This window comes from Azolla caroliniana, unplaced genomic scaffold (genome assembly GCF_043228905.1).
Source record: "Azolla caroliniana isolate FFs.n. ecotype wild unplaced genomic scaffold, voAzoCaro1.0.p SCAF_16, whole genome shotgun sequence".
Lineage (NCBI taxonomy): Eukaryota > Viridiplantae > Streptophyta > Polypodiopsida > Salviniales > Salviniaceae > Azolla > Azolla caroliniana.
In genome coordinates, this window is record NW_028230451.1 from 14,302,566 (window position 1) to 14,374,654 (window position 72,089).

Sequence of the window (72,089 nt, forward strand, 5' to 3'; positions counted from 1 at the left end):
ACAAGTAGGGCCTTCTACTTACTCCGCGGATAGTCCGGCTTTGTCTTGTCCGGCAGGGAACGGGTTAGGTGCCGTAGGTTCCAGATAAGTTTTAAGGCGAAACCCATTCACTTTTTGTCGTAACACTTCCCCGGCCAGCATGCCCAGTGGAAACGTGCCTTGTTCTGCTCCTACTATCCAGTACGGGCCTGTCCAGCAGAATCGTAATTTTCCTGGCATATGCCCCATGCCTGTTTGGAAAACTAATACCGCTTTTCCAACCGTAAAATCTTTTTCATGCACATGCCTGTGTCGGTCAACGAATGCTTTGCGCCGCCGCTGTTCATGCTCTAATATGGCCTTATTGCGTTGTCGAGGTATTCCTCGCGGATGCGTGGAAAGAGGCGGGACCTCGGGGGTCTTGTACCGAAGAGCAAGAGAGAAAGGAGAAGGGAAGAGACCCACTGGGTGCGAGCGTAGATCCATAGGAACATGGCCCTTCGACTCAAAGACGCGAGTGGGACAACGACACAGAGAGACACGAATGTATGTATGTATTAACAAAGACAAACAACAAGAACACGAAGTCGGTTACGACCGAACAGGCCGGCGAACAGATGCCGATGCCTGTTCGTAAACGCACAGGAAGAAAGGAGTAGGTTGGAGGTGCCGCCGGAAGCACTCGGGCTTTCCTCAGAGCAGCGCGAGCCTCCCGAAACCTGCACAGGAAAAAGCTATGGAGTTTGGAAGAGAGCGAAGCCTTCGGCCCCGCAATCTGACAGCACTTCGTCCACTCTTACTTTGCGATCCCTCTCCCCTCCTCGTCTCCCTCCTTTTATAGGCAAGGAAGGAGCCGTTTCCCACTAACTTCCTACCTACCGAGGATCTTCTATGTACAACATAAGGTGTACGTATATGAAGAGCCGGTTCCTATGCTCTGGTGCACCGATTCCGCTTGTGGACGGTTTTCTTCACGACATCCACCCCCACCTAACCGCGCATCCACCGGCATGCGCCAAATTGAGCTGGGACGGAGAAAACCGGTCCAGTCGTCATTCCCCGCCCGTCGGTTCTTCCTCGGTTTCGGATCGTTCGTGGTCGAGGTTAACCGGATCCGGCTCGTCGTCCTGACGCTTCTTGAACGCTTTGATCCGCTTCCCAGCTACCGGTATCGCCATTCTCGTGCCGTCGAGTTCCGCCAGATGGTACGTCCCGTTGTCGTTGGCGTTTTGTACCACCTTCTTGCGAACTTCCGTGTTGCTCGGTGTTGGTTGTCGAGGCTGTTGTCGTAGACTAGCACCCAGTCGCCTTCCTCGATCTTCTTCGGTTGGAGCCGGTGCGTTCAGTCGAACCGGGCTTTGTTCCTCGTCCTTGCCACCCGAAGCTTTTCTGTAGCCTGCTCTACGTCCTCCGGTCTTCGCTCAAGCTGTCGTATGCGTGCCGCCAATAGTTCCTCCCTGCTCATCTCGTCCCTCCAGTTCACGGTGGCCCATCAGGAGATCGTACGTTCCATCGGCATGATCGGCTTCTGCCCAAACATGAGCTCTGCCCGCATGAATCCGGTTACCGAACTGTGCGTAGTTCGGTCCGCCCACAACGCGTAAGGCAATAGCCGCGGCCAGTTCCCGACTTGTCCTCCGCATGCCCGAACTAACGCCTTGACGATCGGTCCGTGTCCGCGCTCCACCTTCCCATTCGCCTCCGGATTGTACGCAGTAGTAAGCGAGAGCTTGATTCCTAGCCGGTCTAACAGCTCCTCGGCCTCTTCGGCGTCCAACTCCCTGCGATCAGCCACGATCTTCCCGACGCATCCGTACCGGCATATCACGTCCTAGAGCAGGAACCGACATACGGCTGCAGTCGTTTTGTTCTGAAGGGCCCGGCCTTCCACCTAGTTCGTCAGATCTTCCCGAGCCAGGACCAGGTACCGCATTTGTCCTACTCCCATCGGCATCGTCACCAGGTCTACCATCCATTTGAAGTGGATGGTCGGAGGGTACGTAGGGTGAAGCCCGTCCCGATGTCGGACTATGGAGTGCATCTGACAGCTCTCGCAAGTTGTCACGAACCGACGCACGTCCCAGTACAGTCCCGGCCACCAATACTTCCCTTTTATCTTCTCGAACGTGGCCCACGTTCCACGGTCTCCAGCCCAAGGGCTATCGTGGTAGGCCGTCAACAGCTCCTCCTGTTCTTCCTTCATCACCACCACCCGGAGCGGGACGCCGTTCCTCTTCTTTGGGTGCTTCCATAAGTATCCGTCCCGGAGAAAGAATCGGTAAGCTTTCTTCCGGATCCGGTTGGCCTCGTCCTTCGTCCATGACGCATCTGGCGTCATTGTCCTCAAAAATCCACCGATCTTGAGCCACTCACCGTCGTACCTGCTCTCGTCGAAGTCGTTAAGTGCCGGAGTGCTCGTCCCATCGGTCGTCACGTACGCCGCCTCGAAGAAGTCCACACCGACTTCTTCGTCCTCCGAAACCATGCCGCCCTCGTCATCAAACCTCGCCCTCGAAAGCATGTCGGCCATGGCGTTGTCCTTTCTGGAAATGTGCCGTATTTCCGGATCTAGGGACTTGATGTACGCTATCCACCGGAGCATCGCCAGGTCCGGTGTCGCGCATCCGGAAACCATGCCGAGAATCGGCAGGCAATCCGTCTCGATAATCACTTCTCTCCCGATCAGGTAGTCTTTGTCGGCCTTTACTACCGAAACGATACCCCAGAGTTCGCGTTTAACCTGGGCGTACCCTCGCTGTCGCTCACTGAGGACCTTTGCGCCGAATCGGATCGGGAACCGAATGCCGTCCTTGTCTCCTTGGTTGAAGACCCATCTCATCCCGGTTGGACTCGTATCCACCGTTATGTATACCGGGGTACCCTTCTCGTAGACAGCCTTCCGCAAGAGCTTCCTTCCGCAAGACAGCCGGTGCTGCCGCAAGAGCTTCCTTCAGCTTCCGGACCGACTCCATGTGCTCGTCTCGCCACTCGAATTTCCGCCCCTTCTTCAGCAACCCGTATAGCGGCTCCGCAACGTGGGCGTAGTGCGGGATCCATATGTGGTAGAATGCGCATGCCCCCAGGAACCTCCGAACTTCCGTAACCGTGCTACAGTCGGTCTTCATCGCGGAGATGGCTTCTACTTTTGCTGGAGACGGCTTCCGGCCATACGGTCCACACAGGTGTCCGACCACCAGGATTTCTGATTGCCTGAAGGCCGATTTCTCCCCGGAGAAGGTGAGCCTCGCATCCTCTAGCCTTTGTAGCACCTTCTCGCAGTCGTCGATGTGTGTTGCCACGAATCGCCGGCATCCGTCCGGCCCGACTGTCTCGTCCTTCTCTTCCACCGGGCACCCCTTTATCGGGATGTCGTCCAGAAATGGCATGGTGATGTCCGGGATGCAATCCCTCAGTACCTTGTTCATTGCATTCACCATGTGGGCCACCGAGTTGGCCCCTCCTTGTGGCAGGGTACACATTCGCACTAGGCCGAGGGGAGTTCGCATCGTCGTAATGTCTCTGCTCTCCACGGCTAGCTGGAACTGGTCGTACCCCGAGTATAGATCACCGACCGAGTAAATCGACCTTCCGGCGAAGGCCTCCGTGAACTCGTCTATGGTCGGTCCGATTCCTGCGTTCCGAATGGTCACTCTGTTGACCGGCTGCAGGTCTTGAATGAAGCGCATCGTTCCGTTTTTCTTTGGCACGGTAAACCATCGGTTCGAGTATGGGGCACTCGACGGTTCGAGAATGCCCATATCTACTTTCTGCCTCAATAGCTCCATCAACTTCGGGATGTGAGCTCTCGGTACCGGAATCGGCTTGAGATTCCACGACACATGCGGTACCGTGAATATCACCATCAGCTCCACGATCGTCGGGTCTACGCACCCGATCTCTTCCGGTGAGAATGCGAAGGCTTTCCCGTGCCTTCCGAGCATTCTCCGAAACCGGTCTTCCTCCGCCGGCAGTAGGAACCCGCCCCCACCGATCTTGAGCTCCCGGAGCGTCCCGTCGGTGAAGGTGTGTCCTATGCAGGCCGGATCTCGTAAACTGGGATCCGACGCAACCCCTCTGATTCGGGACTTGCTGCCCTCCGGTAAGGGTGTCGTGACTGGCCTTACCTTCCGGTCCACAGTCTTGTACTTCGTGCTAACTCGGGCCGTCTGATCCGACCGGAGCCCCTGGCTGAAGTTCGCAATGACTTCATACATCTCTTCGGAACATACCGGTATCGTCCGGTCTTCGTTAAGGTCTTCTCCGGCTACCATCCTCAGCATCCCCAAGGTGTCGTCGAAGGAGACCGCCTCCACGGCCCCGCTGATTTCCTCGTCCGGGTCGAGAACTCCGCACGCTTGAAGTCGCTCCTCTGCCCTTGCCCTTTCTCGGCCAACGATGTCGACCATCATACACCCTCCGTTGTTGGAGAAGCAGAATTTTCTACCTATCGTACAACTGTGGGGTCTTTCCCGAGTGTCCGGACTATCTCGGCCCCACGCCTTGGCAGCCCTCTCTAAAAATCCTCCCGGTTCTTGCTACCGAGGGATTCGCGGTTTCGCTCGTGGTTCGGTCGCACCGTCAAAAATTGGACCGAATGGCGCCCGTCTTGGCTTTTGACCCTCGCGTAGGCCGAACCGTTGTCCAACACCTTAGTCTCCATTCACGCCGCCGTGATGTATGGTTCCCCTAATATGACCGGGTGAGAGGACGTCTCCTGTACGAAGAAGTGTTGGTCAATCTCGACGTCGCCGATCTTGACTCGCATGTTCGGGCAGGCCCTGTGCAGTTCCTCGGTGGCGCGCGTCGCCGCCCGTATCTTCCACCCGTGCTTGGTGTTGATCGGCCACTTTCCCTTCTTATAGAAGTCCATGGACATCATGTTTATTTCCGAACCGTGGTCCACCAATGCCACCACCGGTTCCTGAATATCTCCAATCTTTACCGGGGTCTTCGTGGTCGCTCGGGCCCAGTGCGGCCTTGAATAGTGGCTCTCCGCCCACTCATCTTCCAGCGCCATGTCGTCGATGTGCGTCTCCACCGGTCTTTCCGGTTCCGTCTCCGTCGACAGCCTCTTCCGTTTCACCAGGTCCACAATGGAGTCATGGAACTCCTTCTTGGCGATCCTTAACACCTCTCGCAATGACAGCTCCACTTTGTTGTCGAGGATCCGTTCTTCTAGGACCTTTCGTAGGTCCGTAGTCCTTTCTATTTCCGTCCCCAGTCGGTATCCGCCTTTCCTGGGGTTATCTTGCGAGCTGGACCCACCGGCATCGTTCTGTTGTTGCCCGAATCGGGTCTCGTACCGTTGCGAGGGCCCGGCCGCTCTGGCTTTCCCCACTCGTTTGTCTTCTACCAGAGCCTCGTAGTTCCGGCAAGCGGCTTCTACAAAGCCCGTCTTCTCCTCGACCGGATCGCTCCACCCGGTTATTTCCCGGATCCGTCTCTCAGCGCGGTCCGTTTCATCTTTCCTTACCCGTGCGCCGGCAAGACCTTCCAGCATTGCCGACCAGAATCCGTCTTTGCCCTCCTTTCGGGCCTCACTGCCCCCGACCCGAATGCCGGCCGACGACGAGTAGTGGATGGCCTCCACGTGTCAGGCCGCTACCTCTTCCATCAGTCTCTTCATTCCTCCTCGCCCGTCGTTTCGGTTTAGGGCCCTTCTGGTGTCGCCGGCGTGCACCCGGCCTTCCCACAGGTACACCACCCGGTTCCTCAACGCTTCTGCGAAATCGCTGCAGTCCTTCCGGATGTGGCCGACCTCGTCGCACCACATGCACCTGTTCCCTGCTACCGGCCGTCGGTCACGAGCCGGTTCACCGCCTTCCCTTCGAGTCTGGGCGATCTAGAGATCCTTTATCGCCCGCGTCAACTCCTCTAGCGCTGCTCCTCCGGATGAGCCATTGACCATGCCGGTCGAAGCCGGACCGGTTTCGAGCCATTCCCGGGTTTCTTCCCTTCGCCCTTGCGGTGCCGGTTCAAGCCTCCTTGCTGTGACAGAGCCCGCACCAACCGCCCCGTTTGTCGAAACGGCCACAGACTCTCTTAACCGCAACCCAGTCGGTCGTCAGCCCGTCTTCGGTTTCCAGCAAGGAGCCGACTTGATCCCGGTCCCGCTCATCCACCGACTTGACGAACAGTAGGACTCAGCTCGTATCCAGAACGGTTTGGTCAAGCGCCGAAAGGCGCGCAAAGCGTTCTTCGAAATCCCGGAGGAGTGCCAACGCGTTTCTTCCCTTGCCGGGGGACTCCACCCACTCCATGAAGTCCCGTTTCGAAAGCCGGAGCGTGTCGTCCAGCCCGTATTTTTCTAGGAGTCGACCTTCGAACTCCTCCCAGGTACGGCTCTCCGCCCGCACCTCGAGCTCCTCCGCATGGATGCTCGGCATCGCCACTCGAGGGAACCCGGCAAGACCGCTCTCTTCCGGAATGTCCCGCATCAGCATTTCTGCCCCGTAGGACGCCAAATACTTCGTGGCATCCTTTCCGCTGAACCGGCCAATTGTACCGACGACCGCCTCAATGACTCTGTCGAGGGCGCCGGAGCCCTCGCGTGCGCTCAATATCCGATCCACGGCCGAAGCCATGGCCTCCGCAAGATCCGACCCTCTCATCTTCTGCTCTTCTGCCGCCTCTTTCACGTCGGGTTCACCAAGATGTCGAGGTATTCCTCGCGGATGCGTGGAAAGAGGCGGGACCTCGGGGGTCTTGTACCGAAGAGCAAGAGAGAAAGGAGAAGGGAAGAGACCCACTGGTGCGAGCGTAGATCCACAGGGACACGGCCCTTCGACTCAAAGACGCGAGTGGGACAGCGACACAGAGAGACACAAATGTATGTATGTATTAACAAAGACAAACAACAAGAACACGAAGTCGGTTATGACCGAACAGGCCGGCGAACAGATGCCGATGCCTGTTCGTAAACACAAAGGAAGAAAGGAGTAGGTTGGAGGTGCTGCCGGAAGCACTCGGGCTTTCCTCAGAGCAGCGCGAGCCTCCCGAAACCTGCACAGGAAGAAGCTATGGAGTTTGGAAGAGAGAGAAGCCTTCGGCCCCGCAATCTGATAGCACTTCGTCCTATCTTACTTCGCGATCCCTCTCCCCTCCTCGTCTCCCTCCTTTTATAGGCAAGGAAGGAGCCGTTTCCCACTAACTTCCTACCTACCGAGGATCTTCTATGTACAACATAAGGCATAAGTATATGAAGAGCCGGTTCCTATGCTCCGGTGCACCGATTCCGCTTGTGGACGGTTTTCTTCACGACAGCGTACCCTTGTTTCTCCTAGCTCTAGTAGTCTTTGTAGCCGTATTTGTGCGGATTTGCCCTCTGGTAGCCGGACTGGTATTGGAATCCATAGACTGGGTACCTGGAATTCAATTGGCATCATGACCTCTAGACCGAATGCCAGCTTGAACGGTGTTGATTGTATGCTGCTCTTATAGCTGGTACGGTATGCCCATAATGCGCTATGCAACTTGGTGTCCCAATCCGTCCTGTTCTCATTGACTATCCTTTTGGGGATAGTTTGGAGGGTTTTGTTCGTGGATTCCGCCAAGCCATTTGGCTGCAGGTAGTACGACGTACTTTTCTTGTGCACCACCGCGTAATGTTGGGTCAGTTCGCTGATGGCCGTATTCAGAAAGTGACTCCCTTGGTCATTAATGAGCTTGATAGGGCAGCCGAAATGACAGCAGATGTGTTCGTACAGGAATTTCGCTGTGACTGCCGCGGTATTCTCGCGTAGTGGTTTCGCTTCTACCCACTTAGTGCAGTAATCCGTGCAGTAATCCGTAGCCACCAGGATGTACTTATTGCTTGTTCGAGTGGCCGTTGGGGTAAAAGGTCCTACAAAATCTAACCCCCACTTTTTGAAAGGATCTAGTGGCAACATTGGTTGGTGTGGCATTCTTGCGACTTCTGTGGGCTGGCCCAGTCGTTGGCATAAATCGCACTGTTTGCAATATTCATACGCGTCCTTATGCATCATCGGCCACCAAAGTTCTGCTTGCCAAATTTTCCGGGTCGTAACATCGCCCGCGTAATGTCCTCCCGTCGTATCACAATGGGCTTTGCGTAGAACCGCGGCCTTCTCATCCTGTCGTATTCTGCGCCTCCAGATGCCGTCACTACCCTTGTGGTATAATATGTTTTCCACTAAACAGAAATTTTGACTCCGGATGGCTAGCCGTTTTTTTTCATGCGTCCGTAATTGGGGTGGCAGTAACCCCGTGGTCAGGAAGTAGGTCATTTCCATGAGCCACCGATCCAAGAAGGTCTTTTTTGTTCATTCTGCTAGCGTTGCTACCCGCAGAATGTCAGCATCTGGAAAGTCGTCGTCATCCCTCTGTGCCGTTTCTCCATTATCAAGTCTGCTCAAAAAATTTGCCACTACGTGTTGCGTACCCGAGCGGTGTTGAATTACAAAGTCGAATTCTTCAAGCAACATCATCCATCTCGCCAATTTCCCTGTCAACGCTTGTTTCTCCACCAGATATAGCGGTGCCGAATGATCCACGTGAAATGTGAATTTCCGCCCTAGCAGATAATGCCGGAACTTATTGATGTCGTAGATCATCCCCAACGCCTCACGTTCCATTGTGGAATAGTTACACTCAGCCGTTGATAATTTCTGACTAGCGTAGTACACCGGCCGGTACCAATTCGGCTCCGTGAGCTGCATTAGCGCACTACCTATTGCTATGTCCGAGGCATCTACGAACACGTGGAATGGCTTCACCCAAATTGGTGGTTGTACGACGGTTGCCTGCCTTAGCATTACCTTTAGCGCATCATATGCCTTTTCTTCCGTAGCTGTCCATTGGAAGGGAGTCCGATGAACGGCGACATGTAACGGCGTGGCGAAGTCCGCCAAATAGCATATCATCTGACTGTGCCATCGTATTTGTCCTAAAAAACGGCTGAGTGATTTCGCGTTTGTAGACATTTTCGCTTGGGTAACTGCGGAGATTTTATTTGGATCGACCGCTATCCCTTCCTTGCTGACTATATGGCCGAGGAGAGGTCCGCTGGTAACGCCGAAGGCATATTTGGCGAGATTCAGGCTTAAGCATGCGGTGCGGCAACGTTCCAGGCACAATTGCAGATGCATAAAATGGTCGGTTGTTCTCCCATATACCGCAAAATCGTCTATAAAAATTTGCATGAAGGCCGGAATATATACCCCAAAAATCTTCGTGATTGTCCGTTGAGATGTCGTCGGCGCCGTCTTTAGCCCGAACATCATGACGACTGCAACATAGACTCCCCAGTCCGTGACAAACGTCGTCTTCTCTTGGTCGTCGGGGTGCATCCGTACTTGGTTGTACCCATTGAAGCGATCTAAAAAACTGTACATGTCATGCCCCGCGACTGCGTCCAATACGCTATCGGAGAAAGGTAAAGGGAATGCGTCTGTAATGGTTACGGTGTTTAATTTTCGGTAGTCCAAACATACCTGTATTTTGCCATTTTTCTTTGGTACGACTACGATCGGGCTTAACCATGTAGCTTGTTTAACTGACTGTATGAATCCTGCCTTGAGGAGTTTGTCAATTTCTTCTTTTACGCGGGCCGCGTAGTTTGGGTTCATGCGTCGGTTGCTAAATTAATCTTATCTTGATAGAACTTCGGATCTAACCCCTTCATGTCCTCGTGGGCCCAGGAGAACACATCTTTATACTTCTTGAGTAATGCTATCATCGCGTTTCTCTAATCCGGCATTAATTCTTTTGTGATGGAGAGGAAACGGGGTTCTGACGTCGTACCCACGTTTACTTCTTCCAGGGCTGAGGTGGTGGCTCGCCGTGAAATTTCCATTTCCCTCTCGAACGTTGCCTGTGCTCTGCTTAGTTCTAATATTGACTCTGGGTTTGGTTCGTAAGCCTCGTCGTGGAATTTAGCGGGCTTGGCATATTCCGCCGCGGTTTCGATGACGTCGATTTCGAACACTGGAATAATCCGAGGGTGCTCGTCTAGGTATGCCTCTAATTCTGTATCATCTACCCCAGCCAACATATTTATATCCTCCGCGTACAATGGTGCTATGCCCTTGGGTTGTGTCGCCATTTCCTCTGTTGGTACGCGGACCTTGGTGCGTCCGCGTCGAAAGTTGATACACTTGTGTTGCCAGCTCTGCTTGATATTCGCTGAACGAACCCACGGTCTACCCAACATTATAGGATACGCCCCTGGGGTGTCAAGGGCAAGGACTACCGCCGAGATGTCGAAGCAATGTCCTTCCACGATAATGCCTACCTTGCGTATCAACCCCAATGGTCGTACTGAGCGGGCATCCGCCATGCGGAGCCAAAACGGACAAGCTTCCCATTCTGAAATTCCCAATTGTTCGCATGTCTTCGCGCTAATTACATTAACGCTTGAGCCGCCATCAATTACACATCCTGGGATTTCCTGACCATACAATATCAACTTAATAGTCGGGTTGTGGTGATCCACCACTGTCGGTCCGTCGCTAATGTCCTTAAAATTCACATCGACGCTTACCCCAGGTCTGCCCGTCACCCGCTCTTTCACGGCCTGGCGGAATCATGGGAATAGTTGCAGCAGGTTCTCCATGGTTAACGTTATCTCGCAGCCTGTCAGTGCTTGCCATATGGGGTCCGGGGATGGTCCATCATCCTCCAATAGCTCCACGATGTTTGCAGACTCCTTCCGCATGCGCTCCGTATTTGTCGCGTTTGCTTTTTCAACCCATGCTTGGGTTGTCCGCCGTATCTCATCTTGCACGACCCAATCAACATTTTTTGTTATAACGTGTCGTGACTTGCTGTACTTCCGCTGTGATCGTATTGACGGCCGGCCCCTTGCCCTTGCGTACTGGGCATTGTGTGGTGTGGCATAATGTCCAGGCTGTTGACAAACAAAACAATGGATGCTAGATTCTCCCTTCTTGGCCCCTGGTGGTGTGTGCCAATCCCCAGGTGTGACTTGATCCTCCCGGTCCTGATTCGTTTGTCGGAGCGTACACGGAGGTTGTTGTTGGTCCCGGCGCGGTTCCTAGTGCCGGTCATCGTCCGAACTTGCATCGTACCGCCGTTGGTCCCGATACTAACGATGCTTTCCGCAAGGCCCATTAAAGCCACCACATTTGTTCGTCAGATGGTAATTCTCATAGCATCGACCCCCTTTAGTATTTCTGTGGTTGCCACGGTAGTCTTCATCCTCCGGTTCGTCTTCCTCGGAATCGTTGTGATTCTGGCGATTCCAGTAGTGCCGGTCATCACGTGGGTTCCGATCCATATACTGTGGTCATGGATTGGATCGCTTGACGAAAATGTCACTCCTCGTCCTGAGGTAACGCTTGTCGTAATGAGGACATGGAAAACCTTTCCTCTTCTTCGTCCAGCTCGAGCTGTAGCGCTCTTTTTATGACCATATCGGCCGTTTCCCCTTTCATGCTATTGTTGTTGAGCATTGTCCGTATCGGTCGGCGTAATGCTACTAGAAATGTCTCCCTAGCCTCAGCCTCCATCGGGCCCCATTCTAATTTCCGCCTTAGTTTTTGGAAGCGTAAGTTAAAATCCGCGACCGGCTCGGTCGGCAACTGTTTAATTGTGTATAACTGCCCGAGGATTTTGCATTGCGGCACCCTCCAATGAAAAAACCGCAGAAAGGCTGACTGCAGCTGGTAGAAGGTCGTGATTAATGGCAGATCCATCTGCAAATGCCAAAACGCCGCTCTCCCATCCAAGGTTAATCCGAACTCCGTCATTTTGGACTGGTGCGCTACTGCCTCAGAAAGGCTCTTCGCCATGTGGTTTGCATTCCAGACATTAAGGAACAGTCGGATGTGGGTTGCGGCGTCGGTTTCGCCATTGAAGTGGGGATAAGCAAAGGCCATGCTGGGTGCTACGGTGGGCAGGAAAAGGCCACAATGTTTTTGTGGTGAGCGCGCTTCCCTTGTATTGCCGAGGTATTTGGAGAGCGAGAAATCGTCTTTGTGGCTCCGATAGGTAGTACTGAGGTTACTGAGGCGAGGCTTTTGCCGTGCGCGTTCCTCTACCTGGCGTGTGATGGACCTTGTGATTGGCCGGTCTTGTCGTGTTGGTTCTCTGGGCGTCTGCAACTAAACATCCATTCGTCGTTGTTCGTCTGTGAGAAGACACAGATCACCAAGCGTGCCAAAAGTGTTACCGATTGGGAACACAATCTATGGTCAGTCCTTCGACCTAGACCTCAAAGTGACTATGTGACATGGAATGGTAACGTCTGTGCGTAATACTTAGTGGGCTACCTCTCGTAACCTAGCAGCGTATAAGGGAGACGGCTACAACCGACCTCCTTAGGCAGTGGGCTAACGCACACACTGTGACTCACGCCTACGCTCTTACGACTGTGCTACGCCACCAAGGATTACAGACACAGTAGATTAACCACAAATATGTACATATATCAGAGAAGATAGAACTCTATAAAGATACGCCTTTTACATTCAAAATTACACGCTACCTCTATCAGAGGTTTCCTGCCCTTTATATACGCAGGATCTTTTAGCCGTTCATGCTTCCCACGTGAACCATTTACATGCGTTACAATATTACTCTATTCCATATTATTGCGCTCGTGTCTGTCGGTTACTATTCCGGCGGACAACAAAAATATCTTCTGTCCAAGGTTGAATACCCAAGGTTGTCGATTATTATCAACATAAAAACGCGCTCTATCTTGAGCTGTTTTTATATTATCTCATGTAATATGCAACATATCTTGCATATCCCAATGAAACTTTTGCGTACTTTGCAATTCATCATGATGTATATTAACATTAATGTGTGCTCATGGTTGAAAACCATACATCAACATAAAAGGACTATATCCCAACGACGTATGCTTGGAGCTGTTATAAGCAAACCCCAAAATTGAGAGATAATGTTCCCATTTTTTGGTTTTGCACCACCGTATGCTCGAAGCATGACCTCAATAATTTGATTTACTCGTTCTATCTGTCCATCAAATTGAGGATGATTCGTGGAGCTCATGTTCAAAGTAGTTTCTAACTTCTTAAAGACTTTCGTCCAAAAGTCGCGAGTAAACTTTGGATCTCACTAACTCACGATATCCATCAGTAACCCACAAAAATGAAATAACTCATCAAAGAATTGGTACGCCAATTCATGAGTTGTTACCATGATTTTAGTAGCAATAAATCTATCCATTTTAGTTAGTCACGTTTTTGGGTGCGAGGAATGCTAACAAAAATATCCATGGATATACTTTACCATCTTGATATAGGACGACACCTATAGCATAATCACTTGCGTCGATTTCAACCTGAAAAGGTTTTGAAGGATCTGGTAAAAGAAGCAAATGAGCCTTGCACCCTAGGTCCTTGAGTTCCTTCAAGGCAAGGTCTAGTGTAGCATTTCAAACAATAGGTATTGTAGACTTACATGTTTGACATTTTAGAGGATTAGTAAACGGCATCATGAATTGGGAATAATTACGAAGCAATTTTCGCAAAAACCCGACAAACCCAAGGAATGATTGAACCTTTCAAATATTCCGAAGAGTGCACCAAAGTTTGACTTTCTCGATGCAAGAAGGATCAATTTCAACTCCTCGTTCGGTTATGAGATGTCCACGATAAGTAATTGATTTCTTGAAGAACTCACATTTTGAGATCTTCGCCTAGAATTGTTTGTCGCGCATTGTTTGTAAAACAAAGTGGACATGTTTAGCATATTCTTCTAATGTACGACTATAATCTAGAATATCATCCAAGAAAATAAGGACAAATTTTCCAAGTTGTTCTTTGAAAATGTCATTCATTTCTTGTTGAAATGTGGCCGGAGGAGCATCGTCCTCACTTATACCAATTTGATGGTAGCCTGTACGAAGATAAAGTTTTGTAAAATAACGAGCTCCTTGGAGATAGTCAATTAGATCATCGACCCAGGGCAATGGATATGAATTCTCGATTGTCATTTTATTCAAGCGTTGGTAATTAATACACATACGCCATGTGCCCTATTTATGTTTTCACCAAGAGAACAGGTGCACCCCATGGAGGTTTACTATAACGTATATAACCCATTCGTAAATAGTCCTAGAGTTGCTTAGATATATCATCCTCTTCGAATCCACTTAAGCAATACAAAGGTATACTTATTGGTGCAACGCCAGATACAATATCTATACGATGGTCTATATTACGTTAAAGAGGTAACCCATGTGGTACTTCACTCAGAAAAACATCACTCATCAAGTTGTTGTTGTTGTTCAAAATATGATGACATTATCGATATTATAAACGTGAATGCTTGGATCAAGTACACAATAAAATAAAGAAGAACAAGACAACTCGAATATTCATGGAAAGGAAACAATCGAAAGAGATTGTTTTTTTACACATTGAATAAAATGAGTACAATTGTTCAGTGCAAAAGTAATTGAATGGTGAACCCAATCAATAGATAAAGAAGAGTTTTTATTATAAAACCGGGGATAACCCAATATTACATCAGTGGTACAAAGATTCATTACATGGTGGTCTACTTCCTCTATATAAGTATCAATAGAAATTCCCAATGAATGAATCGCCCCGTTGATGTATTGTACTCTTCCATCAGCTAAGTGCACCTTATAGGTGTCATCACTTACGGTGGGTTGGATTCCCCATATCTGAACCAAACGATCACTCAAAAAGTTGGGTGAGCTTCCCGAATCAAATAAAAATTGTTTGGGAGATCCATTGATACACCTGTTTGCACGAAATAAATCATTGGGTCCCAATACATAGTGAGAGAAAGAACATTTACACTTATTTAAATGATGTGTATAGACCTCAAGGACATTAGGATTGTTTTGTTGTCATGCTCTTTCCATTGCAACTTTTGACATTGCTCTTTTGTCTGACCCTTCTTTTTGCAGAATATGCAAAAATGATTTTGTCGCTTACAATCGAGATCCATGAATTCGTTGGGTATCTTGCGTTTCCTAGCGAATTGTGACCGCTTAGTTCCTGGTACTTTGGGTTTGTTATGGTTCTTCTTCGAAGTGCGTTGATGGAGAAGAACTATTTCAATGGCCTCTTCGAAGGATTTGGGATCTTGATCGTGCACTATCCAGTGATAGTCCAAATTGGGGATGCCATTGACAAAACGAGCTATTGACCAATTGTCCCCTTCTAGACTCGATTTTTGGATTTGGGTTCTAGCATGGTGAAGATAGTCTTCTAGCGAGGAAAATTTCCGGCCAAAGAGGTTCATCAAAGCTTGTGCTGCCTCGGTTTGAGATAGAGGTTGCTGAAATTGACCCTTCAAAAGTGTGACAAAGTCTGTCCAGGTATCGGGCAATTTCCCCGTAGTGTAGAGCCCATGCCACCAGGTAGCGGCCTTACCCCCTAGTTCTTAGCTGATATATGCCATCGTCGTACTATCTGACTTGGGATAGAGCTCAAAATTAGACTTCCATCGGCCCAGCCACGTGCAAATTTCTTCTTTAGTTCTTTCCTTTTATTCTCCTATAAATGGCTTTACGACAAATGATGATTCACCGTGACGCTCATCGGCTCTATTAAGATCACGCTGTATACTAATCACACGTGCCTCAAGCGCAGTATGAGATTGGCGAAGTTTAGAAATCTCGTGCAAGGTAGAATTAAGGAAATTTTTATTTGTAAATAATACGACTGAATGGGGATTGGCCCAGGGGATTTCCTTGAATTCCTTTCGCTTGGGCAAATGCCATCAGGTCGTTATTATGAGCCATTGAATGATAATTTCTAGCAAAGAAATAGGATAAGGTCAGAAAAATAATCATAACATCATGTCGTGATGTAAACATATCATGGGCAAGCATTAATCGATATCATGATCTCATGTCAATACCCCTCTAGACATATGAGATTAGGTTCAAGATCAGGTTACTATGGTAACACAAAGGTGTTTTAAATACCATGGGGGTGACAAATGAAATTCTTTCCCTGATATCTATATTGATTTTTTCATGACGGCTCCCCGAGCCTCAACCAAGTATGTTCGTATCATGAATACTTTATACATGATATAATGCTAACAATAAACTATGTCTCTATGCCCACCCATGTGGTTTTGGCTCTTTAAGTCCTATTAAGAGGACCCCTAAGTGCACTTAGACCTAATGTCTAAACATGTTTTATATAGTCATAATGTTGTATGGTCTTGGTCATATTTGAACTCGAGACCTCGAGAACAAATACATTAAACACTTAAGCTAACCTAATGGTTTCCTCCTTTTGAATATTTAATGTTTATATGTACTGAGGGATATGTGAAGGCATTTGCCCATATATCTATTTATTTTTTTAAAAACATATGTATCGAGAAACCTTATTTGCCCCTCGTTTAAAATAAAACTATGTTGGTACGTTACCCTACGTCAAGTCTCATAATTACAATGGCATATGCCAAAGTGCAACCTAATGTTCAAGCATCAGTAGCCCCCTTTTCGTAGTAGGCCCACATGGCCCATCACATGGTTACGTTGTCGTGCCTTTTGATGCCGAATCGTTGCATGTGTTGGGTGGGAACCACCGAGGTTTTTAGACTAGGGGGAGGAGAAGTTTAAGGCTAATAAGAATATGAAAGAGAAAGGTAGGAATCTCGTGAATTTCTCGAGTATAGTGAATTAGAACAATTATTCCTAAGTGTGAAGATAGAGAGAGAGAGAGAGAGAAAGAAGATAGAGAGATAATTGAAAAGGAATTATTACATTGAAGAGTAAACGGATTACAAAGAGTAGGCAACAGAGTACTACAAAATGGTGTTGAACCAATTTAGGTTTGCGATGAGTGGTAGATCCCAATTTATAAGTAATAGAGAACACTCTAGAATATTCTAGGTTATCCTAGAATGTAGAGTAATCTAGAAGATCTCTAGAGTATTCTAGAAGGTTCTAGTGTATAGAACACTCTAGAATATTCTAGGTCATTCTAGAATGTAGAGTAATGTAGAATATTCCTATGATATTAGATTTCATATTCAAAAAATTATACATACAAGAATATTAATACAATGGCTAAGGATTTGACATGTGTACAACAAGGTCGCGGGTTCAAATTATCGATGCGTCTTCACCGGATGTTGGTTCGGGGTTTTGTAGTGCCATAGTGACACTGTGTTCTAACTCCGCAATGTGCTCATGGGCCTTCTGGAATTGGGCTTCAGTCAGCTTGATTGTTTTCCAAACGTCTTTATTCTTGATAGCCATATCCTTGGCACCCATACTGACTCTATCTAATTCCCGATGTGCCTCGATAGGGGCCATATTCAATGGGGGTAGTTCAATGCCCATATGCCGAATCCTCACATTTCGTTGCCTGCCTATCTTGGCTAGAGGCCCCTCATCCTCGCTTTCCGTTGTTTGTATTAGTGTGCTCCACCATCTGTTGTTCGGCATGTTCTTCGACCATTCGCTATGACACCTTGATTTGCTGAGTCACCAAAAATTCCATGAGCTCATATGTGGTGCCATACTGCAATAACGCACTAAACCCATGTACCATGTCCAGAATGTCTGGATATTTCAGGACGTCACTTTCCGCTGTGAGCACTCCTTTGCCCCGCTGAGATTGCGCCATAATGATGCGTCGAGGTTCACGGAATATCTCCAATGTCGTAGTGGGCTCTGTGGGAGTAGACATTTCGGTGGTGATGGTCGTATCTTTTACCAATCCGTGGCCGTCCTTCTAGTCTAATCGTCATCGTTTGGGTCTGGGACTGTCACCGGCGGGATCTTGTTCCTCTGCTTTCATGGAGGGTTGCGTCTCGGCGTCTTTGGCCGGTGGTTCCATCTGTGTCGTCCGCTGGGTGGTGGGAGAAGGTTGTGCTTCCTCCTCCTATTCAGTGGTAGCTAACTCTGCTAGCCATCGTTTCGCAGATCGTGGCGGGGGTGTCGGTTTGCTTGGTATGGGGGTGGGAAGTCCGCGAGGAGGAAATAGTACGGTAAGGTACTGTTGAATGATCGGTTGGAGTTTCTTCCCGGCTTGATATGCGTATAGTCCTTCCCTAAGTGTTGGCCCCGTGATTACACCCCAATCTATGACACTTCCTTCGAAGGTTTCGATGATGACGCCACCTTTTTGTTTAGGCATCCCGGATGCATTGATGTGTATGCACCCGACCTCTAGTAGGAACTTGGCGACTTCCTGAAAAAATGGATTTGGAATGTCCTTCTTCTTGTATGCCTTAGCCAACGTTGAATATTCCCCAAAGTATTTCCTGAGAGTTTCTGCAGGAGAAATGTCGAACTACTTTTCCCCAATCGCCGATAAACCAAGTTTCTTCCAAACGGTGGTGTTCGTCACTATTTCCACATTCAACTTCTTGGCTATGTGAAGAGCCTCAGGGTCTGGTGGCGCTTCGGCGACCCTGATATAGCCCTCGAACCCCTTTTCCACGAGCCATTTGCGTAGAGCTGTAGAGATAGTGATCGGCATCGTGGGTGGATGGGACTAGCCGAAGATTGCAGACTATGGTGAGCGCGAGCTCTGTGCTATGGTGGAGAGGGAGGCGAGTGAGGAGGGCTGGAACCTGAAGTTTGTTGTCTATAATGGGCAAAAAACCTTCTGCATTCCTCTTTTTGTGGCCTAGGGAGCATTGGTCTATGTGACATTGTAGTGCCGCGTGTTCTTGCCCTAGAAGTTTGTGCATGCATAAAGCCCCTTTTAATAGTCAACACTACCTTCTCTTTTCTTTTCTTTTTCTTTTTTTCTTTTTTTTCTTTTTTTTAATGGTTAAATACATGATTACTGTTTACAGTATTTTACAAGTGGCCCCCAACTTATTAATTAATGTACGGGCCCTTCTGCTGTGACAGTCACAGCGTGGAACGGGTTTGGAGGTGTAGGTCCCAGATAGGGTTTCAATCGGAACCCATTTACTTTCTATCGAAGTACCTCTCCGGCCAAGGTGCCTAATTGAAAAGTGTCATTTTCTGCTCTGACTATCCAGTACAGCCCCGTCTAGCGGAATCTTAATTTTACAGGCATTTCACCCATGCATGTTTGAAAGACCAATATGGCCTTTCCGACTGCGAAATCCTTCCCCCGTGTGACTTGATGTCGATCGACGAATGCTTTATGTCGTCTCTGTTTCTACTCCAGTATGCCCATACTACATACCCGAGCCTCTCCGAATTCGAGGAGTTGTTGTAACCATAGCTACTCAGACTGGCCTTCTGCGAGTTGGTCTCGTACTTGAATCCGCAGACTTGGCACTTGGAATTCGACGGGCATTACGGCTTCCAACCCAAATGCTAGTCGGAATGGTGTAGATTGTATGGTAGTCTTATAGTTGGTCCGATACGCCCATAAAGCGCTATGCAATGTAGTATCCCAGTCCGTTCTATTTTCATTCACGATCTTATTCAGTATTGTCTGCAAGATTTTGTTCGTGAACTCTGCTAGTCCATTCACCTATGGATAGTACAGTGTGCTTTTCTTATGGAACGACGTAACGGTGCGTGAGGTCGTGGATGACTGAATTTTGAAAGTGACTCCCTTGATCACTGATGAGCTCGATGGGGCAGCCAAAATGGCACCAGATGTATTCATTCAAAATTTTTGTCGTAGATGCTACCGTGTTATCCCGTAACACCTTTGCTTCCACCCACTTAGTGCAATAGTCCGTCCGTGGCTACCAGAATATATCTATTACCCGTTCGCATTGCTGCTAGTGTAAAGGGTCCCACAAAATCAAGACCCAACTTCTAGTATGGATCTAGCGGAACAACGGGATGATGTGGCATTCTCACGCCCTCCATGGGCTGACCCAATCGTTGACATAAATCACACTGCTTGTAATAGAGGTGCGTATCCTTTTGCATGGTAGGCCACCATAGACTGACTTGCCATATTTTTCTGGTGGTAACATCTCCCGCATAGTGCCCCCTTGCTGTACCACAGTGAGCTTCGCGCAAAACAGCCTCCTTCTCACCCTGACGTACCCCGCATCGCAAAATTCCATCATTGCCCTTGTGATAAAGTATTCCTTCAACCATGCAAAAGTTACGGCTACGGATAGCCAATCGCTTCTTTTCGTCTGTCCTTAATTGTGGCGGTGGCACTCCTGTAGTCAGAAAGTACGTCATTTCCATTAGCCATGAATCTAGAAATTTTTTGTCTTCCCGTGACGCTATCATCGCGACTTGCAGAACGTCCGCATCAGGAAAGTCATCGTCATCTTTCCTTGTAGTTTCGCCGTTATCCAGCTAGCTTGCTACGGCGTGCTGCGTACCTGGGCAATGCTAAATTATGAAGTCGAATTCTGGGAGCAATAGCATCCATCTAGCCAATTTTCCTGTCAGCGCCTCTTTCTCCACAAGTTAGTGCAATGCCGCATTATCTACGTGAAACGTAAATTTTCGCCCCAGTAGATAATTGTTGAGAGTCAACGCTCCGATTCTTTTTCACCGCTCGGCCACAACCGAGTAAGCACGAATCAATGCAGCAGAAAATAGGAAACCACAGAGAGAAACACGATAACACGGGGATTAACGTGGAAAACCCTAAACGGGAAAAACCACGGGAGTACAAGACTCCGAACCACCACTATACACAGAGAAGTATACAATGGCGAGCTGCAAGGCGACGACCTTGAGCTCGCTATCCTCGCCACAGGCGGCGGTATTACACAGAGGCGTCGACCTCTCCCTCTCTCTCTCGCTCTCTCTCTTGGCTGCTCTCACTTCGCTCCCTCTAAATGAAAACAGAAAAAAAATGAGCAACAACAAAACACAGTGTTTGCCCTAAGTCATATTTATACACATATGACTTTCGGGCTATTTACAAATATAGCCTCAAGGGCCCTTGGCAAACATATTCACAAATATGTCCCCGCATCCGGATCTCTCTCCGGGTACATTCGTCATCCGGCTCCGTAGCCGGGGTCTCCATCATCCGGCTCCGTAGCCGGGGTACTCTTCATCCGGCTTCATGCCGGGTACTCTTCATCCTCCGGTTCTGTAACCGCAACCGGGCTTGCCGTCATTCATCTCCGGACATCCCATCCGGAGGGACCGATATCCCAACAAACTCCCCCTTCACTTCGGCATGGGATGTCTCTCCAATCCGATCCTCTTCCGGCATGCTTCCAGCTTGTCGGGTGTGAGTACTTTGGTCAGCATATCTGACCCGTTCTTGTCCGTGTGGATCTTCGTCAGCACGAACTCCTTGTCTTCTATCCTTTCCCGGATCCAGTGGTATCTACGCTGGATGTGTTTTGTCCGGGAATGGTAGGCAGCGTTCTTTGCAAGGTGGATGGCACTCTGAGTGTCGCAGTAGAGTCGGTACTCCTCCTGCCGGATACCGAGCTCTCTAATGAAGTCCTTCATCCATATTATTTCCTTGCCGGCTTCAACGGCCGCCATGTACTCTGCCTCTGTGGTTGACAACGCAACCGTCTTCTGCAGCCTCGACTGCCACGAAACGGCTCCCCCTGCATACGTCATCACATACCCTGATGTGGACCGGCTGGTATCTGCATCAGCCGACATATCCGAATCGGTGAAGCCGTCGAGTTCGGGCTTACCGGAGCCGAATCGGAGGCACACGTTTGCCGTGCCCTTCAGGTATCGGAGTATCCACTTAGCCGCGTTCCAATGCTCTTTGCCGGGATTGCTCATGTACCGGCTCACCACTCCGACTGCATATCCGATGTCCGGTCTCGTACACACCATGGCGTACATCAAGCTCCCGACGGCTGAGGCATACGGCACTTTCATCATATCCTCCTTTTCAGCCTTTGTCTTGGGACTTTGCTTGCTGGACAGCTTGCAGTTTGCCGGGAGGGTCGATCCGACCGGTCTTGCTTCCGACATGTTGAACCGTTTAAGCACCTTTGTCACGTACTTCTCCTGTGACAGCCACAACTGCTTCTTGCTCCGGTCCCGGATGATGTGCATCCCAAGTATTTGTCTCGCCGGACCCAAGTCCTTCATTGAGAAGGTTCGGTGAAGAACCTTCTTCAGCATCCGTATCTTGACTGGTCCCGTCCGACGATCAACATGTCGTCCACGTACAGGAGGAGTATTAGAAAGTCTCCTCCTTCGAACTTCTTCACAAACACGCAGTGATCGGACTGCGTTTTGTGGTACCCTTCGCCTGTCATGAAGGAGTCGAACTTCCGGTACCATTGCCGGGGAGCCTGCTTCAGACCGTAAAGGCTCTTCTTCAACCGACATACCAGGTGCTCCTTCCCTTTCTTCTCGAATCCTTCCGGTTGCTGCATGTAGATCTCTTCCTCGAGGTCACCGATCTGCTTTACCTCGAGGTCCACGCTTGCCGCTATGCTCAGCACCGTCCGGATGGAGGTCATCTTCACTACCGGGGCAAATATCTCGTCGAAGTCGACGCCCTTCTTCTGCTGAAACCCCTTCACCACGATCCTGGCTTTGTATCTCGGGGGGTTTCCGGCATCTCCCGGTTTCAACTTGAACACCCACTTGTTACGGAGTGCCCGTTTTCCTTTCGGCAACTCCACAAGTTCATATGTGTGGTTCTCATGTAGGGAATCCATCTCCTCCTGCATGGCACTTAACCACCTGCGGCTATGGGTGTCATGCTTCGCTTCTTCAAAGCTCTCCGGCTCCCCCTCGTCGGTTAGCAGCACGTGCTCTGGTTCCGGAAATCTCCGGGGGGCCCTTCTCTCTCTTAGAGGATATCTCCGTTCCGGAGCTTCGGTAACCGGTTCTTCCGATTCTTCTTCATCCGAATCCATTTCGGGATCAGGGCCGGTTCCGGTATCATTTTCATCTTCTTCGGCCGGTTCTGTTTCTTCACCATCTTCGGCCGGATCTTCGAGTGTTAACCGGTCCCTTGCCGGTCGGGACTGCTCCTCGTAGAGTTGATCCTCACCGGTCGACTTGGAGCTCTTCATCTTCTTCTCCGACTCCCAGTCGGCGAGTGTCTTGTCCTCCATGAAGATGATATCTCGACTCCTGAATATCTTCCTGTCGACCGGGTCCCATACTCGGTAGCCGAACTCGTCATCGCCGTAACCGAGGAATATGCATGGCCGGGTCTTTGGATCTAGCTTTCCTCTCCGGTCCTTTGCCACATGAACATATGCGAGACACCCGAATACCTTCAGATGCCGGTAGGACACTTCCTTACCGGTCCACACTTTCTGCGGCGTGTCTCCGTCCAAAGGCACTGAGGGTGATCTATTTATCACATACGTAGCCGTCGACATTGCCTCAGCCCAAAATCCCTTGGGTAATTTCGCATGCGCCAGCATACTCCGGACCCTCTCCATTATGGTCCGGTTCATCCTCTCGGCCAGCCCGTTCAGTTCCGGCGTCTTCGGCACAGTAAACTCGAGCCGGATTCCCTTCGAGCGACAGTACTCCGCGAACTGCCCCCGGTATTCGCCTCCGTTATCCGCTCGTATCGCTTTCAGCTTCTTGCCGGATTCCCTTTCCACTCTCGCGTGGAGTTCTTTGAAGACGCACAACACTTGGTCCTTTGTCTTCAACGGTGCCGTCCACAGCTTCCGGCTGTGGTCATCAATGAATGTCACGAAGTACTGGGCTCCGCCATGTGACTTCGTTTCTACTTGACACACGTCAGTGTGCACCAACTCCAATGGTGCGCTACGTCTCGTCGGTGGCCTTGAGTGGAAGGAGGTTCGGTTCTGTTTACCGGCCAGGCAATCGGTGCACTTCTCCAAGTGCACATGCTTCACTGGAATGAGGTTGTCTTCTGCAAGCCTCTTCATCCCCTTCTCACTCATGTGGCACAGTCTCTTGTGCCACAGCTCGCCGGCAGTGTCGGCTGCCACGTTCAACTCTTCCGGACACAACCGGGCATTCATAAGGTACAGTGTGTTGACTTTCCGGGCCCGAGCCACTATCAGGCTCCCTTTGCTGAACTTCATAACACCGTTCCGGATGCTACCCGTGTAGCCTTCATCATCTAGCCTCCCGGCCGAAATCAGGTTCAATCGAACCTCCGGAACGTGTCGGACATCCTTCAGCAGCATTTTGCATCCGGTCGAGGTTGTTAACCACACGTCTCCTCTGCCGGCAATCTGGCACGTACCTTCATTTCCCATCCGGACATAGCCAAGCTCACCAGCTGTGTAGGATGAGAAGTATCTTCTCTCCGGGGTCAGGTGGAACGATGCTCCGGAATCGACCACCCAGGTCGTCTCATCGCCGGCAATGTTTAGTTCACCTTCTTCGGTGATGAGCATGATTTCTTCCTCACTTGCCGCGAGTGCCGTTGTTCCTTTCCGGTCCTGCCCTCGCCGATTCGAACCTCTCCGGTCCGTGGCTCCCCGGTATGCACCGTTTCTCTCCGGTGACTTCTTCGAATCGGTGTCGTCGGCTCCGTTGTCTTTTCGGTAATGCCGACAATTCTTTCGGAAGTGCCCCGGCTTCCCACAGTGGAAGCATGTGGGTCTTCCTCTTGACTGCGACCGGGTCCCCGACTTCTCCCGTCTTTGTGGACTCCGGTTCCATTGTCTTCCCCGTTCCGATTCGGTAAGCAGCGCCTTCGAGTCGGAGGCCGGTTCTTTATCTCTCCGACGCGCTTCTTCGTTCAAAATACTTGTCTTTACCGTTTGTAAGGACAAGTTATCTTCGGTGCAGGAGGTGCTGAGAGTCACCACCAAGTTCTCCCAGCTTTCCGGCAATGTACACATCAGAATGATGGCTTGCATTGCATCCTCCAACGGGAACTTGATCGCCGCAAGCTGGTTCACGAATCCCATGAACGTGCTTACGTGTTCCACCATACTCTCGCCGTCGCGGTACTTGAGGTTCACTATCTTCCTCATCAGGGAGGTCCGGTTCAACGCATTCTTCCTCTCGTAGAGGCCCGACAGCTTCTTCCACATCTCATATGCGTTGGTGTCGTTCGCCACATGTTGTAGAACGCTCACGTCGACGTATTGCTGAATGGTTGCAACGGCTTTCCGGTTCAGAAGCCTCCATTCCGACTCAAGTACCCCCTTCGGTATTTCCGACCTGTCAATCGGTTCGTACAGGTCCCGAACAATCAGAAGATCCTCCATCTTGATCTTCCAGTCGGCGTAATTCTGCGCATTTAGCACCATCATCCCCGGCTGCCCGCTGCTGCCGCCTTCCATTTTCTGCACTGCCGTCACTCTGATACCACTTGTTGAGAGTCAACGCTCCGATTCTTTTTCACCGCTCGGCCACAACCGAGTAAGCACGAATCAATGTAGCAGAAAATAGGAAACCACAGAGAGAAACACGATAACACGGGGATTAACGTGGAAAACCCTAAACGGGAAAAACCACGGGAGTACAAGACTCCGAACCACCACTATACACAGAGAAGTATACAATGGCGAGCTGCAAGGCGACGACCTTGAGCTCGCTATCCTCGCCACAGGCGGCGGTATTACACAGAGGCGTCGACCTCTCCCTCTCTCTCTCGCTCTCTCTCTTGGCTGCTCTCACTTCGCTCCCTCTAAATGAAAACAGAAAAAAAATGAGCAACAACAAAACACAGTGTTTGCCCTAAGTCATATTTATACACATATGACTTTCGGGCTATTTACAAATATAGCCTCAAGGGCCCTTGGCAAACATATTCACAAATATGTCCCCGCATCCGGATCTCTCTCCGGGTACATTCGTCATCCGGCTCCGTAGCCGGGGTCTCCATCATCCGGCTCCGTAGCCGGGGTACTCTTCATCCGGCTTCATGCCGGGTACTCTTCATCCTCCGGTTCCGTAACCGCAACCGGGCTTGCCGTCATTCATCTCCGGACATCCCATCCGGAGGGACCGATATCCCAACAAAAATAACGGAACGCATCTGTAATTGTTACGGCGTTCAATTTCCGATAGTCTACGCAAACGCGGATTTTGCCATTTTTCTTTGGTACTATGACTATTGGGCTTAGCCATGTTGCTTGCTTAACTGGTCGAATAAATAATTGTTACGGCGTTCAATTTCCGATAGTCTACGCAAACGCGGTGTCGTGAAGAAAACCGTCCCCAGGCGCAAACCGTGTATAGTGTGTGTGAACCGGCCCTTACACGTGGGCACGTCCCTTGTCGTATAGTAGATAGGTAGGCACAAAGGTTAAATCCTAGGTAGCAATATTCTATAAGGGAAATCGAGGAGTATCTTTGTCCGAAAGGACAGAGAATTAATGTGATGTAAACGGGTGAAACAACCTCCCTCCTTGAGCTATAAAAGAGAGGGAGACAGGGGAGAGAAGGGATCACGTGCTAGAAGGAACGAAGTGCTGTCGGACTGGGACCGAGCTCTTCTTCTCTGTCGTTCTCCATAGCTTTCTTTTGCGCAGGTTCTCAGGAGGCTGATTCTGCTCCTTGGAATGCTCGTGTGCTTCCGGCAGAATCTCCATCTTGCTCTCCTGTGTGCGTGGGTGATCAGGCGTCGACATCCACCTCGCCGACCTGGTCGGCTGTAACGGTTCGAGTCGTCTGCATACATACAAATACATGCCTATATTTACATACACACTCTAGTGTTCTCAACTCGCGTCTCCTATGTTGTTGTGACGTGTCCCCGTGCACTTCTTTGTCTACACGTGAGTGAGCCTCTCTCTCTCTCTCTCTCTCTCTCTCTCTCTTCCTCACCTATTCCTCGGTCCAAGACCCCAGTGGTCCCGCCTTATTCTCCACGCACGCGCATAACAATGCGACAACGGATTTTGCCATTTTTCTTTGGTACTATGACTATTGGGCTTAGCCACATTGCTTGCTTAACTGGTCGAATAAACCCTGCCTTGAGAAGTTTGTCACTTTCCTCTTTTACGTGAGCCGCGTAATTCGGATTCATTCGATACCGACACTGTTGTACAGGTTGCATCGGTAGCTAAGTTGATCTTATGCTGGTAAAACTTCAAGTCCAACCCCTTCATGTCTTCGTGGGACCAAGCGAACACATCTTTATATTCCTTGAGCAACACTATCACTGCTTCCTTCAGACTTGGGGGTAAATCCTTTGCAATCGAGACTACTCATGGATCCGTTGTTGTTCCGACGTTGACGTCTTCTAATGCTGAGGCGGAGACTCGCTGTGAGATTTCCATTTCCCGGTCAAATGCTACTCGTGCCCTACTTAGCTCTAGTAACGATTCTGGATCCGGCTCGTATGCCTCTTCTTGAAGCGTATTACTTGGCGCGTAATCCGCAACGGTTTCTATAATATCAATCTCAAATAATGGGACGACCCGCGGGTGATCATCAAGGTATGCTTCCAGCTCCGCAGCATCTACCCCTTCTAGCATATTTATGTCTTCTGTATATAATGGTGTTATGCCCTTGGGTTGTGCAACCATTTCTTGAGTGGGTACGTGGATTATGTTGTGTCCTCGTCGGAAACTGATACAATTATGTTGCCAGTCCTGTTTGATGTTAGCCACCCGAAGCCACGGTCTGCCAAGCAATATTGGGTACGCTCCTAGCGCGTCAAGTGCCAATAACATTTCCGAAATGTCAAAACGATGACTACCGATGATAATGCCTAATTTCCGGACTGATCCTAAGGGTCGGACAGATCTGGTGTCTCCATTCGAAGCCAAAAGGGGCAAACTTCCCAATTCAAAATTCTTAATCGTTCGCATGTAATCATACTATTGACATTGACGTCGGAACCCCCATCGACTATACATTCGTCGACATCTTGACCTTGTATCACTAGTTTAATGGCTGGGTTGTGATGGTCTACCACCGTTGGACCGGAACTAGTTTCTGCAAAATTTGTCGAGACATCTATCCCAGATGTGCCCATAATCCTCTTATCACTGCTTGTCGGAATCGTGGAGCCAGTTGGAGGAGCTTCTCCATGGTCATCGTTATCTCGTAGTCTGCAAAAGCCTGCCATATGGAATACGGTGATGTTGTATCTTCTCCCCTCGGTAAGCTGTTTGTGGATTGCTACCTCATATGTTCCATATTTGCCACGTTAGCTTTTTCTACCTAGGCTTGGGCCACTTTACGTATCTCCTCTTGCACATCCCAATCCGCGTTCTTGGTTTGTTGCCCTTGCTGAACTTCCACCGTAATCGTATTTGGCATAAGAAACAATGGACACTGGACTCTCTCTCTAGTGGTGTAGCCGTTTCCGTTGCTATTGCTTGTTCATCCCAATTTTGTTGAAGCTTCTTGTTATTCCGTGGTGGTTGCCGGGGTTCGCAATGTGTCTCCTGGCGCCGCTCATCTTCCGAACTTTTGTCATACCAACATTGGTCCTTATACTGCCTATTATGTCCCTGTGGCCATGGTCCATTGAATCCCCCGCAATTGGTTGCAAAACGTCCATTGTTATAACAATGTCCCCCATTATTATATCGGTTGTTTCCCCGATATTCTTCATCCTCTAGTTCCTCATCATTGGAATATAAGTTGTTATTCTGGTGATTACGGTAGTGATGGTCTTCGTGCAGATTTCGTTCCGTATATCGTGTCGTTCATCTTGTCGCCCTTGATCATTTCGACGAAGTAGCTAATGTGGTTCTACGCGTCGTACTGTGGGTGTAGGTCTGTTAAGCATATTGTATTCACACTACTCGACCGTGTGTGCCTTTGAGTGACAAATGGGGCAATGAATTCGCATATTGCATTCCACCTTGGAATGCCCGGAGTTGAGACAGATCGTGCACTGAATAGCCTGGCGGAAGCGATGTTCCTCGTCCTGAGGTAACGCCTAGCGTAACGACGACATGGAAAATCCTTCATCTTCTTCTTCCAATTCGAGTTGTAAGGCTTGCTCGATAACCATATTGGTTGTTTCCCCTTTCACACTATACGGGTTCAACGTCGTTCTGATAGGCCGTGGGAGGGCTGCCAAAAATGTCTCCTTAACTTCCTCATCCGTTGGGGCCCGTGTAAGCTGTCGTCGTAGACTTTGGAAACATAGACTAAAATCCTCAAGGGATTCTGTTGGAGATTACTTGATGGTGTAAAATTGCCCAATAATCTCTCGTTGCAATACCCTTCTATGGAAAAATCGCAAAAATGCTGATTGTAGCTTATCGAAGTTCATGATTGCTGCCTGGTCCATTTGAGAGTGCCAGCACGCCGGTCTACCATCCAGAGTTAATCTGAACTCTGCGATCTTTGATCCGTGCGCCTCCACTTCTAGAAGCCGCTACGCCATGTGATTAGCATTCCAAACATTTGGGAACAGTCGGATGTGTCTTCCGGCATTTGTTTCGTCGTTGAAGTGTGGATAGGAGAAGGCCATTCCGGACGCTATGGTGGACAGGAAAGATAACGGTTCTTGTGTGGTGACATGACTTTCTGCTTGACGTCGCGGTATTCTGTCACCGTGGAATCGACTTTGTAGTCCTGAAATGAATAGCTATGACGAGGTTTTTGCTTTGCGCGCTCCTCTATCTGGCATATGATTTCCCACGTGAGTGGTCTGTCTTGCCAGGTCAGTTCTCTGGGTCGTCTACGACTAGACATCCATCCCTTGTTGTTCATCTGCGAGAAATCATAGACCACAAGGCGTGCCAAACGTGTTACCGATATGGAACATTGTCTATCTTCCGTCCTTCGAGATAGACCTCAAGGGGATTGCGTGGCAAGGTATGACGCCACACGAGGCATGAGCCGTAATCCATTAGTTATGTAATAATGTGTATCTAAGGGTGAAGGTTCACGGCTATGACCGAGAACCTGAGTGCACTACTACGCTGACTCTTACCCTATGTTTACAGAGACGCACTTACAAATAGCACAGAGATTACACAAGACAGCAGGGGTTGCACAGACATAGAGAATCAAAGAAGCTAAGATTCTATTAAAAAAAACCTCACGCTCAAAATTACATGCTCCCTCCTACAAAGGATTTATGCCCTTTATATACACAGGGTGTTTAGCTGATCACGCTTCTCGCGTTAACTGTTACATCTCTTTCCTTAATGCTTCTAATACATTTTTCATATTTTATGCATTTATGTCAGGTAGTTACAATAGGAAATAGTCTGGATTCAGAATCAATGACACTCAAACGAAGGAGGTAGCCTTACCAACCTACTCGATGTCGAATCCATATTGCAGAGTTTAATAACAGGTGTCAGCGATCCAGAGGCATTTGTGGCATTTGAGTTGGGTTCAAACAGTGAACGAAGCATGCACTAAAACTATCGATCAAGTCACGTCACGATGGACGAGTGAGAGGGACGAATCCGAACACACACCAACACCATAGTCAGAAATGATGATACTGACACCACCAGCACAAGAAGTGTTTCCGGAACAACAATCAGAAGAAGAGAATAATCGTACGCCAACACCATCGGAACAACAACCGGAGGAGGAAGAGGATCGTGTGCTAACACCACCAGTACACGAACCCATACAAGAACTGGAATGGGTCAGACAAGAAGATAACATGCCAAACCCATACCCCAACTACCGTGATGAACCAAACATGGAAGCACATGTCTATACCTTTTTATAGAGATGGGAGGCCAACCATATCTCACATCAACTAATGGAAGCAAAAGCCGAACAATCGAAAATAGATGAATTCAGCCTATCATTGGAAGGACCGGTGGTGCGTGTCAGGAGTAGTATTAAGACAGAGAAGTACTGTCAGGAACAGTACTAAATCAGAGAAGGAATTAGTACTCAAAGATGATGATTAGTACTAAGGGAGGTGTTGAACTCTTGAGAGAAGGAAAGAGTGAGTGAGTGAGAGAGAGAATGAGGATAACAAAAGATATATATTATGTTAAGGGAATATACAATAGTAGCTAAGAGGCTTAGGACTGGCGTTGAACCGATTTGGTTCGAAATAATGCCTTGTACCTCCTTTTATAGTGTTCTTAGGAGTACTCCTAAAGTTTCTAGAATGTTCTAGAGAATCTGGAATATGCCTCAATTTTCTATAATAAAACTTAAATGAAAATATTATTTTTTGTATTGCAACATATAGTCTAATGGTCAAAAGCTCGACCCATGTAACATAAGGTCATGGGTTCGAGTCTTGTCATATCATGACACTATCCCCCTTTTAAACGACAAGTGTCCGAGTCGTTTTGGATTGGGGACCCGGTTTTTCTAGATATTGAAGATGGAAGTCTTCAAGAAGAGCACGAGCATTGGTCACATTCTCTATTGGTTCCCAAGTACGCTCATTGGGATGATATCCTAGCCAATCGACTAAATAGTAGAGCTTCTTGCCAACAATCATGGAATCGAGGATGGCGGCAACCTCGTACTCAGGTCATCTTCAAGCTCGATCGAGGGTGGACATTGTTTAATATGACCTAGGATGGTGCTGTCTTGATAGGGTTCGAGGAGAGAACTATGAAACACCGGATGTATCCGAAGTTCTGGAGGTAGATCGAGACGAAAAATGACATTTTCCGGAAAGGACCTAATCGCCGGTAATCCAACTTCTCACATGGGCGAGTAGTCTTGATGTGTAATCGTAGTAGCCACACCCGATCTCCAATGTCAAAACTGGATGGAAGCTGATGATGATCCGTGTAAACCTTGTGTGTTTGTTGAGCTGGTTGTAGATGAGTAGATAAATCTGCTTGTATCTTACGTAGCCGCTCCAAATGATCCTTTGCACAAGGATTTGTGGGTAACTCTGGGGTTTCATATACACACCACTAGGGGTGACAGCTCGTGTAAGCATAAAATGGTGTCACCTTTGTCGATGAGTGGACAGAGTTATTATACGCAAATTCGGCGAAGTGGAGAATTTCCGCCCAATCATCTTGATGATAGCTTAAAAAGCACTGAAGATACTACTCAAGCGTTTGATATGTTCGTTCTGCTTGGCCATCTATTTGCGGGTAGTAGCCGGAGGAGAGGTTACAAGTGACCTTAAGCATTTTAAAGAGGTGCTTCCAGAACTTTGAGACGAACTGGGGTCCACGGTTGCTGATGATACTATCGGGAAGGCCATGATGCCAACATACTTCACGCATGACAATTTCGACGGTTTCTTCATTGGAGATTTCCTTAGTACATGGCAGGAAATGGGTCATCCTCGTATATCGATCTACTACTATTAAGATCACATCGAATCCCTTAGAAACAGATTGATATTCTTGAGCACTAATAGTGGCCATAGTATGAGAGTAAAGAGGAATAAGAGATTAGTATGAAGGGAGGGAGAAGTAAGAAGATAAAGGAAGAGAAGGAAGGAGAGGAAAATCGGTTCAAACTGTCACGAGCAGTACTAAGACAGAGAAGTACTATCAAGAACAGTACTAAAACAGAGAAGGAATTAGTAATAAAAGATGAGGATTAGTACTAAGGGAGGTGTAGAACTCTTGAGAGAAGGAAAGAGTGAGGGAGGGAGAGAGATCGAGAGAGAGAGAGAGAGAGAGAGAGAATGAGGATAACAAAAGATATATATTATGTTAAGGGAATATACAATAGTAGCTAGGAGGCTTTAGACTGGCGTTGAACCGATTTGGTTCAAAATAATGCCATGTGCCTCCTCACCCAATCGTGCATGTCGGAGAAGTCCCTTTGAGCCACATCCGACAGAAGGGGAAGCTGATGGACGTGTTACACGTTCTGACAATCACGAAGAACCTGGTGTCGGTCGGACAGATCGTTGACCAGGGGATGCAAGTGCGGTTTACGCACCTTGGGTGCTTCCTGAAGTTTCTAGAATGTTCCAGAGAAATCTGGAATATACCTCAATTTTCTATAGTAAAACTTAAATGAAAATAATATCCTTTGTATTACAACATATAGTCTAATAGTCAAGAGCTCGACCCATGTTACATAAGGGCATGGGTTCAAGTTTTGCCATATCATGACAGTGCAATGGCATGCAAAACATCTGTCATGGAGCTTTGCTATATTTCAGGCACTACGAGAGAACTTCCTACGGCTATTTCCTTTACAAGTGGTGCAACGAGAGCTAGTCGGATGGTTCTATACTACATTCCATGAACCAAATGAAATTGTACCATAATTTATCATTCGATTCCAGATGATGCAGAGTTCTTGAGTGACAAGCTCAACATTGGGTGCGTAACACGGTGCATAGAATGGTTATATCGGTGCGTAAACCGAAAGGCTGTTAGTATGGTATTCCTCGTAAGGAATAATTTTACCAAAAGGCTGTTAGTATGGGATTCCTCGTAAGGAATAATTTTCGGAGTTAGTGTAGTAGACTCATTTATGAGTAGTCAAGAACTGTCAGTACTTGTGTTAGCCCGATAGTCAGGGCTTGTATAAAAGGTGCTCACTGAGCACAAAGTATGTACAGAGTGTTATTATTTTGAAATAGAACTGAGTTGTCCGCTCTCTCTTTGTCCATCTCCATCTCCATCTCCATCTCTGCGTTTTCTGTGTTTTACTGAATTGTCTTACTTCCGAACTATACTCTGTGTTGTACGCACATACTTCCGCACACGTTCATATTCTTATACAACAGCCAACTGACGAGGGCACCCTAGGAGGATGAAGTTAAGGTAGTGTTTCTAGCAACTCTCTTGGAGTCACTCTGGACTATGTTAGTAGTGTTAAATTTCTGGACGAGTACAATCGATGAGCTCATTGACTAGGTGCTCAAGATAGATAGGGTCCAAAACGGTAATTATTTGGCAATGGTGGCCCGACAACGAGCACTACCTAGGGAGGAGGAACTTCGGTTCCGGCAAGCAGTTCAATGCACAACATGTTTGAACTCCAGTCATTCCACTTTGGAAGGCACTATGTAGACACAATGTCTGTTGTCTGACTCAAAGGCACATACTATGGACCGGTGCGAATACAACTTATTGAACCGGCAGGCTACGCCGGCAAGGCAAATCGAGCCCGAAGATGAGCAGCGGCAAGGAAGAATGACCGGTACCGCCGAGAGGACCGATATAGACGAGAGGGACGTTACATGTATGATGACCAAAGGAGAGACGATTATTTCCGGGATCAATACGAAAGAGACTATCCTCTGGAGTATGAACAGAGACGTAGAGGATAAAGGGGATATTCAGACCAGCAGGGATACAATAATCACCGCCACAATTCAAACCACCAACAAGTGTTGTTCGACCGATAGTCGACTACTGTGACTGACAACACAACAGTGTCAAAAGTTTTGTACCGAACGGTCTATCAAGAAACTGTGGGGTAAATTTATGGAATTTCGTACTAGTCGGTTACTCAAAATGCAAATATGAGGTATCGTGATTGACTAATTGACTTAATATATTAATATAAGATTTAACACTGAGTTGAACACAATAATAAGTGACACCAATTTCCCTACCTAAATATTAAACTCAAATTAGAACGATAGTGTTACAATGTTTTCGATCCCTTTTTATAGGTGGTTGATGGCCTTACTCATCAAGAATTACACTTGCACCATCGGCAAGAACTAACTATTCTAACTAATTCTAATATCTTTGTTTGTTATTTACTCAGAAAAATGCAGACTCATCCATCCACATCGTCAATCTAACACCGACTCTATGTACATCTAAACATTGTTGAATCCGATGCTTTCATACTTGTCCAACTCCTGTAGCCGACTAGCTAACACTTGGCATGCCCTTCAACTTGAAGTGGTGCTAGATGCCTTCTCCTCTTATTTGTGAATAGTCAATTACGAATAATTTTGGAACCTTAGAAGGAAGCGAAATAAACATTAGATCCTTTTCTCCTTGGACATCGCTTGAAATCATATTCTTTTTTCGCTTTATGGTGATAATACCTTCTTCAATGACTTCTCCTTCATCCTTAGACACCATGTGGGACAATTTCTTTTCCCTATCCCATGAAGATCCATCACTTGTTATGATTTCCTCATCTTGCTTGCCATTATCGATAGATGTTTCCTTTCCCTTTCTACACTTGATTACTCAATGTAAATGCAAGTCGTAGAAGGTGTTAAACCCCTTTGATGGTGAATTTGATCATACCTTAATCTTATATTACATGTAATTCTTGTATCCAAGGTCTCACTAATACTAAGGAACAAGATGACCCTTTAAGGAGTATTACAGGTAAATCCATGGAAATAAATATACCAAAACACTCAACATCCTCTATAACTCCAAAATGAGAGGCTAAACATCCATCAACTATGTCTACCTTGATAGAGGAATTTTGATAGATAGGATTTCCAATCTCACTCATGACGACATTATATGTAGGATAAATTCTAACACAGGCATCCTTAATTAAAAGATGGTTAATGGTTACCAAAATAGTGGGTCGAATATCTTTTTGATCTTCCACTTGGACAATCTTCACCCCGTGTAATGTCTTTATACTATGTTGTATACTCGATACACGTCCCCACTCCTGTTTTAGTGATGGAGAAAGTTGAAGAAGTTGTGGCCAAGTGATGCGAGGTTCACTAGAGATTAGCTTTTGCTTGAGATCAAGTGGTTCCATACCTTTCCCCATCGGCATATCATCAATTTTAATCTTTCTTTGTGGATACTTCTTTCTAGGCCCATCCTCCAACTTGTTAGTCTCTTTAGAATTCTTATTTTGCAACATCACAATCTTCAACTATATCATACACAAAATCAAGCAGATTTACCTTAGGGGGACTTGTTGGAGTTCACACTAAAGTACTTTCCCCTCCTAACACATGGTTATTGGGTTGGTGAAAGTTGTTTCTAGTGTTGTTTTGATTACTTTGAAATTGATGAATGCTTTGAACCCAATCACCTTGTCGTTGTGAAAGGCATCCTGTAGATATATGTCCTTCCACACCATATGTGTAGCACACAATCACTCTCCTCGGTTTTGGATCATCTAAAGTTTGACTTACATTAAAATTTGCTTGCATGTTTTGGATTTGTTGGGTAATTTCATCGAGACATTGATTTACTTGCTCCGAGAAACCTCCTTCCACCTTAGGTTGAGTAGCTTCTTCCATCACCAGAACATAAGGTTGATATGTCGTAAAAACATTAGGGAATACTTTATCTCCATACACAATTGGTGATTGTTGAAGAATAGGAGACTTAAATGTTGCAACTGTTGAATCCACTCTCACTTGTAGAACCTACATTTGTCTATTATCGGCATGACAAGTTTGGATAAGCGTTTGGAAAGTTGTAGGATCCTTTATATTTGCCTCCAATGCAAAGTGTGGACTTAATCCCACTTTGAAGCGGTTCATCTTAAACCATTCATCCTCCGTTCCACCACGTAGTCGACTCCATGTAGTCCAGAGGTCAATAAATTCCCTCTCATAATCGATATACTCCATTGTTGATGACATTCATAAACGAAAGAGTTCCTCTCGCACTTCCATCGCATTTCGGCATCGAATATACTTAGCTTTAAATTTTTTTACCAATAGTTGGTAACTCAATTGTTGGTTTGGTAGTAAGGATTCATACCAATGCCTTGCTTGTCCATAAAAACTAGCCACCAATAAAGGAAGTTCCTCAAAAGCCTTCATCTTCCCTATTGATATTGCATGATGTTCAAAGGCGGCCAAGAATGCTCCTGCATCTTGAACCCCATCACCTGCAAAAGCAAATTGAAAAGCCATATTGGCTACAAACAAAACATGCCTTCCCTCTGATACGAAAAGAATCGACCTTCCCTGGAGCACCAAAATGATGATGAGAGAAATAAAAAAAGATAGAGAAGAGAAGAGGAAGAGAAAAGAATACTTAAATATACTATTAGAAAAACAATACAATCCTCTTAGACTCCAAAAGTAACAACCCCAAATAACTACTTCAATATACTATTAACCAAAATAGTCTTTCCTTCTCTTTTTCTTCAACTAATCTGCTTCTCACTTCTTCTAATCTTCTTATTCTTCCTCACTTCTTCTTGTAGATATTCTATTCCTCCCTCCATTGTCTCTTGTAGCTATTCTACTCTTCCCCCCTCTATTGCTAAGAATGCCCTCATATTTATAGGTTTTTAGTTGCGTTGTTTTTGCTTTTTTCTTATATCCTCGAGTTTGTGTGATGCGCTTTTCTCTTTGTCAGCTTTCTTATGAATCTTTTCTTTTGAAATTTGGACATGAGATGAAGAAGTTATGAGCTTTTTTCTCTACCTTGCTTTCTCTACCTTTGTATGCGTTTTTTCCTTTTTTTCTTTTTCCTGCATTTTCTACTTCTGGAAAACGCCCCTAACTTCATATCCCTTCAATCTCATTTTTCTTTTAACTCTTGAACCTTTCATATTATGCTTTATTCTTATACACCTTAGCATCTGATGTATCTACCATGGTCTTTTCTTACGAGCAAAAATTGATTTCACAACTTCCTTCATGGAGATTTGGAGGAAGAGATGTACATGCACCAGCTAGAAGGATACGAAAAAAAGGTATAGAAAACCTAGTATGCTGATTGAGAAAGAGCCTATATGGGCTGAAGCAAACACCTCGGCAATGGTATCGAAAGTTCAAATCTTTCATGGTGGATCACGGTTTCGGTAAGACACAAATTGATCATTGCGTCTTTGTCAAGAAGTATCATGGAGGAGATTTTCTCATTCTCTTGCTGTACGTGGACGATATGTTGATTTTCATACGAGACTCAATGAAAATCGGAAACTTGAAGAAGGCCTTGAGTAGGTTGTTCACAATGAAGATTGGGTCTCGTTGACTCAAATCGATTGAATTCTTTAATACAATTACCCTAAACATACACCAAAAATTACCTCACGCAATCAGTAGGATTATAAGAAAAATACTATTACGAACGATTGATAGCTATATGTATTATGACTAAGAGAATCGGAAATAGTCGCCCACGATACAGAATATACTCTATCTAGCCAAACATATATATCAACTTATAGCAATACAAATCGATGATGCTACAATGCACTCAACCCCTTCTAATAGATGGCTTGAGACACTTTCCAAGATTTACACAACTGCCTGTTCGACAATAATCCTAGAGGTACAATCAACTAACTATCCTAATATTTTTTCTTGGCCTAATAATATTTTTCGTGTCTCCTTTTACATTCGTCCGACTACCCACGTGCCTGTTACAAATACAATTCATTTCTACTACGACTATACTTAGACTATGACAATAATTTTGAGTAGCTCATCAACTTATGCTTTGAGTAACACATGGCACACCTATGGGACAATGCTTTGCATGGTCAAACCCAAAATTTTAGTGCTCTAGTCATCGTCTCCCCCCATGGCATTGTCTTGATCATCGTCCTTCAAAATTCCCAATAAAATGGGTTCTTCTTCCTCATTGGTGTCATATGAAATTTCTGCCCTTGGCTGGTGTGTCGGTTCCGACTATTCGACCTGCTTTATTTCCAGCTCTGTGTGTTGCTCTAACTCCTGCTCCGGTTGTGCTTGCCCTGCTTGCTCTTGGTTTTCGTACTCCACATGTTCTGGTCGCTCAGCTTCACCCTACACCTCCAATTGTTGGGTCTGTTATGGCCATATTTGTAGTGTGCCTGTTATGGCCATATTTGTAAATAGTCCTAAATTCATATAAGTTTAAATAAGACTTAGGGCAATCACTTGATGTGTGTAGAGAGATTGCTGTATAATGGTTGCAAAGAGAGAAAGAGAGGGAGTGGAATACATAAATTCTTTCTGTTGTAACTGTGCGTTGGCGAAGGCATAGAGCTTGAGGTCGTTACCTCTGAGTCTACTATTGTACCCCTTTCTCTTACATTGATAGTTGGAGTCTCTGGGCTCCCGTGGTTTTTCGCTACTGGGGTTCTCCACGTAAACATCATATGTTCTCTCTGTTGATCGTGTAAGTGTATTAATCTCCATTCCTGTTTTGTTCTTCCATTAAGTTTAAGGCTTGGTTGTAGGCAAGATCTATTCCGCATAGTAATTGGTCATCATCATATTCCTCCAGTAGTTTAATGATTTCAACTGTGTGTTCCGTTGTGAGTTCTTGGAAGTCGATCGACAATTGGTCCCAAATTAATGTTAGACTCACCTTGTCTAGTTTGTAAAAGCCATGAAACATATTTTTTCATGGCTTGGTTGTAGGCGAGATCTATTCCGCATAGTAATTGGTCATCATCATATTCCTCCAGTAGTTTAATGATTTCAACCGTGTGTTCCGTTGTGAGTTCTTGGAAGTCGATCGACAATTGGTCCCAAATTAATGTTAGACTCACCTTGTCTAGTTTGTAAAAGCCATTGTTCTCCTTATCGGCCCTTAGCAGTTGTAATTGTGCTGCTTGAGTCGATCAGATCTTCGACCCTTGTTCAAGAGTTTCTTTTATTTTTCCGTGCACATTTTTCCTATGTCATTTTAACATGGCTTGAATATGTTTTTCACCCGTGTAGACTCAATATTTGAGGGCCTTCATTTGAGCCTGGAGCTCATCATCTCGACCAACTGGTGAGTCTTGTGCCATTTGTAATTTAGCTTCTGCTACCAAGAGCGATATCCACGCCTGCTCATACTTCTCTATGAGTTTTGTGAGTTGTTGAGATGTTCGGTCCTAGTCGTCTTGGAATTTGTGTCACATCTTTTCCTTCTCCGCTTCGAATTTCCTTGTTTGTCTTTCATTTGTTCCTCTTGGGCTTTAATAGGCTTGTTCATAGACAATGCTTCCGATCAAAATGAATCTTCAAGTGTCGGTCTTCGTCCTAGAGTAGGTCAAATTCTTGTTGTCAAGCTCGACGTGTGTCATCGACTTGTTCATGAGTTGTGCAGAGTTAGGTATGTAATCGTTGGACTTAAGTGTCGACAATCTCTAATCTTCAATTCGCCATGTCGAGCTGATCTTCCTTTTGTTTTATATCTTCTCATAGATGTTGGCCTAGAGTATATGATCCGGAGGGTTAATGTGTACAAGGACGAGTCGGAGAATAATATTATAATTAGAAGCATAATTATTAGTTAGGAAATATTATAGAAACGGATGAATCCAGATAACTGTACGGATCCGCATCCGCATCAATTAATAGTGTCGGTAGCCGGTAAGGCACCGTTTTATATTTCCTATCGGATGCCTATAAAAGGGTTTGAAATAGATGACTTGAGTTTAATGGAAGTAATATAAGAGTAGTGTTCTCTTTTAATTCTATTGTGTCTCTATGTACTTGTCGTTCTGCGCTTCCATTGTTAATTTTATGCGTGTTATAACTAATCTACTCTGACTTAACAATCCGGAAGTAACCAGAGCTAGTCATATCGGAGTCGGATAGCCGGACAACATCCATCCCTTAACCACCCCTTCGGTGAAGTGTTCCGGAATGGACACCCTGTGTTTGAGACTAAGTCCAGCCCAGAGTAAACACTATTTTGGCGACCACTAAGACAGCCCCCCTTTGGGGACGATGTCGAAGAATAATACATGGTAAAGACATGGAAACGATGAAATGTGCGAGAATGGTGGTGATGATGTGCGAGAAATCAAATCGAGGAAGTGCAATATGCAAAGATGGCTTTGGATACGGTGCAAACGATCAACTAGACCCAATTTATGGAGTATGAAGTACAGGCGAAGGCGGTTGCCGACCTCATCAAGCAGCTCAAGAATGAGAAGGAGGCCACAGAGGACAAGAAGAAGCTCGACATCAAAAGGATCGGAATGATCGTCGAGGCATGGAGGGACCGAACGAAGACAAAGATTGACGATTGTGCATCGTCAATATGGAATGAATGGCGGAACAGACACCCTATGTTTGAGATTAAGTCCAGCCCAGAGTAAACACTATTTTGGCAACCACTAAGGCGACCCCCCTTTGGGGACGAAGTCGAAGACTAATACATGACAAAGACATGGCAACAACGAAATGTGTGAGAAATCAAATTGAGGAAGTGCAATGTGAAAATATGTCTTTGGATAGGGTGCAAACGACCAACCAGGCCCAATTTATGGAGTATAAAGTACAGGCGAAGGCGGTTGCCGACCTCATCCTGCAACTCAAGAATGAGAAGGAGGCCACAGAGGACAAGAAGAAGCTCTTCATCAAAAGGATCAGGATGATCATCGAGGCATGGAGGTACCGAACAAAGACTAAGATGGACGATTGTGCATCGTTAGTATGGAATAAATGGTCCCGACAAGCGGCGGAACTTCAAATACTGTGGGCCGATGCAAAAAACCGGAAAAAGGCCAGCATCAACTTCTACAAGATGGATGAATAAAGCATTGTTACCAGCCGGGCAAAATTGTCAGATGATTATTTTGCCTTAGCTGAAAACCACTTACATGTTTTCTGGAGGCTCATCCAACAGCTTGAGGATGATCAACTCAACACACAACTTCAATTCGAGAGGTATGAGCAGGAGTGACGAATGCAGGAAACGAAAAAGCGAGCAGAGGCAATAAACATCAACGATGTCAAGGAAATCAGTGCCTGTGGGTTGGTCTAACCGGACCACCGAGGTCTTTGACTAGGGAGGATGAATCGGGCGACTTGTGCTTGTAATGAATCGGTCGTTTAGGTTTATAGTCGAGTCGTTCTTTGTTGTCGACGATGCTTTTGTGGGTTGGTTGAGAGAGAAAGAAAGAAAGATATATTAATGTCTTCTAAGGCCAAAATTGGCACATGAGACAAATGGTTTACAACAAAAAATGGGATATTTACCCATTCATCAAAAGTAGAAAATAAAAATAAAAATAAGATAAAAATAGAGTTTTAAGCTAAATAGTTCTAGTAAAATAACAAACATGTTTTGTATAAAAAACATGTTCCACAATAAAAATGATGTTATACTAGGCCTAATTTCATTTCCATGCAAGTCTCTCGAAGAGAAGTGGGAGGTCAAAGGGTTTCGATGTGGATGTGGCCCATGGTCCCAATGTAAACGGTACCCCAACCGTAGCTTCTAGTCGAGATAGCTCACGTTCCCTTATCTTCTTAGTCTTTTCTACTCCGTGTCGACTTGTTTTGAAGCCCAACATCCGAGGGTGTTTGGTTGTTCTTTGCATTTCTGCTTCCTCAAGAGAGAGGCTGAGCGGCGTAACTGTATCCACATTCATCGTCTCCCCTTGTTCTTGAAAAATTACACTAGTTACATGTTGATGAATAGTAAAAGGGTTATTGTTAACACTTTGTAATTTATTCTCCCTATGTTGTTTTAGCCCTAAGATATACCTACCTAGTCTCTTTACATCCGGGGTATCTAATAATTTTGGAGAGGGTGGGAGAGGGTCCTAATATGTCTTGGTATTCCGCCCGTATCTCGGCATAGGTTGGGCACTTGCATGTGAAGTGATACTCATCCTCTATCTCTATGTGGCATAACCTACATAGCCTTTCCACGCTAGGGACTCTATTAGCCCGACCATTCTCAATCTCCAGTTGGTGAGATGATATCCTAAGTTGTCCAGTGGCCACCCTTAGTGCATTTGATAAGAAAGTATTTAGATATCTTGGCCCTGTAATAAAACCTAACTTAGAGAAGTGCAATAAGTGCTCCTTATAGTACAACATTTTAGATGGGAGTGGCTCTCGTGGGGTGATACATTTATATCGAGTGTAAATTTGCCATATTTCTTGGCGTATCACTTTATTATAGTCTTCCTGAGAGATTAGAGTTTGATGAGTCCCATTGTTGTACTTAAGGGGAGGCCAGTTATTAATGTCTATGCCGTTTGCAAGTAACCAACTCACCACAGTGCTATACCAAGATCTACTGTCTCGAGACTCATGTAGGGATCGGGATGCCTCAAAGGCTTGATGGGATATCCTATCTTGTGGTTGGCTATGTATCCGATGAATAAAAACTACTACTTGAAAAACTGCTTCTACTAACATCGGGGGCAGGCTTAACTCTGCTCTAATAATGTCATGCGGTACTGTCGATTTGCTTCAGAGTTGACGTGATAACATCATCACCAAAGGTCTCTCTAATTGCATCCACATGAAAGATGGTAGACCTAGAGCCCATACTACTGATGCATATATGAGAGAAGGGGTCACTAATGAGTCGAAGAGCCATCCCTTATTCAGTGGCTCTTGAAAGTATGCCTGGCGGCATTGTCTCTCTAAGAGTGAGAGGGATCATCTCTTATATGTCCCAGAGGGCCCCCGTCGTCCTTGGGCCTCTATCTCTATGGACCTGATAATTGATCTACCCTTGGTCAATAGCTATGACTCAGTGTTGGTCGTTGTCGATCGGTTTACGAAGATGGCTCACTTCACTCCATGCTCCAAAACTATTTCCGGAGAAGGAATGGTGCATCTACTACTCCAAAATGTGGTACGCTTGCATGGAATCCCCGATGATGTCATCTCTGATCATGGACCCTAGTTTGTCTCTCACTTCTGGCAGCGCCTGCCACAAACTTTAGGCATCTCTGTCAAGTTGTCCTCCGTGTGTCACCCCCAAAGTGACGGACAAACGGAGCGCGTCAACCAAATCCTTGAGTAGTATCTTCGGTGCTCGGTTAGTTACCAACAAGATGATTGGGTCAACTTACTTTCAGTCGCGGAATTCGCCTACAATAATTCTCTCCATGCATCGAGTGGCATCACTCCCTTCTTTGCAAACTATGGTTTACATCCTCGCTTCAACATTTCCCTTCCTACCACTTCCGTCAACCCTTTGAAATTTATCCTACATCATGATTTATCCTTAGAGCTTAGTGTTGCTAATCAATGATACAAGAAGCAAGTTGATCGCCATTGATATGCCACACCATACTTTGTTGTTGGAGACATGGTCTAGTTGTTACAACACATCTCTACTACTCGTCCATGCGCGAATCTTTGAAAAGAATTGCGTGCGGAAGCAATATAGAAAACTGAACAACAGAAAACGCAGGTTTAATGGAAAGATTAGGTTTGCACGGTACGCACGAGAGAGACAGAGAGAGAGAGTAAGCACAAGAACTTAATTCAAAAATAATACTCAATTTGTACATAGGATGTGCTCAATGAGCACTTTTATACAAGCCCTGACAATCGGGCTAACACAAGTATTGACAGTACTTGACTGCTCATAAATGAGCCTCAACTCTTACTCCCAAAACTATTCCTTACGAGGAATATCTTTCTAACGGCCTTTCGGTTTACGCACCGATACGGCCTTCCTATGCACCGGTTTACGTACTAGTTTACGGATCCGTTTTACGCACCGGTCTGGCCTAACCGATTGGTCCCAACCGATCCGGTCCTTGGCTTGCTCAGCCAATCCGGCTGATGTTGAGCTTGTCTCTCAACACTCCCCCTCAAGCTCAACTTGAGGCTTTTCCGGATCACTACTCCGGTTCCTCCTGGCTCCACACCTCGCTCGCGCTCCTCGGCCTGTTTGACTCTGTGCGCTTCGACCCTTCCGGTCGGTACAACCCTTCACAGCTCCCTTGTTATCGTGGTGTTGGCGCTTCTCCTGCTGCCTTCTTTTCCGCTTGGCCCTCGGTTGATACAGTGTATCTGAATCAAACACTCGAACTGACTCGGCTACCTCCGATCGGTTTTCGCTCTCGTCCGAGTTGGCTGTCTCCAACTCGTCTTCAGTCTTCTCGCCCTTGACGGCATCATCTCCCCCATGCTTGGTTGGCTTTGGCTCTTTCTTCCGGCTACTCCCCTTATGTCCGCTTTCGGACTCTTTCGCGGATCCTCCCTCAGCTTCTTCAATCGATCCGAAATCGAATTCGTCATCCGACTCGGCGTCGCGGTCTTCTCCGCTCCTTTCTTGCTTCCTTCCATGGTCATTCGGGATGTCTCTCCCCCTCAAGTTTGGCACGTCGAGGTGACACAACCCAAGCGCAACCGAGAATTGTCGCAACTTGTCCAGACCAAGGGGCTTGGTGAAGATGTCGGAAGTTTGCCGATCCGTCGGAACATACTGAAGTTCGACTTCACCAGAAAGGACACGCTCACGGACAAAATGGTAGTGCACCTCAATGTGTTTGGTCTGTGTGTGGAAAACGGGGTTCTTCACGAGATGGATGCTCCTGAGGTTGTCGCAGTAGATCGTCGTCGGATCGGACACCTCCACCTGCAGATCCTTAAGTAGTCGCTTCAACCATATGGCTTTGCATGTCACGACAGCCGCTCCTCTATACTCGGCTTCGGTGCTCGACAATGCAACTGTCGACTACTTCTTGCTACTCCACGCTATCGCAACACTCCCAAGAGAGAACGCGTATCTAGACGTGGATCGGCAATCGGTGGCGTTGCCAGCCCAATCAGCATCGGTGTAGCCGACCAACTGCGGGGCTAGACCGGTCCGAAATAGCAGTCCCCAGTCCTTAGTGCCGCTTACGTACCGCAGTACACGTTGCGCACACTGAAGGTGCTCCTCGGTAGGTCGCGCCATAAACTGACTGATCACCCCAACCGGATAACTGAGATCAGGTCGGGTGATTGTCAAGTAAATAAAGCTTCCGACAATTTGTCGGAACCTCGTCGGGTCGCACACCTTTCCGGAATTGGGGCGAAGCTTGACGGTTCTATCAAGAGGAGTCGAGATGGACTTACAGTCGGTCATCTTGAATTTGAAGAGCATATTTAATGCGTAATGACGTTGGCTGATCAGTATGCCTTCAGGGGTGCGGATCACTTCGACCCCGAGGAAGTAATGAAGATCCCCCAGATCCTTTATGTCGAACGATGTCGAAAGCTGAAGCTTCACGCGGTTGATTTCACTTAGATCGGCGCCGGTGATGACCAAGTTATCAACATAAAGTAGAATACTAACGGGGCCCGAGTCGACCTTTTCAGATGAACAGTGAGGAGTCTGATTTCGACGTCGCAAAACCCATCCAGCGTAGTTGTTGTGTGATCTTCGCGTTCCAGGCACGTGGGGCTTGCTTTAGTCCGTAAAGGGACTTCTTCAATCGGCACAACACCGAAGTGTTCGTTCCGGAGTGAAATCCGGGGGGTTGTACCATGTACACTTGTTCCTCAAGCTCACCTTGCAGGAATGCATTCTTTACATCCATCTGATGTAAGTGCCACCCCTTGGCTGCGTCTACCACGAGCAAAACACGAACGGTTGTCATCTTCGCAACCGGCGCAAACGTCTCATCGTAGTCGATGTCGTGTTTCTGCGCGTCGCCTTTCGATACTAACCGGGCCTTGTATCGGTTGACCGAGCCGTCGGTGTTGTACTTGACCTTGTACACCCACCTACATTCGATCGGCTTCACACCCTTCAGTGCGTCAACCAGGTCCCAAGTCTCGTTTCCGCTAGTGCGTGCTTCTCTTCCTCCATCGCAGCGCGCCAATTCGCGTCCTTAGTCGCCTCTACGTAGCTCTCCGACTCACGCACTTCCACTACACAGGTCATGTACACATAATGATGTGCCATGTACTCGTTGTATCCGAACCGCACAACTAGGTTCTTTTGGCGGGTAGATCGGCGTAATCAGTCGTTAGCCGATATCGAGGTCTTCTCGGCCGACGCGAACTTCGCTCTTGAAGACCCGTCGCCGCTTCCCTCGGAGTCGGACTCGCGTCGACCTGATTCGTTCCTATCCGTGCCAGAATCCGACACCTTCTTCTTCCCTTTCTCTTTGCGCGTAAGCCGTCTCCTCGGCTTCCTACGCGGGGAATGCATGGTCGAGTCTCCACTACTCGCCGGCTCTTCATTGGACTGGTCGTACCGACTCAGTCATTCATTCAGTCCCCTTAACCGAAACGAAATCGGACTCTCTTCGGGGGTTCCGATTTCAGGCTCAGCTGGAAGCACCTCGGCCTCATTGTCCTCATCGTCAGAACTCGGATTGGAGGTGAGGTCCGGACTTGGAGGCAAGTACCAGGACGCGGACTCATCAAAGACAACGTCGCGGCTCACGCGCGCTTGTTTGGTAAGCAGGTTATAGCACTTATAACCCTTCTGCTCGTCTGAATAGCCGACCAAGATACACTTCTTGGCTTTCACGTACAACTTCCTCCTTTTCTCCTTCGGCACATGCACATACGCAATGCTACCGAAAACTCATAAGTGTCGCAAGTTTGGCTTCGTTCCGAAATATAGCTCGTGCGTCAACACTTTATCTCTGATCCGATTCTGGATGTATACCACGGTCCTTACCGCCTTAGTCCAGTAGAACTTGGGAAAGCTCTTCTCTTCCAGCATTGCCCGTGCCGCTTCTACAACTGACCAATTTTTCCTCTCGGCCACGCCGTTTTTCTCAGGCGTGTATCTACAACTGAATTTGCGTCGGATTCCCATCTATTGTAGATAATCGTTGAATTGACCGGAAAAGTATTCTTTTCCGCCATCCGACTGCAGACACTTGATCTTTCTTCCTGTTTCCGTTTCTACGAACCCTTTGAGGTCCCGGAAACAATTTAAGACTTTGCTCTTCCTCTTGATGAGGTAGATCCATGTGTGCCACGTGTAGTCATCGATGAAGGAGATGAAATATCAGCTCCTGCCAAGACTAACGTTTTGTGCCAGCAGCCCCCACACATCGGAGTGTATCAAGTCGAGCTTGTTCCGGCTCTGGTTACGCTCGTTGAGGAATGGAAGTCAGTGTTGCTTCCCAAGCTCGCAGGCTTCACAAATTTGTGCCTTCCGGCCACTAAACTTGGGAAATCTGAACACCACTTGTTTCAATCTGAACACCACTGGTAGTTGACATGGCCTATCCGCTTGTGCCATAAGTCGATGTTTGACTCAAGGTTTTCTCCCTTCGCGAACATTGCAGTGCCACCGTTAGTAGAGTCGAGGATGAACATCCTCCCATCTCTGCGCCCTTGCGCAATAATACAACCTTCTTCCTCAATGAAGCACCCAAGGTATGTGAACCGAACCTACATCCCCTGGTCGACGATCTGCCCGACCGACACCAGATTCATCGTGATGGTCGAGACGTGTAACACGTTCATAAGTTTCCCTTTCTTCCCAATGTGGCTCAACAGAACTTCACCGACATTCGTGATCGGATGCGGAGTGTCATCTCCGGTTGCGACTACTCCTGGTTGCGTCGGTTTCTCAAGATATGAGAACCACTCCTCGTCGCACGTCATATGGTTTGACGCGCCAGAGTTGACGTACCACACCTCTGTCCGATTTCGGGGCAGACTGCTTCATTGAGTTTGCTTCGTGTGTCATCATGAAGACTGACCCTTTTCCGGCTTCTCTGGATCCTTCGGCGTAGTGCGATTGCTACCAGTTTCCTTTGTCGGTATGTTCGGAACCAGATCCGTAACCGGTCCTCTCCGACTCGGTGCGCTTCTTCTAGCACGCGCTTTCCCTGTGGCCTTTCTTGCCACAGTACCAGCATTCCGCGGCGGATTTCCCTTTCCGGTTCTCATCGCCTCAACTCCCCCTGTTTCCGGAGGGTCTGAAGTTGCTGTTGGCATCACTTCGGTGCCTTCTTCCTTGATCCCGTTGGCCGCCTCCATTGCGTACCGACTCGCCTCGTCTACCACGACCACGGGGCCTCTCTCCCTCTGTGTACAACATCTTGCTATCGGCATGCATGCTTGTCGACGCACTCGCTTGGTTCTCCTCTATAAGGAGCATCGATTGTAAGTCAAAAAACGATGGCGTATTCTCCTGGGTACACAGAGCAGTTCGGAATGCCCCGAACTTAGACGTCAAACCCCCGAGACAGACCTGGACCATCTCGCTTTCCTCGATGTTCACATCGATGGAGGCTAAGGAGTCGCATATGTCCTTAATCCTCGAGGTATAGTCAGCCACCGACAAAATCGCGTTGCCGTAGGTTGCTCAACTGTCGGAGCTGAAGCTTCCTAGCTATGGTGCTCGCGGTGAAAATCTTCTTCAGATTTTCCCACGCACCCTTCGGCTTCTTTGCATCCCGAACGTAGCTTAACAGCTGTACACCCACACAAGATGCGAAACAGTATGACACTCTGCTCGCCGATTGTTCCCACGCCTGGAAGTCTTTGTGTGTCGAATCGGGTGCTGTGTCATTTTGCTCCATCGACATAACTCCAGTAACCATGTCCGAGCAGGTACTGGTGCATCTTGTAAGACCAAGATGCGTAGTTGTTTCTGTCGAGCTTCTGCGTCGGAAGCGAGCTAGCCATGCCTCTGTCCATTGGTTTTGTTGTTCTTCTTCGTTGGTTTTCCCTTCAAGTAAAGTCGGTTGCAGAGGTTCTCAACCCTCGCGCTCTGATACCATGAAAAGAATTGCGTGCGGAAGCAATATAGAAAACCGAACAACAGAAAATGCAAGTTTAATGGAAAGCTTAGGTTTGCACAGTACGCACGAGAGAGACAGATAGAGAGAGAGTAAGCACAAGAACTTAATTAAAAAATAATACTCAATCTGTACATAGGATGTGCTCAGTGAGCACTTTTATACAAGCCTTGACAATCGAGCTGACACAAGTACTGACAGTACTTGATTGCTCATAAATGAGCCTCGACTCTTTCTCCCAAAAATATTCCCAATGAGGAATATCTTTCTAACAGCCTTTCAGTTTACGCACCAATACGGCCTTCCTACGCACTGGTTTGCGTACCGGTTTACGCATCCGTTCTACGCACCGGTTCGGCCTAACCGATCGCTCCCAACCGATCCGGCCGATGTTGAGCTTGTCTCTCAACAAACTTGATTATAAGAAGTTGGAACCATTCCATATTATCGAGTGCATCAATCTCGTCGCCTTCCAGCCCACCCTTCCATCCCACTTCTGGATTCACGATGTTTTTCATGTCTCCCTCCTCAAACCCCATTATGCTTCGTAACTCCGAGGACATCAGGCCCCACCACCACCTGTGCAATTGACGATAGGGAAGGAATACAAGGTTGACCAAATCCTTGACTCGCGTTGGCACCGTCGACAGTTGCAATACCTCATCTTGTGGAGGGGTTACCCCATGTATGACACCACGTGGGAACCATCGGAAAATTTACAAAATGCCCTAGAGGTGGTCCAAGATTTTCATCACCGATATCCCCACAAACCGGCGGCTGATTTGGGAAGGCGGCATAGGAGGGAGGACAATGTCAAGATTTAAATTCTTGACATGACCATATTATAATAAAGTATTATGGGTTAACCAACCTATCTAGTATACAATTATGTATATAATTGGTCCTTGTAGTTTTGGCTAGCATCATGTGCATAGTTGCTCCCTTATAGTATTTACACTTGGCACATGCATGCGTTCCTACATGATCTATTGTAGATTCACATGCGTGCAACAAGTATGCATGCCGTGTAGTATAAATAGTCGAGTTCACCTTGAAGGAATTCAAGGTGAACAACACCAGTTATGGAGTCTTTCAGTTAATACTACTCATCCATTTGGTTATCTTCTTTCTTGTCTCTTGAGGTTATGATCTATCCGTGACAGATTGGTGGCACTGTAAAGTGGCTGGGCTCGTTGCCTTGTGGCTCAACCGGCGCTTCCTCTTGTAGTCTCTCTGTGGGTGGCTCTAGTTGTATCTCTTCTTGTACTACTTCCTCCACAATGACTGTCGTGGTTGGGATTGTGTCGTTGGGTACGGTTATCGTAGTCACCTCCGGAGTGCCTGCTTGTTTGGTCGGGGTCTCATTCTGCTCCGCGAGTCACTATCCTATGGGACTATGTCAGGTACGATCATCGTAGTCACCTCCGGAGTGCCTGCCTATTCGGTCGGGGTCTCATCTTGCTCCGCGGAGTCACTATCCTATAAGGTGATGGTTGTCGCCTTCTTCATTTTCCCTGCTTTGACTTTCCCTTCCGATGTCGCACAACTGGCGGAACACTTCTTCTTGACTTTCTCCGAAGTTTTCCAATAGTTGTGTCATTTCTTTGGTGTGACGATAGGCCAATGTCTGGTAATCCTGCGTAAGGTCCTCGCAAACCGTAGCGATGCTTTATTCACATAGTTTATAAAAACCCTTCCCCTCCTTATGCCAAATTTCCTAGTCTGCTCTATAAGCGTGGAGTTCCACTGCCTATGCCACCCATCCGGCCCATCCTTTATCTAATGCAGCTTTTAGTTGGGCCGTAAACCGTTCGTGCTTTGTTTGGAGTAGGGTGCATATACGATCCATGCTCCAATTCCTACGGGTCTGTAAGTCCTCCAGAGCCTTCTTGAGGTTCTCAATTTTCCGCTTGTTGGCCGTTGCTGCTTCTTCATAATGCGTCTTCATTTGGGCCCATATTTTCGACTCCTTGTCATGGAGCTCCTCCCGTCGCCCCATCTCGTTGTTGAGGGGAATTTCGACATCTCGACTAAGTTGGCACTCGTTCTCGATTTGTTCGTCATACCACTCGCGCTTTTTCTGGGCCGCTTCTCGTAACGCCGAAATGATGTTTTCCTTTTTGATTCCTTCATCGTGAAGCTTGTCCCTCTCTTCCTTTGTTTGGCCATGTGCTACTATTTCGGCATCGAGCTTGTCCTTGCGTCCTTTTGCTCAGATGTCTGACGACTAGCGGAGTTATGATCAAAGGTGGTCAATCTCCGTTTTGCCTAGTTGGATAGCCTTTTCCGCCTTTGCCACTATTGCTACGTGAGCCTCTACCTCCTCCTGTAGCGTCGTCACTTCGGCGTCGTGGGAGGTAGTAACCGGAGGGTGTTGCGTAGTAGTTGCGTTATTCTCCAACCGTGTGATGGGCTCCTACGCCTTATTTAATTGATCCTGGGTAATTTTGATGGTTTTCCACACATTTTTATTCTTAATCACCACGTCTTTGACGCCCAGACTGACCTTTGCCAACTCCCTATGGACCTCCACTAAGGCAGCATTTAGTGCATGGAGTTCAATTCCGACACGGTGGACCTTGCGTTGTGCTTCCTGCCCACTTTTGCTAGTGGTTCTTCATCCTCACTCTCGGTCAGGCAAGAGCCGTGAGCACGCCTTTACCGCGTTGTGATTGTGCGGTTATGATCGGCCACGGCTTGTGAATGAGTTCCAATGTGGAAATGGGCTCCGTGGAGACGGAATCTTCAACCCACTCAACCTTATCTTTTACCAGTCCACGCCCATCCATCCTATCCAGCCGTCGACTCTTAAGCCTAGGACTGGCTCGATTCGGCTATTCCTCATCCTGCTTGGCCATAGTTGGCACTTCCATGGTTGTTCTGTAGCTCTTCTTCCGTTGGAGCAGCTTCGTTGGAGGAAGGGTTCAGTTCTTCCTCCCATTCCGTTGTTGCGAGGTCTGCTAACCTCTGTTTCCTGGACTGAGGTGGAGGCATAGATCTGGCTGTGTCCGGGGTGGGAAATCCTTGGGGAGGGAACAATACGGTTAAGTATTGTTGTATTATTGGAAGCAGCTTTTTCCCGCCCTGAAATTCGTGAAGGCTATTGAGATACAAGCTCAACATTGGCTGGATCGGCTGTGCAAGCCGAGAACCGGATCTGTTGGGGCTGATCAGTTAGGCTAGACCGGTGCGTAAAATAGGTGTGTACACCAATATGCAAACCGGTGCGTAACGAGAAGCCGTAGCGGTGCGAAAACCGCGAGGCCGTTTGAAAGATATTCCGGGTAGGAATATATTTTGGGAGGTAGCGTAGAGCTCAGTTATGAGCATTGAAGTACGTGTCAGTACTTATGTCAGTCCGTATGGACTTATATAAAAGTGCTCACTGAGCACATCCTATGTACAGATTGAGTATTATTTTGAATTGAGTTTCTGTGTGTTCTCTCTCTGTCTCTCCCGCGTACTGTGTATATTCAACCTCTCCATTAAACCTCTGTATTTTCTGTGTTCAGTTTTCTACTTGCTTCCGCAAGTTATTCTTTACATGGTATCAGAGCACGAGGGTTGAGAACCTCTGCAGCCGACATAGCTTAAAAAGAAAACTAACCAAGAAGAACAAGAAAAACAAAATGGATAGAGGCATGGCTAGCTCGCTTCCTACCGAGAAGCTCGACAGAAACAACTACGCATCTTGGTCCTACAAGAGGCACCAGTACCTGCTCGGGCACGGTTACTGAAGTTATGTCGACGGAGCAAATGACACAGCACCCGAATTGACACACGGAGATTTCCTGGCGTGGGAACAGTCGGCGAGCAGAGTACTATACTGCTTCGCCTCTTGTGTGGGCAGAATAGCTCCTGAGCTATATTCGGGATGCTAAAACGCCAAAGGATGCGTGGGGAAATCTGAAGAAGATTTTCGCCGCAAGCACCACAGCCAAAAAGCTTCAACTCCGACAGGAGCTGAGCAATTTACGACAACGCGACTTGTCGGTGGCTGATTACACCTCGAAGCTCAACGAGATATGTGACTCCTTAGCCTCTATCGATGTGAACATCGAGGAAGGTGAGATGGTGCAGATCTATCTCGGGGGATTGGCGTCGAAGTTCGGAGCATTCCGAACTGTTGTGTGTACACGGGAGAATACGTCGTCGTTTTTAAACCTTCAATCGATGCTCCTTATAGAGAAGAACCACGCGGGTGCGTCAACAAGCACGCATGCCGACAGCAAGATGTTGTACACAAAGGGAGATAGACCCCGTGGTCGTGGCAGACGAGGCGAGTCGGTGCGCAATGGAGGCGGCCGACGGGATCTAGGAAGAAGGCACCGAAGCGATGCCGACAGCAATTCTGGACCCTCCGGAAACAGGGGGAGTCGGGGCGACGAGAACCGGCAAGGGAAATCCATTGTGGAATGCTAGTATTGTTGCAAGAAAGGCCACAAGGAGAGTGAGTACTAGAAGAAGCGCGCTGATTCAGAGAGGACCCGATCCGAACCAGGCTCCGAATAAACCGACAAAGGAAATTGGCAGCGATCGCACCACGCTGAAGAGTCTGGAAAAGCCAGAAAAGGGTCAGCCTTCGTGACGAGACACGAAGCGAACTCGATGAAGATTTCCACCCCGAAATCGAACGAGGTGTGGTACGTTGACTCTGGCGCGTTAAACCACATGACTTGCACAAGGAGTGGTTCTCATACCTTGAGAAACCGATGCAACCGGGAGTAGTCGCAACCAGAGACGACACTCTGCATCCGATCGCAAATGTCGGATGTGAAGTTCCCCTAAGCCATGTCGGGCAGAAAGGGAAACTCATGAATGTGTTACACGTCCCGACTATCACGAAGAATCAGGTGTCGGTCGGGTAGACCGTCGACTAGGGGATGCACGTTCGATTCACGCAACTCTGGTGCTTTATCAAAGAAGAAGGCCAAGTTATTGTGCAAGGGCACAGAGACGGGAGGATGTTTATCCTCGACTCTAGTGACGGCGGCACCGCAATATTCGCAAAAGGACAAAAAGTCGAGTCGGATATCGACTTATGGCACAAGCGGATAGGCCACATCAACTAGCAACGGCTTCAGGACCTGCAATCGAAACAGGTGGTGTTCAGATTGCCAAAATGTAGTGCCCGGAAGGCACAAATTTGTGAAGCCTGCCAGCTAGGGAAGCAACACCGACTTCCTTTCCCAAACGAGTGTAATCGGAGCCGGAACAAGCTCAACTTGATACATTCTGATGTATGGGTGCCAGCAGAAAACATTTGTCTTGGTAGGAGTCGATATTTTGCCTCCTTTATCGACGACTATACGCGGCACACGTGGATCTACCTTGAGAGACTTTGGTAGCATTGCGTATGTGCATGTACCGGAAGAGAAACGGAGGAAGTTGGACGAGAAAGCCGAGAAGTGTATCTTGGTTGGCTATTTGGACGAGCAGAAGGGTTATAAGTGTTATAACCCTCGTGAGCCGCGACGTTGTGTTTGATGAGTCCACATCTTGGTACTTGCCTTCGACTCCAGAGATCATCTCCAATTCGAGTTCTGACGATGAGGTTAGCGAGGCCGAGATGCCTCCGGATGAGCCTGAAATCGGGACCAGCGAAGAGAGTCCAATTTCGTTTCGGTTAAGCGGACCGGATGGACGACTGAGTCGGTTCGACCAGTCTGATGAAGGGCCGGAGAGTAGTGGAGACTCGGCCGTGCATTCCCCGCGCAGGAAGCCGAGGAGACGGCTTACTCGCAAAGAAACAAGGAAGAAGAAGGTGTCGGATTACGACACGGATAGGAACGAGTCGGATTGACGCGAGTCTGATTCCGAGGGAAGTGACGACGGATCTTTGAGAGCGAAATCCGCATCGGCCATGAAAGCCTCAAGATCAGGTAATGAGCAATTGCGCCGATCTACCCGCCAGAAGAACCCTATTGTGCGGTTCGGTTACAATGAGTACATGGCACATCACTATGTGTATATGACCCGTGTAGCGATAGTGCGTGAGCCGGAGAGCTACACAAAAGCGGCGAAGGACGAAAATTGGCGTGCCGCAATGGAGGAAGAGATGCGTGCATTGGCGGAGAATGAAACCTGGGACTTGATTGACGCACTGAAAGGTGTGAAGCCGATCGGATGTAGGTGGTGTACAAGGTCAAGTACAACACTGACGGCTCGGTCAACCGCTACCAGGCCCGGTTAGTAGCAAAAGGCTACACGCAGAAACACTGCATTGATTACGATGAGACGTTTGCACCGGTCGCGAAGATGACGATCGTCCGTGTTTTGCTTGTGGTCGTTGCGGCAAAGGGGTGGCACTTACATCAGATGGATGTAAGGAATGCATTCCTGCAAGGTGAGCTTGAGGAACAGGTGTATATGGTACAACCCCCTGGATTTCACTCCGGAACGAACACTTCGGTGGTGTGCCGATTGAAGAAGTCCCTTTACGGACTAAAGCAAGCCCCGCGTGCCTGGAACACGAAGATCACGCAACGATTGCGTCGGTTGGGCTTTGCGACGTCAAAATCGGACTCCTCATTGTTCATCTGGAAAGGTCAACTCAGGCCAGTTAGCATTTTGCTTTATGTTGATGACTTGGTCATCACCGGCGCCGACCTCGGTGAAATTAATTGCGTAAAGCTCTAGCTCGTGGCATCATTTGACATGAAGGACCTAGGGGACCTTCATTACTTCCTCTGGATCGAAGTGAGTCGTACCCCTGAAGGCATATTGATCAGCCAACATCATTACGCACTGAATATGCTCTTCAAATTCGGGATGGCCTACTGTAAGTCCATCTCGACTCCTCTTGATAGAACCGTCAAGCTTCGCCCCGATTCTGGAGAGGTATGTGACCTGATGTTAAGAGTCTATTACTAATCAATAGACCAAATCAAGTAAAAAGGAAGAAAATAGATTGGATAGAAGAACCCGTTCCACCCGACCACCCGCGAGCTATGATCTAGACATAGCCAACCTACCACCGACGTCCCATACCGCCGGATATTAGGATGACTAATACCTTGGAAGAGATAAACACGATCGTCGAGACGAAAGCCTAGCCCGCACCACCGGTGTCTACGACAGCAGCCTTCCGACGTGATGATCTCTATGAGGGTAGCTAAGCCTCATATTTATACCTTTTCCTAGGCCCCTTGAATAGATGTGCCTTTCTAAAAGGCTCTCTATTCATTGGTTGTCTAAATCATGATAGTGCATGCACATATCATTCATTCTATCCAATCATTAGTCCCCTTTTTAATAATAGTGAACATACCCTTCACTAATGTAAATATTAGTGACCTACCCTCACCAACGTTATGTGTACATAACATACTCCCCTACTTCAAAAGATTGCACTCTTGCAATATAAAGTGAGGAAATTGTGCCTTAAGCGAATGCTCGCGTTCCCATGTGGCATCATCAATAGGTTTATCCATCCATTTGATCTTGAATAGCCGAATCTCTTTAGAACGTAAACGTTTAGTACGAGAATCAAGAATTCGTTCAGGAACATGAGGTTTGTAAGAAAAATCCTCTAATGTTACAAGATCTTGGATTGTGATGGTGTTATCACCAGAGCCTAAAAATGGTTTTAGACGACTGACGTGAAAAACAGGATGAATACCAACGTTACGAGGTAAGGCAAGGTGATAAGCAAATGACCCAACTCGCTTAAGGATTTCAAATGGGCCACAATATCGTGGGGCTAACTTAGCGCACTTGCCCGTAGATAATGACGTAGAATCAGTCGGGACACGCAAAAAAACTTTTTGACCAATAGTAAATGCACGAGGACGTCTATCCTGATCAGCATAAAATCGAGCACGATCTTGAGCTATCTTGACATTTTCTTTGGCAATATGCAACATTTGGTTCATGTCTTGCAAAAAATTGCGTGTACTGTCTAATGTATCATGATGAATCGTGACATCAACTGGGGCACGTGGCTGAAAACCATACATCAACATAAAAGGACTATATCCAGTGGATGTATGTTTAGAGCTATTATAGGCAAATTCTAAGATAGGAAGGTATTGCTCCCACTTAGAAGGGGTTTTTGCTACATAAGCTCGAAGCATGTCCTCAATAATTTGATTAACTCGTTCAGTTTGTCCATCAGACTGAGGATGATCTGCGGAACTCATGCTGAACGTAGTTTCTAGTTTCTTAAAGACCTGAGTCCAAAAGTCACTAGTAAACTTGGAATCTCGATCACTAACAATATCCATCGGTAATCCATAAAAACGAAATAACTCATCAACAAATTGATAAGCCAACTGTTGAGCGGTTACCGTGGTTTTTGTAGGAATAAATCTAGCTAATTTTGTTAGCCTGTCAACGACAACCCATATGGCATCATGACCCCTCTGTGTACGAAGTAAACTAACAATAAAATCCATCGAGATACTTTCCCATTTATTGTTGGGAATATCTAAGGGATGTAAAAGACCAGCAGCTTTAAGTCGTTCCGACTTATTAATCTGACATTGTAAGCATTGAGTTACGTATTTATGCACGTCAGAGCGCATCTTAGGCCAGAAAAAAGTACACGAGATGAGAACGAGTGTGCGTTGTATTCCAGGATGACCAGCAGATGGTGCATCATGACATTCATGAAAAATTTTCTGTTTAACATTTGGTAAATCTGGAACACAGACCTTTCCACTACGGTAGAGCAAACCGTTTGTAATGTGAAAGGTCGCCTTCGAGGGTAGGGTGCTAGTATCGGCATCTAAACCAGATTCGGCTTTCGACCAGTATTTTGAGAAATAACTGTCATCAAGGTATTTCCCTCGAAGGTGATCTAAAAGATCAGATTTTATTTCCGTGAAGCTAAGCATGTTAACTTCTTTAATGCGACTAAGAGCATCAGCAACGGTGTTCATAGAACCCTTGCGATATCGTATGGAAAAATCAAAATCTTGCATAAGGTCAGCCCAACGGCCTTTACGACCAACAAGATCGGGCTGGTCACAAAAATACTTTAATGATTGATGGTCTGTTGTAACCACAAATTTATTTCCATAGAGATAGTGCCTCCATGTTTTAAGTGCGTGTATCACCGCAAACAACTCTTTCTCTTGAACCGAATACCGAGATTGAGCAACATCAAGCTTCTTACTTTCAAAAGCAATAGGGTGATCACCTTGATAAAGAACGGCACCAATAGCATAATCACTAGCATCGGTTTCAATTGAGAAAGGCTTAGAAGGGTCTGGTAATAGAAGAGTGGGAGCCTGACACACATGCTCCTTGAGTGTCTCAAATGATTTGTCAAGTTGTTCATTCCATGAAATTGGTTTGACAGACTTACGTGGATGACCTTTTAAAAGGTCAGTTAATGGCGTAGTCAATTTGGAATAGTTACGAATTGATTTTCGTAAAAATCCAACAAACCCTAAGAATGATCTAAGTTCACGAATATTACGAGGAATGGGCCAAAGTTTAACCTTTTCAATACGAGAAGGTTCAATTTCAACGCCATTTTCTGTAATTAAATGACCTAGGTACACAATAGATTTTTGGAAGAAGTCACATTTTGAATGTTTTGCATAGAAAGAGTTGTCACGCAACTTTCGCAAAACAAATCGAACATGTTGAACATGATCTTGCAAGGTACGGCTATATATCAAAATATCATCCAAGAAGACGACAACAAAATCACCGAGTTGATCTCGGAAAACATCATTCATCGCTTGTTGGAATGTGGCTGGAGCATTAGTCAACCCAAATGGCATGACTAAAAACTCATATTGGCCATAGCGCGTACGAAAAGCGGTTTTAGGAATATCATCCTCGGCGATGCGAATCTGATGATAACCAGTTCGTAAGTCAATTTTCGTAAAATATCGAGCCCCGTGCAAACGATCAATCAAATCATCGGCACGAGGTAATGGATATGCATTCTTAATTGTCATTTTATTCAAACGGCGAGAATTGATACACATTCGCCACGAACCTTCCTTCTTCTTGACTAATAGAACTGGCGCACCCCAAGGTGATTTACTATACCTAATGTGGCCCATACTCAAGTATTCCTTAAGTTGTTTAGCGATCTCATCCTCTTCTAATCGACTAAGTCGGTAAGGTGGAATGCTCACAGGAGCAGCCCCAGGGATGAGTTCAATTTGATGGTCCACATTACGTTTAGGTGGTAAAGTAAGCGGTAATTCAGTAGGAAACACATCTTGAAAATCCTCTAAAATAGAGTCGAGTAATCGTTGCTCAAAATGTGGTAATTGTGTGGCGTCAATATTAAAATAATAAAATTGAACCGTAGGATCAATTACACACAAATAAATTAATGAACTAGAATACTCACTTAAAGATTTAGAAGACACAAGTGAATGAGAAGGAAGTTTGGAACATTGAATAAAATGTTTACAATTATTAAGTTCAAATGTGATTGAGTGATTAACCCAATCAATGGACAAAGAAGGGTTTTTATTAAAAAACCAAGGATATCCTAAAATGACATCTGCGGGTTGTAATTTCATAACATGAAAGTCAAGCTTCTCCAAATAAGTATCTATTTGAATTGGCAGTTGACAAACAATGCCACTGATGTATTGAACGTTTCCATTTGCCATGTGAACTTGATAGATATGATCACTTGCGTTTATGTGGAGTTCCATTTGCTGCACAAAGTGATCATTAAGAAAATTGTGAGAACTACCGGAATCAAACAAGAAATGTGCTTGTGTTCCATTGATATATCCGACTGCTCGGAGTAAATCATTAGGTCCAAGTAAATGTGAAGGAAAAGTGCATTCACATAAACTTAAGTGATTGGTATGAACTTCAACAATATCAAAAGACTCACCTGTGTGACTCGTAGATTTGTCTTGAGGAGGGGTGTTCATTGACTTCCTCTCAAGACGACGACAGGTATCCTTTGTGTGGCCCCGCTTCTTGCAATATGCACAGAAGAGGTTCGGTTTCTTTGAGTCGCGGTCAAGAGTGTCACTGGATTGCTTACGTTTCCCAATGAACTTGACATTCGGAGTTTTGGCGAACTCAGGTTTATTGTGGTCTTTCTTGGAAGTCCTATGGTATCGCAGCACAATGTTGACGGCTTCCTCGAAAGTTGTGGGGTCCTTGTCATGGACAATCCAATGATAATCCCCATTGGGAATACCATTCAAAAAACAAGCGACAAACCATTTCTCACCCGTAAGTCCCGATTTTTGGATTTGGGTCCGAGCGTGATGCACATAATCCTCAAGAGAGGTAAATGGCTTACTAGACAATGTGAGCAAGTGTTGCGCTTGTTCGGTTTGAGAAGGTGGCTGCAAGAATTGTTTCTTAAAAACATCAACGAAACCTTCCCAAGTTGTGGGTAAGTTTTTTGCGGTCCTTAGGCCACGCCACCAAGGAGCAGCTCGGCCACCTAACTCACGACCGACATAACCAATTTTTACTGCATCGGGCTTGGGATGAAGCTCAAAGTGAGACTCCCAACGACCAAGCCAAGTGCTAATGGCCTCCTCGGTTCTTTCTTTCTTATCTCCCTTGAAAGGCGTGACTACGAAGGAAGGTTCACCTTCTTTCTTGGACTCAATAGTTAATTCTTGGAATTTCTTTTCCAATGCCATATTGGCCTGTCTCATTTCGGCCAATTGATTCAAGGTAGTAGTGAGCAATTGCTCAACAGTGATCTCAGCTTGTGTGCGAGATGCGGATTGGGGTTGAGAGGTCTCATTTGGAGAGATCGTTCCAACTGCGTTCAAAACTTGTTCCATGATGCACGCTGTGGGTATGCAATAAAATAAGGAGGTTCAGAAAATACACAAGCAAAATGAATGCTTGAAATTTTGATTGAAAGAACTTTATCCAAGAAAGTATCTCATGTCTTTACCCCTCTAGACATATGAGATGTGATTCGAGATCCGATAACTATGGTAACACTATGGTGTTTTAAAAACCATGGGGGAAAACATAGCTAAGATGTATTTCTCGGATCTCTATCTTGAGTAATCATGGCGGCTCCCCGAGGCTCAACCATGGTTCTTACATCAATGAAATTTCCTAGATAGCCTTATATTAATGCCAACCCATCATGTATTATATGATCGAGAAAGTGTATTACGTGAAAAACAAGTGCACTCACAAGTAATATTCTAGTCTTGCGAGCAATAAGCAAACGTGATGATAAAATGATAAAATAAGGCACTACTCATAAGAGTTAAGTAGTGACGAAAACAAGGGTAAAAAAAAAGAACCCATGTGTTACCTACGAAAAAAACAATGTCACAAATAAATGGGAAGTGCAAGGTATGCACATATACATCCCAATATGATTGTTATAACTTGCACAATTGTGACATAAGCCACAAATTGATACAAGTGATGACGGTGTTGTGCGCAAAGATGTAATACTCAAATCCATGAGTAAAACATCAATAAGGGAACTCATATGGTTTTACTCGTTTTCTAAGGCTTGATGATAAGAGTTAAACCTAGATGACCCGTTGAAAAAAAAATCGTTCAACAAGCCACTCCATACGAAAAAATAGTCTACACGTAAAGGTTACATTAAAAATAAACGATGTAAATACTTTATACATGAAAAGGAAGTGGAAAAAGGAGAGTTAATTGTGGGCGGGTAAATAATAATTACCAGAAAATCATATAAGTGAAACAATACTTATGAAATTAAAATTTAATTAGAATAATCAACAATTAGGTGTATGGAATCAAACATGCCCTAAGATACGAAACCCTAGGGTAGTTGACATGCACCTCCTCAAGACCACCACATATCCGTAGAATCGGCCAAGTAATGGCTAATTAAAGAGGAAAGTGGCATAGGTAAGTGGCATATACCTCGTCAAGGCCACATCATCCCTTAGAATCGGCCAATTGATGGCTAATTAAAAAGCCAAGTGATGGCTCGATAGAGGGGAAGAGTGGTATACTCAACATCATATGCAAAACGGCCATGAGATAAGCATGTGCGATTAGAGCAAACACGCTCGACCCAATGCACAAGAATAATTATTATCGTAAGAGTTCAAGAGAGGAGAGAGTGGGATATATATCGCAATATGCAAAAGGCCATGAGTTGAGCGTGTGCGATTAGTGCAAACACGCTCGGCCCGATGCATAATAATAAGTAAAATCGTAGCGTAGTAGGAGGTAGAAAGAAAGAGAATAAAACGTAATACCAATTTGATTCGACCATAAAGAACGCATAATAGAAAAAGAGAAGAGATCAAAAAAGAAGAATACCGGGTTTAGAGTGTTGTTTTGATCCTGAGAAGAGCATGACGAGCCTTGTTAGATCCCCCTCGCTCACACGCAAAAAACATCAAAACAACAAAAAAATTGTTAGTAAAAGCTCTGATACCACTGTTAAGAGTCTATTACTAATCAATAGACCAAATCAAGTAAAAAGGAAGAAAATAGATTGGATAGAAGAACCCGTTCCACCCGACCACCCCCGAGCTATGATCTAGACATAGCCAACCTACCACCGACGTCCCATACTGCCGGATATTAGGATGACTAATACCTTGGAAGAGATAAACACGATCGTCGAGACGAAAGCCTAGCCCGCACCACCGGTGTCTACGACAGCAGCCTTCCGACGTGATGATCTCTATGAGGGTAGCTAAGCCTCATATTTATACCTTTTCCTAGGCCCCTTGAATAGATGTGCCTTTCTAAAAGGCTCTCTATTCATTGGTTGTCTAAATCATGATAGTGCATGCACATATCATTCATTCTATCCAATCATTAGTCCCCTTTTTAATAATAGTGAACATACCCTTCACTAATGTAAATATTAGTGACCTACCCTCACCAACGTTATGTGTACATAACACCTGACGAGGTTCTGACAGATTGTCAAAAGCCTTATATACTTGACCATCACTCGACCGTATCTCAGCTACCCGGTCGGGGTGATTAGTCAGTTCATGGCATGACCGACCGAGCAGCACCTTTAGTGCGTAGAATGCGTACTCCGGTACGTCAATGGCACTAAGGACCGGGGGCTCCTATATCGGGCCGATATTGTCGCGCAATTGGTCAGTTACACTGATGCTGATTGGGCCGGAAACGCCGATGATCGCCAATCCACGTCCGGTTTCGCGTTCTCTTTCGCGAGTGCCGCGATCGTGTAGAGTAGCAAGAAGCAGCTGACAGTTGCACTGTCGAGCACCGAAGGCGAGTATAGAGGAGTGGCTATTGCGACATGCGAAGCCATATGGTTGAAGTAGCTACTTAAGGATCTACAGGTGGAGGTATCCGATCCAACGACAATCTACTACGACAACCTCAACAGCATCCAACTAGCCAAGAACCCCGTCTTCCACACCCGGACTAAGCATATTGAGGTGCACTACCATTTCGTCCGTGAGCGTGTCCTCTCCGGTGAAGTCGAACTTCAGTATGTTCCGACGGATCGGCAGAACGCCGACATCTTCACCAAGCCTCTTGGTCTAGACATGTTGCGGCAATTCTCGGGTGCGCTTAGGTTGCATCACCTCGACATGCTGAACTTGAGGGGGAGAGACGTCCCGAATGACCAGGAAAGAGAGAGAGAAGTTCCGGAAGACGAAGACCGCGACGCCGAGTCAGATGATGAATTTGATTTCGGATTGGCTAAAGAAGCCGAGGGCGGACCCGCAAAAGATTCCGAAAGCGGACATAAGGGGAGCAGTCGAAAGGAAGAGCCGAAGCCAACCAAGGGCAAGAAGACCGAGGACGAGTGGGAAACAGCCAACTCGCACGAGAGCGAAAACTGATCGGAGGAAACCGAGTCGATTCAGATGTTTGATTCGGATACACTGAATCAACCAAGGGCCAAACGGAAGAGAAGGTAGCAGAAGAGGTGTCAACACCGCAACAACAAGGAAGCTGAGAAGGGTCGTGTGAGCAGACAAGCCGACCGAAAGGGTCGAGGCGCGCGGAATCGAACGGGTCGAGGAGCGCGAGCGAGGCGTGAAGGCAAAAGGAACTGGAGAGCAGATGCGGAAGAGCAGATGGAACCTCAACTTGAGCTTGAGGGGGAGTGTTGAGATACAAGCTCAACATTGGCCGGATCGGCCGTGCAAGCTGAGAACCGGATCGGTTGGGGCCGATCGGTTAGGCCGGACCGGTGCGTAAAACGGGTGCGTAAACCAGTATGCAAACCGGTGCGTAACGAGAAGCCATAGCGGTGCATAAATTGCGAGGCCGTTGGAAAGATATTCCGTGAAGGAATATATTTTGGAAGTTAGCGTATAGCTCAGTTATCAGCATTGAAGTACATGTCAATACTTCTGTTAGTCCGTATGGACTTGTATAAAAGTACTCACTAAGCACATCCTATGTACGGATTGAGTATTATTTTTAATTGAGTTTCTGGGTGTTCTCTCTCTATCTCTCCCCCACTGTGTATATTCAAGCTCTCCATTAAACCTGCGTATTTTCTGTGGTCGGTTTTCTACTTGCTTCCACACGCTATTCTTTACAAAGGCTTTCCCTTAGCGTTGGGTCCGTGATTGCCCCCCGGTCGATGGAGCGGCCCTCAAACATGTCAATGACGATGCCAGCTTTTTGCTTTGGCATCCCGTAGGCATTTACGTGGACACAACCGACTTCCAACAGGAACTTCGCTACCTCCCGAAGAAAGGAATTTGGGATATCCTTTGTCTTGAAGACCTTGGCGAAGGTTGAATACTCTTCGAAATATTTCTCCAAGGCTTCTGCACGGAGAATTTCGAAGTCTTTTTTGCCTGTTGCAGGTCAAGCCCAGCTTCTTTCTAATGTTGGCATTCGTGACTGTGTCGACATTGAGCATTTTCGCAATTTCTTGGGCATCGAGGTGTGGAGGCGCCTCTGCTACCAGATGTAGCCTTCAAAACCATTTTCAAGGAGCCATCGTCACAACGCTGAGGATATGGAAATTGGCATATTCTCTTGGCAGGGATCGTAAGAGAAGTGGTTATGAGGTCTACAGAGCACGAAGGGTACTCCGACCATGGAGTCTGAGATAGGCAGGGGAGGAAGGAGAGCGAGGGGCACGAGGAGGGAAGAAGGCTTGAGTTTGTTTTCTGTAATGTGCAGAAAACCGCTTGTTCTCCTCTTTTTGTGAGTTAGGGTTCATGGGTCTATACATCTTTGCGCCGACGCGTGTTCCTTTCTTTGGAAAGTGTGCCTACATGAACGCCCTTTAATAGTCGCGACTGTCTTCTCTTCTTTTTTTCTTTCTTCTTTTTTCTCTCTTTTTTTTAATGGTAAAGTACAACATTACTGTTACATTTTCTACAAGTGGGCCTCGTCTATTTGTCGGTGTGGGAGCCAATGGATGTATTCTATTTTACGGCACGAAACAGGTTTCGCGGCATAGGTCCCAAGTACAGGTTTAGGCGGAACCCATTCACTTTTGGCTGCAATACTTTGCCTGCGAGGGAGCCTAATTGGAATGTATATTTTTTCGCCCCTATTATCCAATATGGCCCTGTCCAACGGAACCATAGTTTCCCCGGCATTTAGCCCATGCGAGTTTGGAAAACTAAGACTGCTTTACCAACTTTAGAGTGCTTTTCACTAGTGTCGGGTCGCTGCTCATGTTCCAGGATTGCCATACTGTGGACTCTCACTTCCCTTAATTCGAGTAATTGTTGTTGGCGAATTTGTTTGGACTGGCCTTCCGACAGTCTTTGGCAAATTTGAATGCGCAAGATGGGTATTTGAAATTCAATGGGCAGTACGGCTTCCAGCCTGAACGCTAGTCGGAAGGGGGTTGATTGTATGCTAGTCCTATAGCTCGTGCGGTAAGCCCACAAGGCGCTATGCAACTTTGTGTCCCAGTTAATTCTATTCTCATTAACGATCTTTTTCAATATATTCTGCAGCGTTTTGTTCATCGATTCCGCTAACCCATTCGCTTGGGGATAAAATGGCGTACTTTTCTTATGTACTACGACGTAATGAGTTGTGAGGTCGTGAATAACCGCATTCAAAAATTGACTTCCTTGATCACTGATGAGTTCTATCGGACAGCCAAAACGACACCAACTCTATTCCTATAAAAACATTGTAGTGGACGTCGCGGTGTTATCTCGTAATGCTTTCGCTTCTACCCATTTCGTGCAATACTCCATGGCGACGAGGATATATTTATTCCTTATTTGTGTCGTTGCCGGAGCAAAAGGGCCGACAAAATCGAGACCCCATTTCTGGAAAGGGTCGAGCAGAAGCACTGGCTGGTGCAGCATCCGTGCGAGCTCTGTGGGTTGGCCCAGGCATTGGAAGACGTCACACTCTTTACAATACTAATACGCATCCTTTGGCGTAGTCGGCCACCAAAGGCTTGCTTGCCACACTTTTCGGGCCGTAACATCTCCTGCGTAATGGCCTCCTGTCGTACCGCAGTGAGCTTCACGTAAAACGGCGTCCTTTTCATCTTGTTGTATATCGCGCCTCCAAATACCATTGCTCCCGTTATGGTATAGTATTCCATCAACTACACAGAAATTTCGGCTCTTTACTGTGAGTCTTTTCTTTTCGTCCGTGCGTGCGTAGCTGCGGTGGTGGAAATCCCATCGTCAAGAAGTAGGTCTATCAGCCATCGGTATGGAAAATTCTTCTCTTCTTGTTTCGTTGTAATCGCACCCATAGAATATCGGCGTCAGGGAAATCGTCAACTCGTTGTATTGCGTCCTCACTGTTCTCTATTCGGCTTAGAGAATCTACTACAGTGTGTTGTGTCCCAAGCCTATGTTGGATTGTGAATTCGAATTCCTGGAGTAGAAGAATCCATCTGGGTAATTTCCCTGTTAACGCATGATTCTTGACTAAGTAGAGTAGTGTCGCGTGGTTCACGTTGTCGTATGGTTTTTCACACACAATATGAAAACTAGTAAAATAATTATTTAATATTAGGTTAATGTATTCATATAGATAGGTCTCTTCAAGATTTTCCTAACGTATTTTACTACACATGAAACGGATAAACAAGTATCAAGCTATGTCAGTGTGAAGTTTGAAGAAGAAGAAAGAAAAGACAACACTGTGAGATATCCCACATAGATAGGACAACATTGGAACCTAGGATATATAAGGGAAACCAAACATATTCATTCTGTCAATGTGTGGAGCATAGAATGTTCAAGGTGACTTGGGCTACATTGTTTGGTGTGCACGCTTTGGGCATCCACTCGTATGCACGACCGTGATTACGATTCGGGCGTATGTGCGTGTGCATGGCCACGTGGAAGTCCTCGTATATACACGCGTGTGCAAGTTTCGGGCGTACGCATGCACGGTCGCGTTGTCGTAGTGTAGGTTGCACACTATGTGGAAATTATATTTTTGTCCCTCCGGATAGAGAATGGAGTGCTCGGTGAGAACCGGAAGAAAACGGCATACCGGCAAGGAGGAAAACGGCATACCGGAGGAAAACGGCATACCGGCAAGGAAGAACCGGATAAAGAGACATAAATGTAAAAGAAAGGAAATACTCACTACTGCACAGGGCGTGATTCGAACTCTACACCTCCATGTTGACAAACCCCAACCTTACCATTACATTAACTTATCTTAAGTGTTTTAAATATAGATTTAATACGTATAAGACCTTTATTTATGCATACCTTTATTAAAAGGTAAATAGTGTATTTTTTTAATATATGAAAAAGAAAAAAAACACGAGACACTAAAAATAACTCATGCACATCTAGCGTGCATGAGCCCTATACTTAGGACATAAAAAAGCATCACATGCACATTTAGTGGACATGAACACTTTTTGTAAAAAAAAAAAAGCATGAAGCCATGCTTAGCTCTTCCTTCCTTATATAAGGAGGAGAGAAATATATAAAGGGTTGTTGATTATTTGGATTAAGTATTAATCAATACAAAAATTATTCGTGGGATTCACGATTTATACATCTACTTCTCTCTTAACACCCTAAGTACCAATTAATATAGTATACTCGTGTGATTCACGAGTTTCTTATCTTTCTCTTTGCTATTTACTCATAATTAATCTCTATCTCACGAACTTCTTTCTCCTAGTCCAAGACCTCTGTGGTTCCCACCCGACTCACGCAACGATCCGGAGCCGAAAGGCACGACACAGTTGGTGAACCCGACGTGAAGACGGGTGGCAAGGAGATGGAGGCTCAACAAGCTAACAATATGATGGCGATGTTCGAACGGATGCTTCAAGAACAACGCACGATGTCGGAGATTTCGGCATCAGTAGAGCGGCTCGTGCAACGCAACGGGCAATTTAATGGTAAGGATGTGTCGCGATATTTGCAGGACTACAAGGCGGAGATGCTCCGGTGCTGGGCTTCGGAAGGACTGCAAGTGACATCCTTTAACCGGGTGGCGACCGACGGGCTTCAAGGGAGTATCCACGGGTTGCAACAACAAAATCCGACGTGGGAAGCATTCGAAGAGGCGTTAAAGACCACGTTTGCCATCGAGGACTCCTCCAAGGCAACGCGGAGGGGATTCGAGGATTGGGTGGAAACGTCAGGTAAGGGGCTGAAGGTCCTCGAAGTGTTTTCGACATTCGAAAGTCGGTTCGGGAGATTGTCCGCGAGAGATCAAACTATTCTTGCACCGGACAAAGTCATCATGTTTTTGCGAGCTGTGGACGTCCGGGACAGGAAAGATCTCGGAGTGCTTCTTAAGGACACGACCACCGAAAGCGGCCTCACCGAAACATGGGAAAGCGTGCGGGATATCGTCGTGCGGTACACGAAGAGGGGGCAATGGCTTGCCAACGAAGAAAAGAGGGTTTCGGAACCGATTCCGAGACCGAGAACGGGACTGGAAGACCATCAACCGAGGGCTCGGGAGATTACAGCCGAGAAGGGAGTCGACGCGTCTACGGTGGAGCAGCTGCTGAAGGAGATGGAGAATCTAAAGATCGCGATGGTGAAGAAGTCGGATGACCGCCCCACAAGCTCCAAATATACGGATCGACGGTGCATATGGTGCGATAGCGCCGAACACGATCGGAGAGATTGCGACGACCATAAGGAGGCGCTACGACGAGATCTCATCTACTACGAGGGAAACCGGATTCATTCGATGGACTCTCGGAAACCACTCCGACCGAACTTCCGGAAAGGCGGCATGAAGAAGGTGCTCGAGGAGGAGTTAGCGGCAAGAAGCAACTATGCGACAACCGCGGGAATATGTTGTTGAACACCGCGCTCGGCCACAACCGAGAAATAGGATCAAGTCACAGAAAACAGGAAATACGAAATGCTCCAATGCAATAGAGAGAAGAGTACACAGTATGTTTTACGTGGAAAACCCTAAATGGGAAAAACCACGGGAGTCCTCAAACTCCAACTCACACTATACACAGGGATGTACAATGGTGAAGCTTCAAGGCAACAACCTTGAGCTCACTGTCTTCGCCACAGGCGGCGGTAATACACAGAGGCAACGACCTCTTCGTCTCTCTCTCTCTCTCTCTCTCTCTCTCGGCTGCTCTCTTCACTCTCTCTAAGTGGAAAAACAGAAAAATGAGTAGCAACATAAAACTGTTTGCCCTAAGTCATATTTATACACATATGACTTTCGGGCTATTTACAAATATAGCCTCAAGGGCTCTTGGCAAACATATTCACAAATATGTCCCCGCATCCGGATCTCTCTCCGGGTACACTCATCATCCGGCTCCGTAGCCGGGGTCTTCATCATCCGGCTCCGTAACCGGGTCTTCGTCATCCGGCTCCGTAGCCGGGTACTCTTCATCCGGCTTCATGCCGGGTACTCTTCATCCTCCGGTTCCGTAACCGCAACCGGGCTTGCCGTCATTCATCTCCGGACATCCCATCCGGAGGGACCGTAAATCCCAACAAACTCCCCCTTCACTTCGGCATGGGATGTCTCTCCAATCCGATCCTCTTCCGGCATGCTTCTAGCTTGTCGGGTGTGAGCACTTTGGTCAGCATATCTGACCCGTTCTCGTCCGTGTGGATCTTCGTCAACACGAACTCCTGGTCTTCTATCCTTTCCCGGATCCAGTGATATCTTCGCTGGATGTGCTTCGTCCGGGAGTGATAGGCCGCGTTCTTCGCAAGGTGGATGGCACTCTGACTGTCGCAGTAGAGTCGGTACTCCTCCTGCCGGATACCGAGCTCTCTAATGAAGTCCTTCATCCATATTATTTCCTTGCCGGCTTCAACAGCCGCCATGTACTCCGCCTCCGTGGTTGACAGTGCAACCGTCTTCTGCAGCCTCGACTGCCATGAAACAGCTCCCCCTGCATACGTCATCACATACCCTGATGTGGACCGGCTGGTATCTGCATCAGCCGACATATCCGAATCGGTAAATCCATCGAGTTCGGGTTTACCGGAGCCGAATCGGAGGCACATGTTTGCCGTGCCCTTCAGGTATCGGAGTATCCATTTGACCGCGTTCCAATGCTCCTTACCGGGATTGCTCATGTACCGGCTCACCACTCCGACTGCGTATCCAATGTCCGGTCTTGTACACACCATTGCGTACATCAAGCTTCCGACGGCAGAGGCATATGGTACTTTCATCATATCCTCCTTTTCAGCCTTTGTCTTGGGACTTTGCTTGCTGGACAGCTTGCAGTTTGCCGGGAGGGTCGATCCGACCGGTCTTGCTTCCGACATGTTGAACCGTTGAAGCACCTTTTTCACGTACTTCTCCTGTGACAGCCACAACTGCTTCTTCTTCCGGTCCCGGATGATGTGCATCCCTAATATTTGTCTCGCCGGACCTAGGTCCTTCATTGAGAAGGTTCGGTGAAGAGCCTTCTTCAGCATCCGTATCTTGCCCTGGTCCCGTCCGACGATCAACATGTCGTCCACGTAGAGGAGGAGTATTAGAAAGTCTCCTCCTTCGAACTTCTTCACAAACACGCAGTGATCGGTCTGCGTTTTGTGGTACCCTTCGTCTGTCATGAAGGAGTCGAACTTCCGGTACCATTGCCGGGGAGCCTGCTTCAGACCGTAGAGGCTCTTCTTCAACCGGCATACCAGGTGCTCCTTTCCTTTCTTCTCGAATCCTTCCGGTTGCTGCATGTAGATCTCTTCTTCGAGGTCACCGTGAAGGAATGCCGTCTTCACGTCCATCTGTTCTACCTCGAGGTCCATGCTTGCCGCTATGCTCAGCACCGTCCGGATGGAGGTCATCTTCACTACCGGGGCAAATATCTCGTCGAAGTCGACGCCCTTCTTCTGCTGGAACCCCTTCACCACGATCCTGGCTTTGTATCTTGGGGGGTTTCCGGCATCTCCCGGTTTCAGCTTGAACACCCACTTGTTACGGAGTGCCCGTTTTCCTTTCGGCAACTCCACAAGTTCATATGTGTGGTTCTCATGCAGGGAATCCATCTCCTCCTGCATGGCACTTAACCACCTGCGGCTATGGGTGTCATGCTTTGCTTCTTCAAAGCTCTCCGGCTCCCCCTCGTCGGTTAGCAGCACGTGCTCTGGTTCCGGAAATCTCCGGGGGGCCCTTCTCTCTCTTAGAGGATATCTCCGTTCCGGAGCTTCGGTAACCGGTTCTTCCGATTCTTCTTCATCCGAATCCATTTCGGGATCGGGGCCGGTTCCGGTATCATATTCATCTTCTTCGGCCGGTTCTGTTTCTTCACCGTCTTCGGCCGGATCCTCGAGTGCTAACCGGTCCCTTGCCGGTCGGGACTGCTCCTCGTAGAGTTGATTCTCACCGGTCGACTTGGAGCTCTTCATCTTCTTCTCCGACTCCCAGTCGGCGAGTGTCTTGTCCTCCATGAAGATGATATCACGACTCCTGAATATCTTCTTGTCGACCGGGTCCCATACTCGGTAGCCGAACTCGTCGTTGCCGTAACCGAGGAATATGCATGGCCGGGTCTTTGGATCTAGCTTTCCTCTCCGGTCCTTTGCCACATGCACATATGCGAGACACCCGAACACCTTCAGATGCCGGTAGGATACTTCCCTACCGGTCCACACTCTCTGTGGCGTGTCTCCATCCAAAGGTACTGAGGGTGATCTGTTTATCACGTATGTCGCCGTCGACATTGCCTCAGCCCAAAACCCCTTGGGTAATTTCGCATGCGCCAGCATACTCCGGACCCTCTCCATTATGGTCCGGTTCATCCTCTCGGCCAGCCCGTTCAGTTCCGGCGTCTTCGGCACAGTAAACTCGAGCCGGATTCCCTTCGAGCGACAGTACTCCTCGAACTGCCCCCGGTATT